Source organism: Pleurodeles waltl, chromosome 9, assembly GCF_031143425.1.
Source record: "Pleurodeles waltl isolate 20211129_DDA chromosome 9, aPleWal1.hap1.20221129, whole genome shotgun sequence".
In the NCBI taxonomy this organism is placed as follows: Eukaryota; Metazoa; Chordata; class Amphibia; order Caudata; family Salamandridae; genus Pleurodeles; species Pleurodeles waltl.
The window spans coordinates 191,207,242-191,279,330 of record NC_090448.1 but is presented as its reverse complement, the minus strand read 5'-3'; positions in this window follow the sequence as shown (position 1 = coordinate 191,279,330).

Here is a 72,089-nt window from a genome sequence, read left to right as displayed (position 1 = left end):
CATAACCATAAACAAATTTTATAACATTTGAGAGCTATATAAACCAAGGACGATACGTACCCGGTTGCCCGGCATATACATAAGAGACACAATGGAAAATTAGAAGAAATAAAATATAGTGTCATTGATAGTATTGTTAAGGATGTGAGAGGTGGCAATAGGGAGTTGAAATTAAGAACATTAGAATCAAGATATATAATCAAGTTAGATACTAATGAACCTAATGGATTAAACAGTAATGAAGAATTGTCTATACATTTACAACAATAAACAATGGTTACTAGTTCCAATAAGAGACCTGTTGGTGAAAGATGTATTAATAAAAAGCAATATGTTGGTGGAAATGATGTGTGAATTGATAATGATATGATGATTGAATTGATATTAGGTATTTTTATGCTATCAATATCAGTGTGATTCAGTTAATTGTAAATTGGTATTTATGTTAGCATTAGTACTGATATTAGATGATACATATTATGTATAAATTAATAGAGCAACAGATTCATCATTAGCACAATGAATCTGTTATGTTTGAGATCACTTAAATTATTGTGGAATTTTGGTTGAATAGATCAATGAACGAATTTAAAACTCAAAATTGAAGGTGATTTAATAGTATTGTGTCGGAATATCAATGATATGCTTATTTATATTTATTTTTATTTCTATTTTATTGTATGACAATCATGTATTTGGTTTGTAGAAATTCACGAGTGAAATCGCACACATTTGGAAATTCATAATGACACATTAGTAAGCACTTAATAAAATAAGGTAGAAGTAAATGTGTAGGCTGGTTAGTATATTTAAACAACTTTATGAGATTTAAAAATAAGTGTAATTGAAAATTGATCATGTGGTATATAAAATGTACCCAAAATGGTGACCGCGAGGTTGACAAAGGCATAAACGCCAAAATGTGTTCCTTTGTGTGTTAATAAATTATTGAGTCGTAGCTACTTGGAGTGCTGTATCCTTCATTGAAATGTAAAAGGAGTGTGTATACCTAGATATATGGATATATTTATATATATATATATATGTGTATATATATATATATATATATATATATATATATATATATATATATGCATATATATATATATATATATATTTATATAAATAAATATGTGTGTGTGTATATATATATATATATATATATATATATATATATATATATATATATATATGGTGTGAAAAGTTCTTGAATTCAAGAAATATGGAGAAAAGAAAACAGACACGTTTTCGCTATGTACCTTCATCAGTGTCACTCATGTTCAGGAATTTCATTCTCCTATAAACACTGATATGATTGCGTAATCAGCATTAACATAGGACTAACACGCAGACATCCTCATCTATCTAATGTGGGGGCCATTACTCCATGTTATTTCTTTCAAAATAAATCTGCATTACATTCCTCAAATCCTAACACAAGAATCCAACATTACATCATGTATCCAATACAGTAAGAATAAAACATATCCTCAGTGCATGTTGAATTCATTATGACATAGCCTCTGCCCCGCTCCTGGACATCAATACAATCACTTAGCATTATACAATCCATTTGATAATATTAATCTCTGGAAATCAAATTCTATTAACAACGCATTTCATCCTCCGATATTCCATTAAGAGACAGGTCTCCAACATATCATTGTTAAATGTTAACCAGGCCTATGAAAAAAACATAGAGAGCATATCTCCCTATCTTACAAAGGCAATGATTGTGTGGGAGATCTTTGGCTGAGTATGGTTATCAAATTAGGAACCCACTGTAAATCATTCATAATGGTACTAAAACTGAATATGACATTTCTCCTCAAATTTCATTGTTTAGAAATACAGTTCGACTCATGTAGGACAACTAACATTCTCTTATTAGTTGAACCCAAAATTCATTTCCATTCATGATGTTAATGATTCCAATACATATGAGAGGGCTTTCTGATCTTGGCCACTTCCTCCCTCAGTTATTAGTAGTTATTTATGCTCAGGTAATAAAAATCATTACACTAAAATTCAAATGTAAACATGCATTTCACAAATAAAAAGTATCGCCACTAGGTGGACCGCCAGTCCTAAAAGTGCAGAGTGTACCTAACCTGGTGCTAGAAGACAATTGCTACTGTACAAGTGCAATATAAAATAAAAACACTGTCAGACGGACGCTCGGGTCCTAAAGTGCATGTGTGCCATGTGTGCCAAAAAATGTCAACTGCCAATTAGTTCTATATTGTAAAAACACAGAGCACCTCCGTTGTTGTCCATAGAGGCCTGTGTCTTTCGTTCTTGAGTGGTTGTGCCAAGTATCTCACCATTTGGGCAATCAGTTTTTGGTTATCATAATTAAGACAGTTTAGGACCACATGTCTGCACATGCGAACACCCAGTTGTACCCAGAGGGCCTCAAAAGCCTGGGGCAAGCCCTTAGAGTGCTGTTGCATAAGCAGAACATGTTAGACACCGGTTTGGGCCCTGGCCCTCGGAGCTAACACATCTTGGGCCTCATTCTGACCCTGGCGGTAAAAGGCTCTTACCGCCGGTCAGAAGACCGCCATCATACCGCCGCGGCCGCGGTAAACCGCCACGGTCATTCTGACCCACAACAGCCAAACCGCCAAAAACCCGACATCCACTGAAGGCCGCCTCATCAGCGGTCAGCGATAAACTGGAGATGACCAAACCTCCACCGTCACGCCAACACAAACACGCCCATGCCATTACGACCCACGAATCCACGCGGCGGTCTTTCAACCGCGTTATTCCATTGGCGGTACACACCGCCGCGCTCAAAATACACACACCTATACAAAACACAGCCACATTGGACAATTCGCAATACACACACCTGAGACACATACACACACCACACCCACACACCCATTACCATATAAAACACACACCCACATCACCCACAAACCCCCACAAATCGAATTTCAGAGACAAGGCGCAATGCACAGAGAGAGAGCACAGGGAACGCAAACAACAACACACACAGGAACCCAACATCATCACCCACACCACATCTATGCACAAAACACCACACACCACCACACTCATCACCACAAACACCACCCCACACCTCATCCACACCACCCCATGGCACCCCAAAGACACCCCAGGTTCTAGGACCAAGAACTCAGGGTCATGGTGGAGGAAATAATCAGGGTAGAGCCCCAGCTCTTCGGCACACAGGTGCAGCACACCACAATAGCCAGGAAGGCAGAGCTATGGCAAAGGATCGTCGACAGGGTCAACGCTGTGGGACAGCATCCCAGAAATCGGGAAGACATCCGAAAGCGCTGGAATGACCTACGGGGGAAGGTGCGGTCGATGGTGTCAAGATACAACATCGCTGTGCAGAAGACTGGCGGCGGACCCCCACCCACTCCACCCGAATTCACAGTATGGGAGCAAGAGGTCTTGAACATCCTGCATCCTGAGGGCCTCGCTGGAGTAGGCGGAGGAATGGACTCTGGTAAGTCTAATCTCAACTACTTCACCCCCCCCAACCACCAGCATGCCAACCCACACCCCCACCCTCACCCCTAACCCCCCAGCACACATACTCCCTGTTAATGTCTCACCAGCACAATCCCCCCAACCCAACCCCAACCCCTGAATGCCAACACAAACCATGGACACCCATCACCTACGCATGACCTCTGCACATACCCATTCCCCCCCCACAAACCACCCTCACAACTCCTCCCACATGGGACTGCCAGCACTGGGGGACAAGGGCACCCACAAATCGCACGCCATGGCACACACAAAATCAATAACCATACTCTTTTACCCCTGCAGGGCCCGAACGCCAGCACACCGGCCCGGAGGGTCCAGATTTGTCCATCCCACCCCCAGAACAGGCCCCCAGTGATGACAGCAGCTCTGTCGACCTAGAACCTGATGACCAGCCCGGACCATCGGGGACCTCTGGACAGTCGGTTACCCTCAGTCAGCCCCAGGCCACAGCAGACCTACCCCCCTCAGGAAACACCAGCACAGCACCCACCCAGCGGGCCCATGCTTCGGTCTCCAGGACAGGTCAAGCAGCGGTGTGTCTACCAGTACAGGGCACCCAGGGTAACCCACAACCCCAACAACAACAGGGACCTGGGGGCACTGGTAGTGGGCACACCGTCCAGGGGACAGAGGCCCAGGAACAAAGAGGCACTGGGAGGGCTGCTGTGCGACAGAGGGAGGACAGGCCTAGGGAACCCACTGTCCAAGAGGCCCTCACCACCATCATGGGAGCGTACCACCACTCCCAAGAGACGATGTCGACGGTCCTGGCCAGGTTCCAGGAGATCCAGGCCATGCAGGAGGGCCAGTACATGGGGTTCCGGGAAGAACTGCGCAGCATCAGTTCCGCAATGGGTACAATCGTGGTGGCACTCAACCAGATTGTCACCATATTGCGGGACCATGTGGCCCCCCAAAGGGCCCCTGCCACTAGCATGGAGGAAGAACAGCCCACCACCTCTGCCGGCGCTAGTGGTCAGGAGGCCCCGACACAACAGCAACGGCCCTCCCGGACCCCACCCCCTGCAGAACAAGAACCACCCCGCAAGAAAGGCCTGAGATTGAGGAAGAAGACAGAGTAGGATGTCAATACCCCCGCCATGCACGGAAACCCCCGGATGTCATCCCACTGTCCCACTTGTTCACTCTGTCCAACCTTGAACTGCCCCTGCTCCACCTTCCACAGGCATATGGACAATGGACCTGTAGGAACGACAGTCTGGACACTGCTATGGACATGCCTCCACCATCACCCATCACCCTTTTGGAACTATACACCTATTTTAAAACTTTAATAAACACAATTATTGCACATTAACCAACTGGATTCTGCTATCTATTTATTTAAACCAAATGTATTCGATATAACCAACAAAACATTTCTAGTGACATTGTGATGACAACATACCAGTGTCACACAGCGGTAGTCCATGGGGAAAAAAAGCAGAGGGCACTCCGTGGGGATCAGATCACTGAAATAGGAAGTGATATACATAACTAAGTTACCATACATTTGGGTGAAAGGTCAGACAGTAGAGAGCCACTACAGTTACAGATATAATACAATGCAGGAGTAGATTATTACCTGTGTGTCACTGGAAATACTGCAGTATCACTCTGTCCCTGTTGTCTGTGTCGTCCTCTTCGTCTTCCTCCTCTTCACTCTCCGCAGGCTCCACAGCGGCCACAACACCACCATCTGGACCATCCTCCTGCAGGAAAGGCACCTGGCGGCGCAAAGCCAGGTTGTGAAGCATGCAGCAGGACACGATGATATGACACACCTTCCTTGGTGAGTACATTAGGGATCCACCAGTCATATGCAGGCACCTAAACCTGGCCTTCAGGAGGCCGAAGGTCCGCTCAATCACCCTCCTGGTATGCCCATGGGCCTCATTGTACCGTTCCTCTGCCCTGGTCCTGGGATTCCTCACTGGGGTCAATAGCCAAGGCAGGTTTGGGTAACCCGAGTCACCAATTAGCCACACACGGTGTCTCTGTAGCAGTTCCATCACATAAGGGATGCTGCTATTTCGCATGATGTATGCGTCATGCACTGACCCTGGGAACATGGCATTTAAATGGGAGATGTACTGGTCAGCCAAACAGACCACCTGGACATTCATCGAATGATCATTTTTTCGGTTCCTGTACACCTGCTCATCGTCTTTTGGGGGAACCAAAGCCACATGGGTACCATCAATGGCACCAATGATATTGGGAATGTGTCCAAGGGCATAGAAATCACCCTTCACTGTAGGCAAGTCACCCACCTCAGGGAAAATGATGTAGCTCCGCATGTATTTCATCAGGGCAGACAACACTCTGGACAACACCTTTGAAAACATAGGCTGAGACATCCCAGATGAAATGGCCACGGTAGTTTGAAATGATCCACTGGCAAAAAAATGCAGTACTGACAGCACCTGCACTAGAGGCGGAATCCCTGTGGGTTGGCGGATGGGTGACATCAGGTCTGGCTCCAGCTGGGCACACAGTTCCTGTACGGTGGCACGGTTGAGTCTGTAGGTGAGTATGACGTGTCTTTCTTCCATTGTCGACAGGTCCACCAGCGGTCTGTACACAGGAAGATTCCTCCGTCTCCTCGCAAGTCCCAGCGGACGATGCCTAGGAAGGACAACATGGAGCACAGAGTCAAGCAACCCACAGGTAAGTGCCCACAGCATGCACAGTACACGAATCTCTCGGGATTGAATGGCTAGTATGAATGTCGGTGCAAGGCCTAGCCATGTGTGACGCAGTAGGAATGAAGCCATGTGGGCCCTTGAAATGGCGGCTGCCTGACCTGTGAAGTGTGACAATGTGAAGTGAGGTCATTGCGCAAGCGTGTCACACCGTGGCGGTAGGCGGTCGCAGTCCGCGGCGCAAAGCCGCATTGGACAACATTGAACCCTATGGGTTTCAGGAGCCAATGGCGGTGAGCGCCGGCGGTCGCGGTACGCACCGCCGCGGCACGCACCACCGCGGCCATAACCGCCATTTTCTCTCTGCTTGATCACACGAGACCTGAGCATCCACAGGAGAGGACCTATACTGCAAGTGCTGCTGTGACCTCGGTCTGGAAGTGACAATGGCTGCTGCGACTGGGGAAAGGGCCCCCGCCTTCAGTTCCGAGGAGTTGGAGAAGCTCGTGGACGGGGTCCTCCCCCAGTATGCGCTACTCTACGGGCCTCCAGACCAACAGGTGAGTACACGGGGGCAATGCATAGTGCCCAATGCCTGGGCTGAGTGGGGAGGATGTACGATGGAGGGGAGGGCAGCGAATGACGAATGCATGGCACGACAGATGAGAGCATGTGCCACATGGCAAGGTTGGGGAGGGGGGGCCACTCACATCGAGCATGCAGTAAAGTGATGATGTTTCTCCCCCCTGTACATGTCGCATAGGTCAGCGCCCATCAGAAGATTGACATTTGGCGTGCCATCGCCAAGGACGTCCGGGCCCTGGGGGTCCACACCAGAAGGGGCACCCACTGCCGCAAGAGGTGGGAGGACATCCGCCGCCGGAGCAGGAAGACCGCGGAGGCTCTGCTGGGGATGGCCTCCCAACCTAGGAGGGGTGCCAGTCGTACCTTGACCCCCCTGATGTCCCGGATCCTGGCGGTGGCCTACCCCGATTTTGATAGGCGCTTGAGGACATCACAGCAGACACAAGGGGGTGAGTACCAGCACATTCAGCTATTTTGCACGCAGTGGAGGTGCCTGGGTGGGGGAGGAGGGCTGTGGGTATCCATAGGCCAAGGCGATTTCTGTAGGATAGGCCCGTCCGTGAGGTATGGTCCTGTGCCCCCGCCCCCCACCTCTGTAGGGTGCCTAGTAACGTGATTCATGGACCAGTGGATACTGTGTGGGCAGTTGTCGCCCATAGGCTTGTAGGGCATGTCCCAGTGAATGAGTAGTGTACCCCAAGTGCGCAGCGTAGTGCAGGGGGCTTCTGTGTCTTTCCTCTCCGCCAACGGTGTCCCCAATGCATGCACTCAACTTGTCTTTCTGTTTTCCACCCCCCCCCACTGTCTTTGTTTTTCTGTGAATGTGTGCATTAGCATCATCAGGCGGAGGAGAAGTGGCATCGGCGCAAGAGGGAGCTGCATCTCACATGGCCCCGGAGGGCCATGCAACGGACTCCGACATGACCAGTGAGACGGAGGGCGAGGGGGGCTCCACCACGGGGACCCGTGGAGACGTCATCGACACCGACACGTCCTCGGAAGGGAGCTCCCTTGCGGTGGCGGCAACACCCGTGCCCACCGATCCTACAGGTACAGCCGCCACCCAGCGCACCAGCTCTGCCCTCCCAGCAGCCCCTCGGCCTTCGGCCCGTGCCCGCAAGGCCAGGAAGCCGGCCATCTCCTTCGCCCCAGCACCTCAGGCCCTGCCCCAGTCACCCCTGCTGCCCTCAGTGAGGAGGTCATTGACCTCCTGCGGACCATCATTGTTGGGCAGTCTACCCTTTTGAATGCCATCCAGGGTGTGGAGAGGGAGGTGCATCAAAGTAATGCATACCTGGAGGGCCTTCATTCGGGTCAGGCTGCCCATCAATGATCGTTCAACGCTCTGGCCTCAGCACTGACGGCAGCGATTGTCCCTGTCTCCAGCCTCCCTCTTCTGACTCCCTCCACCCAGTCCCACTCCCCTGTTCCTCTGCCTATCCCATCCACACCCACAGAGCAGCCTGCACACACCTCAACACCCAAGGGCAGGTCATCCAGACATAAGCACCACAGGACACACAAGCATTCACCCAAGCAACATCCAGATGCAGACATGCCAACAGTCACTACCTCCTCTGTGTCCCCCACCTCCTCGTCTCCCTCCTCCCTCCCTGTGACATCTCCACACACACCTGCAAGCACACCACCATCAGCCATTGCACCCATCACCAGCACACCCTCCAGACCAGTCCGCACACGTGCAGTCACCACCCCCACTGCCATGTACACGTCCCCTGTGTCTTCTCCCAGTGTGTCTGTCACCCCCGCTTCCCAACCACACAAACGCAGGCAGGCACCCAAACAACAGCCATCCACTTCACGTCAGCCTCCTGCCCAACCACATGCACCCAAAGACAGCACACTTGACTCTCCTACAACCACATCCTCTTCCCCCACTCCCATACCCACTCCAGCCACCCTTCCCATCGCTCCAAAGAAAATCTTCCTCTCTAAAGTGGACCTCTTTTCCTCACCTGACCCACCCCCTCCATCCCGTAAGAGTTCCACAAACACCTCAGCCACCACCAGCCCAGCAACTCCCAAAAACGTCGTGCCTGGTTTTTGGAGTCCGCCCTTTCCTTGGGCTGGGACATCGTCCAGCAGCAAAGGCACAGCCAGCCCCCCCCCTGGGAAGAGGAGCAAAAAACTGAAGGGCAGGCGCGACAGGCCTGATACGCCTGCCCCCAAGGAGGGTAGCCTTGCACCGTCACCTGCCACATCGGGTAAGGGAGCCAAGGGCCACGGACAGTCTACCAAGGAGGGCAAGGGCGGCAAGGAGCAAAAGGCAGGGAGCAGCCGACCTGGCCATGAGGGCCCCACCAGCCCCATTCCAGGGGTATCGGAGGTGAGCCAGAGCCCCAGGACTCCATCACAGGAGGGCCCCGCAACGGAAAGGTCTGATGCAGACTGAGCGGCAAGTATTGGCCAGGTGTGGTTCACTGGAAACACAAGACAGGCACCGCTGAACAGGGCCCCGGCGTGACCAGAACCGCTGAACAGGGCCCGCCGTGAGAAGCACCGCTGAACAGGGCCTCGCCGTGAGAAGCACCGCTGAACAGGGCCCCGCCGTGACCAGAACCGCTGAACAGGGCCCGCCGTGAGAAGCACCGCTGAACAGGGCCCCGCCGTGACCAGAACCGCTGAACAGGGCCCCGGCGTGAGAAGCACCGCTGAACAGGGCCCGCCGTGAGAAGCACCGCTGAACAGGGCCCTTCCTGTCAAGCACCGCTCCGCTGGGCCCTTCCTGTCAAGCGCCGCTCCGCTGGGCCCTTCATCTCAAGCACCGCTCCGCTGGGCACCGCCGTCTCAAGCACCGCTCCGCTGGGCCCTTCCTGTCAAGCACCACTCCGCTGGGCCCTTCATCTCAAGCGCCGCTCTGCTGGGCCCTTCATCTCAAGCACCGCTCCGCTGGGCCCTTCTTGTCAAGCACCGCTCCGCTGGGCACTGCCGTCTCAAGCACCGCTCCGCTGGGCCCTTCCTGTCAAGCGCCGCTCCGCTGGGCCCTTCATCTCAAGCACCGCTCCGCTGGGCCCTTCCTGTCAAGCACCGCTCCGCTGGGCACCGCCGTCTCAAGCACCGCTCCGCTGGGCCCTTCATCTCAAGCACCGCTCCGTTGGGCCCTTCCTGTCAAGCGCCGCTCCGCTGGGCCCTTCATCTCAAGCACCGCTCCGCTGGGCACCGCCGTCTCAAGCACCGCTCCGCTGGGCCCTTCCTGTCAAACACCGCTCCGCTGGGCCCTTCCTGTCAAGCGCGGCTCCGCTGGGCCCTTCATCTCAAGCACCGCTCCGCTGGGCACCGCCGTCTCAAGCACCTCTCCGCTGGGCCCTTCCTGTCAAGCACCGCTCCGCTGGGCCCTTCCTGTCAAGCACTGCTCCGCTGGGCCCTTCCTGTCAAGCGCCGCTCCGCTGGGCCCTTCCTGTCAAGCACCACTCCGCTGGGCACCGTCGTCTCAAGCACCGCTCCGCTGGGCCCTTCCTGTCAAGCGCCGCTCCGCTGGGCCCTTTATCTCAAGCACCGCTCCGCTGGGCACCGCCCTCTCAAGCACCGCTCCGCTGGGCCCTTCCTGTCAAGCACCGCTGGCCCATTGGCAGTCCCGGTTCTGTGTCGGGCAGGCCTTCACGACGCACTGTGCCCACCATGCCTCCTCCATGACCAGTGGTCTCTGTAATCCACCTGATGGACTGTGGCTTTGCACTCCCCAGGCTGTAACAGGGGGCAATCCACCCACTGTAGAGACTTGTGAGACTCTGGCTTTGCACTCCCCAGGATGGCACAGTGGGCAATCCACCCACTGTAGAGACTTGTGAGACTGTGGCTTTGCACTCCCCAGGATGGCACAGTGGGCATGGAGGCCCTTCGTGGATCTGGCGTCGTAGACTCATGTGGCTGAGGTGCCCCCCCTTCCCTTCCCCCTGAGGTGCCTGTCTTTTTATTTTAGTGATGCCCCAGCAGTGTTCTCTCCAATGGACTCGATCTCGTGTGTGGGCTTTGCCCATATGTTGCTGCACATTGGCCCACGGACATTTGGACTTTGAATGACTGGGCCGGACTTTTGCTACTTGTATGGATATAGTTCTAGATGTGTATTCATTCTTCATATATTGCTAAGGTCGCTATACTTTATTGTTGCAATAATATGGTTCTACTTTTACATTCATTGCCTTTTGTCTTTGTTTTTGGGAGGGGGTTGGGGGTGTCACTCTGACTTTTTAATCTGCATAGGTGTGTAGGTATTTCGGTGGGGGTGAGGGTGGGTGTGGAGGTGGGGCGTATGTGTGTGCCCGTAACCTTTCCTCCTCCCCCCTCCCCTGTGTCGTAGGTGCAGTACTCACCGTTGTCGTCTGCGGCGAGGTTCGTGATCCTGGAAGACGAGCAGGAAGGCAATGGCTGGGAGGATGTGGAGTTCGGGTTCCATGCTGTTCCGATTCCGCGTGGAGTGTGTCGAGGTAGGAGTTTTCCATTGGAAATGTCTGTTTCCGCCGTGTTTTTATCAGCGGGGCTCCTGCCCCGGAAAAGGTGGCGGATTGGTGAGTCGTGATAGGGTGGGCGGTACATTGTCTGCCGCCTGCCTGTTGGCGGTGACCGCCGCGCTGTTTGTTTGTACCACCGTGGCGGTCGGAGTGTTAATGCGGCGGCCTGTGTTGGCGGTTCCCGCCAGGGTCAGAATACAATTTTTAGGCCGTCAGCCTGTTGGCGGGTTGGCCGCCGCTTTAACACTGACCGCCAGGGTCAGAATGACCCCCCTTATCTTTTACAAGCTGATGCTTTGGGCTATTGTGTTTGCCCACTGGGAGGACCCCCAAACAATAAAGCTGGTATTTCCTCTTAATGCTGTAGGTTATGACTTCTCCCAGGTGAGGCTGATGGTCTAGGTTCTTGTAGCTATTTAAAACTAGCCAGGCAAGGTGTCTTTTCTCATGGGTTGTCTTATCTTCAATTTGCAACAGGTGTTTTATTATTTTTTGGGTTAATGATTTGAATAGCTTGTGTTTGAGTTCTATTTACCATAAACTCTCCATGCCTAGCTGCTTTATTCAGGTATCAAAATATTTTTGAGCTGGCAAAAAGGCTTCATTGTTATTTCCTCCCATATGTTGTGATTTATGATGTTTCTTGCCACGCTTCTCATTTGTGAAAAAAGTTAGTATAGTCTGCACGCCTTGCTCTGACAGTTGCCCAAATGTGATTCAAGTTCTTTTTTACTATTAAGCCCTCTAGGGCTTTTGGTTTGTAATGCTAAGATATGCTTGGATTCACATCTCCATAACCGTAGGGTCCTGTCACCCCCTCTTTCTCCCAATACAATCCGATCTAAGCAGAAGAAGCTGAATGCATCTCAATCACTGTTGTGATAGTCTTGATAATGTCAGGCAATTGGATAGATTGTATCACAATTTTCTACTGCCCTCATGTGTTCTAACACTCTTTTTTCCACAGGATGTACAGTACTTCCAACGTACAATTTGTTGCATGGGCAGATCAAACAATACACTGGTAACTTTTAGGAGGAGTTCTAAAACTCTTTCTAGGTAAACGTTATATTATATTTAACAGTGGCAAGTTGGTTGATTTGTTATAACTTTTAATTTGATACTAAACATGCCAGATTTAGCTCCTTTCTATGCAAAATAAGACTTTATTATTTTAAAATAAAGTTTCTTCGTGTTAGCCTATGGAGCCCATTCACTACAAAGGGAAAATAGATTTAGCAGTTTTTCCCTCACCAGGGATTATAAAACATCATTTATAAAGTCCCTGCTTATCATTCCCCTGCACCCAACCCTGGGGGCACCTATGGCACACCTTACGGGTGACTTATATGTAAAAATAAAGTAGCTTCTGACTTTGGACTTTGGAAATGCTTTTAATTCCAAAGTCAAATTTAGGGTTAATTTTAACACAAAAGCAGCTGGGGTCCCTAAGCCTGAAAGCCCTACCATATACTAGGGACTTATAGGTAGGTTGATACAGCCAATTATAATTAGCCTAATTTGAATAATCCATTTTACACAGAGTAACGGGCTTGGGCTGGTTAGCGTCAGAGTCAGTAACCACCAGTATCAGTCCATAAAGTTCGGGGAAGACAAGGGCACTACATATACTTATAGAGATAATAGAGATATTTATAAAACCAATAATTGCTGTCCAGGCATTCATCTATATTTTTGGAGGAATTATATGCATATTTGTGGAGAGCTGGATCCACGCATGGACCCCCATTGTTAAAGCAGCCTCGGGTTTCTGGCATTTCTGTGATTTATATATATATATGTGAGAAAACAGGGCTGATTGCAGAGGCCCCATAACTTTTTGTCCCCATTTTCCTCTTTTTGCTGGTGTTTTCCTGACTTTGATGGTGCCCTGGGTACTGCTAACCAGTCCCAGGGTCTGTGCTCTGTGTAAAATGGATATGCAAATTAGGCTAATTATAATTGGCTAAGTTAACCTACCTATAAGTCCCTAGTATATGGTAGGGCATGTAGGTTTAGGGACCACAGCATAGGTGGTGCACACCTAGGTGCACTGCTGAGGTGCCCAGTGTCATTTTAAAAGCAAGCCTGCCTTGCTGGCTGCTTTTAAATTAAAGTTATATGCAAATTCGACTTTGTAATTAAAGGCACTTCCAAAGTCTTAAACTACCTTATTTTTACATATAAGTCACCCCTAAGGTGTGCCCTATGTGCCCCTAGGGCTGGGTGCCATGTAACTATAAGCAGGGACTTTATAAAAATAGATTCATAAGCCCTGGTGAGGTAAAAACAGCCAAATTCGTTTTTCCCTCATTGAAGTAAATGGCCTTCATAGGCTAGAATGGGCAGACTTTATTTTAAATTTTAAAGTCTCCTTAAATGTTGCATACCAAGAATTTGGTATCAAATTAATTGTTGTAATAAATCCTACAACTTCCAGTTGTTGGATTTAATATAACTAGTTCAGGTAAAAAGTTTAGACTTTACCTAAAAAGTTGCCAATTTCAGCTCTGCATTGTTTTTGCTGCTGTGCTCTGATTGGCCAGCCTGCAGCAGCTTCTGCCAGGCTGCCTTGATGAGGTGTGAAGTGGCCGGGCTTCACACAAAGGAATGTGCTTGGGGGAGAGAATCTCCCCTCAGCAGATGGTGAGGCAGGAAGGGGGAGGGCTGCCAAACTGGTCTTCAAAGTCAGAGAAGGACATTTGGAGCACCCAGCAACACCCCCACATCCTGCAACCCCAGACAATTAGGTGCCCCCTTGATTAGATTAGGAGAGGGCAGGAGAGGGGTGTGTTTATGATTTTTAGCCACACCAGTGGGTGGGCTCAGCCAGATGTAACCTCCAAAAATCAGATTCATCCATGTTGGATTTTTAGAGACTGTTGCCTTCTGGGATGGATTTTTGCCACACTTCCCAGGAAGTGGTCATCACAGGGGGACGACCCTCTCCCTGATTGGAGAACCAGGGCCCCCCTGCTTTTCACCCAGGAGCAAGGATAAAACTGGCAGACCTGCACCCACACCTCAGATCCCCTCCAGAATTCAACAAGAAAGGAACTAAAGAAGAAGAAGGACTGCCCTGCTGGACCCCTGGCCTGCACCTGGACCCTGCACTCAGAAGGACTGCACCAGCTGCACACTTGGGCTTCACCACAAGAAGGACTTTGCCTGGCTTCAACTGGTTCAAGGAGGGACTCCCTGTTTGCTACAGGTGAAAAATTGCTAAACCAGAGTCCCCTGCACCAACTCCTGAAGAAAGCGACCAGCTGACCACTGTCCAGTGGCCAAAAAGGAGTTTGCGCCAGGTGCATTCTGGGAGTTGAAGTCCGCACCCCCCAAGGACCATCACAGAACTTCTGGACCCTTGGGGTGAGCTGTGGACCCCAAAAGAACCTTAAAAGAACATCTGGGTGAAGCCCCAGAAGTTTGGAAAAGATTTGAGAATTTTTGGAAAAAAGCTCCAGAGAGGGACGTACCCGCCGCGGAAATTCTAGCCGGCTTGCCTCAACCGCGACCCGGCCTGACTTCGTGGTTCGTCCCGGTAAAGAAAAACATCCAAAAAAGAGACTAAGTCCGAACGTAAAAAGTTGACCGGGACCTCCCAGCCATCGTATCCAAGAAGGGCTCCATGGACGTCGGATCAAGATCCAGGTTTACCCCGGTCGAAGGATTTTCATCTAAAAAAAACGACTAAGTCCGAAGGTAAAAGTCTCCCCCAAGGAAACCCACATCGCGTATCCGGACAAGGGCTCCAGGAGGTCGGATTCAACTGGCAGGTTCGTCCCGGTGAAGAAAAACGTCAAAATAAAGACTAAGTCAGAAGGTAACTTTTTAACCGAGGCCTCCCGCGACCTGTAGCCGAGCAGGGCTCCATCGCGGTCGGCCTGAAAATTTGACTTTGCCCCGGTCGAGGTGCAACCAGATGACCCGATTGGCGCTTTTTGTTTCTAAGCTCTAGAAAAGTAATAATTCTTTAAAAATTCATATCTCCAGTTCCCCTGAACCGATTTTAATCGTTTTTGTGTAATTTTAAAGATAAAAATATAAACTATTTTTATAAATTGGTTTTGGATTTTTAAACTGTTTCCTGTGTTTTATTTAATTACTGTTTTGTGATATTTGAATGCTTTACACTTTGTCTCCTAAGTTAAGCCTTGACGCTCGTTGCCAAGCTACCAAGGGTTGAGCTGGGATTAATTTACTGAGACCTAACTGTACCTATGTGGAGGTTAGTGGCTTGTTGCTAGGTGTAGGTACCTACCTGCCCTACCAATAACCCATTTTCCAACATAATTGGAAGCAGCGACGGGATCCTGTACTTGTGTTCAATATCACGTTACAGTTTTAGGTAAAACACATTAAAAATCCTTTAAATTGTCCTAGTGCAAAAAAAAATTTAATTTTTAATTTGGATTAATTTCAATTATTGAATTTTTGTAATTTTTCTAAATTCTTGTTTCCAATTTTTGCAAAAAGTTTTTGTTGACAGAAAACTAGGGAACCATGGAGCTTGATCTGGCTAGCCTACCCACACTGACAGTAGTCCAGCTTAGGGGGTTGTGTATTGAAAGAGGGTTGCCTGCAACCACTGATCTCAGGAAGCAAATCCTGATCACATCCCTGACAGCATGGGCTAAGGCCCAAGAGGTAGAGTCAGAAGAAGCTCCAGAGGAGGGAGAAAGAAGGGAGGATGCAAGCTCTAACCACTCAGGGGAGGGAAGGCATCTGACCCTAAGTGAGGACGAGGAAGAACGGTCCTCAGTAAATACAGTCACTAGGGGCAGATCCAAAGCTAGTGGTGGGAAGGGGGTCCTTTCAGGAGGAGAGAACCCATCCATCAGAGAAAGAGAGCTGGAGGCCCAGCTAGCATACATAGCTTTGGAAGCAGAGAAGCTGGCCCTAGAAAAGAAAAAGTGGGCATACAAAGAGAAAAGAGATGGAAGCAGCGATAAAGAAGCTGAGGTGACCATGGGTGGGGGAGTTTGCCCCAGATTACCCATGGGGGTAGTTCCTGCTTATGTAGAGGGGGATGACATAGATAAGTGGCTGGGGACCTTTGAGAGGGCACTCCAAATGAGAAGGGTTAGGCCTCAATACTGGGGTTCCCTTTTGTGGGAGTTGGTCCCCAACCCAGGGAGGGATAGGCTTCTGACCTTAAGGGGGGAGGAGGCAGATTCATACCCTAGTATGAAGAGGTGCTTAGCCAGGAAGTTTGGTCTGACCCCAGAGCAATATAGAATGAAGTTCAGGGACACCCAGAAGGTCAGTACCCAGTCTTGGGTTGACTTTGTGGACATTTCACTAAAGGCACTAGAGGGCTGGATTATTGGTAACAAAGTAGATACTTATGAGGGGTTATACAATCTGATCATGAGAGAGCACATCTTGACCAACTGTACCCAAGAAAGGTTACGCCAGCATCTAGTGGACTCTAAGCAGACCAACCCTAGAGAGCTAGGGGAGGCAGCTGATGAGTGGTTGAGAACCAGGGTGGTTGTCAAGTCCCAGGGGGGAGACTCCAAGAAGGGGGGACAGGTCCCCAAAAACATAAGGAGGGAGGTGGTAAGCCCACCACAGAGACTCCCTCTGTACCCCAGAACCCTAAGAAGGAGGAGAGTAAATCCCACTCTGACCAGCAGAGACAGTTAGACCCAGGGTTAAAAAAAACTCTTGGACAGTAGGGCTTGCTTTGACTGTCAGCAGACAGGTCACTTCAGAGGAGATGCAGCCTGTCCAAGGAAGGTGGTTAGCACTGGGCTGTCCAGTGTAGCCATAGAGGAGGATTCCTCAGATGATGAAGTCCTCCTAGCATTGTGCTGGGAAACAGGACCAGATGGTAAGCTGGTGATCCCTGAGGGTGGGAGTAGGCACTTCCACCACATTCAAGTGAATGGGATCCCTACCACTGGCCTGAGGGACACCTGTGCCAGTCACACTATAGTGAGTGACCGGTTAGTGACGCCAGACATGTATGTCCCAGGAAAGACAAAGAAAGTCAGGATAGCCACAGGGGAGGTCACCTCCAAACCTGTAGCCATAGTGCCCCTAGAGAGGGAGGGTATCCTTGACTGGATTAGGGTGGTAGTCAGTGCTGACCTCCTCCTAGATTGTATCATGGGCAATGACCTCCCAGAGGTGAGTCTGGTCACAGATGGGGTGGTCGCCCAGGGCGCCCCCCCAACCCAAAGTCCTGGGGAGTCAGTCCCTACAGTTAAGAGACAGGGGTCCCCAAGAAAAGGAAAGAAGAAAAGGAAGGGTAGGCCACTCTTAAAGAGAGTTCCAGGGAGCCAAGGGCCTTCTGCCCCAGTAGGGGGGGAACCCAGAGTTGGCACTGGTGAGGCCTCACCTGACCCCAAGGAAGTCCTGAGTAGTCAGGCAGCTGTCCAGATGCAAGGTGTTGCCCCTGCACTGACAGAAGGGAGAGTGGAAGGAGGGTGTCTGCCACAGGAGGTGGTAGCCCCCCACTCTAGGCAGCAAGAGGGGTGCCAGGACCCCAAAGATGCCCCTAAAGCAGCTCAGCCACCTGTCAGTGGAGAGCTTAGGGTGTGGTTCTGGGTACTGACAGCTGTCAGTAGCCTCTGCTGGGTGCTAGCCTTCCTGGCAGCAATGTACTTGGCCTGGGAGGCAGACCCCAGGGCCAATAGCAAAGTAGGCCCCCTGACCCTATTGGTCATGGTGGGGTTGCTCAAGTGTTGGGTGACCTCTCTGGGTAAGCTAGGTGTTGCCCTAGCAAAGTTTGAATTAGGGGAGGTGGGCACCTCACTACCCAAGTTGGCAGAGAGAAAGGAGGAAGACCCCCCTAGAGGGAAGTTTCAGTTTGAGTTGGGTCCTTTTACTGTTGGGATGGCTTCACTACCCATAGGGAGTGACCCTGACAGGAGGATATAAGGCAGAGTAGGCCCTGCAAAGGGACAGCCAGTTTTCTTCACTGTCTTCCTCGCCTAACAAGCCAGGAAGACTCTCCCAGGGTTGGGCTGAGTCTCCTGGGCGTGTGGGCTGGGGGGGGTTGTGTGAGAAAACAGGGCTGATTGCAGAGGCCCCATAACTTTTTGCCCCCATTTTCCTCTTTTTGCTGGTGTTTTCCTGACTTTGATGGTGCCCTGGGTACTGCTAACCAGTCCCAGGGCCTGTGCTCTGTGTAAAATGGATATGCAAATTAGGCTAATTATAATTGGCTAAGTTAACCTACCTATAAGTCCCTAGTATATGGTAGGGCATGTAGGTTTAGGGACCACAGCATAGGTGGTGCACACCTAGGTGCACTGCTGAGGTGCCCAGTGTCATTTTAAAAGCAAGCCTGCCTTGCTGGCTGCTTTTAAATTAAAGTTATATGCAAATTCGACTTTGGAATTAAAGGTACTTCCAAAGTCTTAAACTACTTTATTTTTACATATAAGTCACCCCTAAGGTGTGCCCTATGTGCCCCTAGGGCTGGGTGCCATGTAACTATAAGCAGGGACTTTATAAAAATAGATTTATAAGCCCTGGTGAGGTAAAAACAGCCAAATTCGTTTTTCCCTCATTGAAGTAAATGGCCTTCATAGGCTAGAATGGGCAGACTTTATTTTAAATTTTAAAGTCTCCTTAAATGTTGCATACCAAGAATTTGGTATCAAATTAATTGTTGTAATAAATCCTACAACTTCCAGTTGTTGGATTTAATATAACTAGTTCAGGTAAAAAGTTTAGACTTTACCTAAAAAGTTGCCAATTTCAGCTCTGCATTGTTTTTGCTGCTGTGCTCTGATTGGCCAGCCTGCAGCAGCTTCTGCCAGGCTGCCTTGATGAGGTGTGAAGTGGCCGGGCTTCACACAAAGGAATGTGCTTGGGGGAGAGAATCTCCCCTCAGCAGATGGTGAGGCAGGAAGGGGGAGGGCTGCCAAACTGGTCTTCAAAGGCAGAGAAGGACATTTGGAGCACCCAGCAACACCCCCACATCCTGCAACCCCAGACAATTAGGTGCCCCCTTGATTAGATTAGGAGAGGGCAGGAGAGGGGTGTGTTTATGATTTTTAGCCACACCAGTGGGTGGGCTCAGCCAGATGTAACCTCCAAAAATCAGATTCATCCATGTTGGATTTTTAGAGACTGTTGCCTTCTGGGATGGATTTTTGCCACACTTCCCAGGAAGTGGTCATCACAGGGGGACGACTCTGTCCCTGATTGGAGAACCAGGGCACCCCTGCTTTTCACCCAGGAGCAAGGATAAAACTGGCAGACCTGCACCCACACCTCAGATCCCCTCCAGAATTCAACAAGAAAGGAACTAAAGAAGAAGAAGGACTGCCCTGCTGGACCCCTGGCCTGCACCTGGACCCTGCACTCAGAAGGACTGCACCAGCTGCACACTTGGGCTTCACCACAAGAAGGACTTTGCCTGGCTTCAACTGGTTCAAGGAGGGACTCCCTGTTTGCTACAGGTGAAGAATTGCTAAACCAGAGTCCCCTGCACCAACTCCTGAAGAAAGCGACCAGCTGACCACTGTCCAGTGGCCAAAAAGGAGTTTGCGCCAGGTGCATTCTGGGAGTTGAAGTCCGCACCCCCCAAGGACCATCACAGAACTTCTGGACCCTTGGGGTGAGCTGTGGACCCCAAAAGAACCTTAAAAGAACACCTGGGTGAAGCCCCAGAAGTTTGGAAAAGATTTGAGAATTTTTGGAAAAAAGCTCCAGAGAGGATCCGACCCGCCGCGGAAATTCTAGCCGGCTTGCCTCAACCGCGACCCGGCCTGACTTCGTGGTTCGTCCCAGTAAAGAAAAACATCCAAAAAAGAGACTAAGGGCCTGATTCTAACTTTGGAGGACGGTGTTAAACCGTCCCAAAAGTGGCGGATATACCACCTACCGTATTACGAGTTCCATAGGATATAATGGACTCGTAATACGGTAGGTGGTATATCCGCCACTTTTGGGACGGTTTAACACCGTCCTCCAAAGTTAGAATCAGGCCCTTAGTCTGAACGTAAAAAGTTGACCGGGACCTCCCAGCCATCGTATCCGAGAAGGGCTCCATGGACGTCGGATCAAGATCCAGGTTTACCCCGGTCGAAGGATTTTCATCTCAAAAAAACGACTAAGTCCGAAGGTAAAAGTCTCCACCGAGGAAACACACATTGCGTGTCCGGACAAGGGCTCCAGGAGGTCGGATTCAACTGGCAGGTTCGTCCCGGTGAAGAAAAACTTCAAAATAAAGACTAAGAGGGTCATTCTGACCCTAGCGGCCGGTGGCCGCCAGGGCCACCGACCACGGGAGCACCGCCGACAGGCTGGCGGTGCTCCAATGAGCATTCTGACCGCGGCGGTTCAGCCGCGGTCAGAAGCGGAAAGTCAGCGGTCTCCCGCTGACTTTCCGCTGCTCATTGGAATCCTCCATGGCTGCGGAGCGCGCTCCGCAGCCATGAGGATTCTGACCCCCCCTACCGCCATCCAGTTCATGGCGGGAAAGCCGCCATGAACAGGATGGCGGTAGGGGGGGTCGCGGGGCCCCTGGGGGCCCCTGCCGTGCCCATGCCAATGGCATGGGCACGGCAGGGGCCCCCGTAAGAGGGCCCCAAAATGTATTTCACTGTCTGCCTTGCAGACAGTGAAATACGCGACGGGTGCAGTAGCACCCGTCGCACCTTCCCACTCCGCCGGCTCGATTACGAGCCGGCATCCTCGTGGGAAGGTCGTTTTCCCCTGGGCTGGCGGGCGGTTTAACTGGAACAGCCCGCCAGCCCAGGGGAAAACTCGTAATACCCGCCGCGGTCTTTTGACCGCGGCGCGGTAATTTGGAGGGCGGGATCCTGGCGGGCGGCCTCCGCCGCCCGCCAGGGTCATAATGAGGCCCTAAGTCAGAAGGTAACTTTTTAACCGAGGCCTCCCGCGACCTGTAGCCGAGCAGGGCTCCATCGCGGTCGGCCTGAAAGTTTGACTTTGCCCCGGTCGAGGTGCAACCAGATGACCCGATTGGCGCTTTTTGTTTCTAAGCGCTAGAAAAGTAATAATTCTTTAAAAATTCAGATCTCCGGTTCCCCTGAACCGATTTTAATCGTTTTTGTGTCATTTTAAAGATAAAAATATAAACTATTTTTATAAATTGGTTTTGGATTTTTAAACTGTTTCCTGTGTTTTATTTAATTACTGTTTTGTGATATTTGAATGCTTTACACTTTGGGGGTCATTACGACCCTGGCGGAACAAGTCCGCCAGGGCCGTGGGACGCGGTGGCACCGCCGACAGGCCGGCGGTGCCCCGCGGGGCATTCTGACCGCGGCGGCTCAGCCGCGGTCAGAGAAGGGAAACCGGCGGTCTCCCGCCGGTTTCCCGCTGCCCCAAAGGAATCCTCCAAGCCGGCGCAGCATGCTGCGCCGGCATGGGGATTCCGACTCCCCCTCCCGCCATCCAGTTCCTGGCGGTTCTCCCGCCGGGAACCGGATGGCGGGAGGGGGAGTCGCGGGGCCCCTGGGGGCCCCTGCCGTGCCCATGCCTATGGCATGGGCACGGCAGGGGCCCCCGTAAGAGGGCCCCTAAAAGTATTTCAGTGTCTGCAAAGCAGACACTGAAATACGCGACGGGTGCAACTGCACCCGTCGCACCTTCCCACTCCGCCGGCTCTATTACGAGCCGGCGTCATCGTGGGAAGGGAGTTTTCCCCTGGGCTGGCGGGCGGTCTTGAGAAGACCGCCCGCCAGCCCAGGGGAAAACTCGGAATACCCTCCGCGGTCGTAAGCCTGGCGGGCGGCCTCCGCCGCCCGTCAGGCTCGGAATGAGGGCCTTTGTCTCCTAAGTTAAGCCTTGACGCTCGTTGCAAAGCTACCAAGGGTTGAGCTGGGATTAATTTACTGAGACCTAACTGTACCTATGTGGAGGTTAGTGGCTTGTTGCTAGGTGTAGGTACCTACCTGCCCTACCAATAACCCATTTTCCAACAATATATATATATAGATATATATATATATATATATATATAGATATATATATATATATATATATATATATATATATATAATATATATATATTATATAAAATAGTCAAGACACTGTATTTATGTGGCTAAATAGAGAATGGAGCTAGTAACACCAGCAGCAAATTGATGGATACACTGATACATCTACACCGACACTGATATAAACACTAACAGACCCAGGCAACCATTGATGCGTGCAGTAACAGATCTAGGTAGAAAGTAATGCAGACACTGTGATGGATAGGCACACACTGATGCACACACTGACGCATCCAGCCACATACTAATGCTTAGCCTGACACACCCAGGTGCACACTAATGTAAAAATTGAGGCATGCTGGTTTAGATATTTACATATAGTAACATATGTAGGGAAACACTGATGCATACACTACCACAGCCAGGAACGCACGTATACATGCACAAACACACTCAAGCGCACACTAAAGCATCGATAGATACAAATAGGCAGACACTGAGGCATATACTGATACACCCAGGCAGACACTGATGCATAGATTGAGACATCTAGTTAGACACTGATGCACACACTGAAACACCTATTCACATACTCATGCATATACTGACTGACACACCTAGGAACACAATCATGCATTAATGGACATATCCAGGGAGATTCTGATGGATGCACTAACACAGGGTTCTGCAAAGTCGGTCCTGGAGAGCCGGGTCCATGCCAGATTATTAGCATATCCACATTTAGAAACAAGATGTTTCAGAAATCTACATTTTTCTAAATGTGGATATGCCAAAAATCTGGCATGTACCCGGCTCTCCAGGACCAACTTTGCAGAACCCTGCATGACTAATACATCCAGCCCACACTGATCGATACATTTTTATACCTAGGTAATACTGATACATTCACTGACACACCCAGGCACACACTAGCATATACACTGTTACTTCTAGGGACACATTGCTGCATACACTAAGACAGGTAGGCACTCACTGATGCATACACTGGACACATTACTGCACATACTGACACATCCAGGCACACATTGATGCACATAGTGACACACCCAACTACAGACAAATGCACAGTTGTTAGAAATGGGGTCTTTTGGTTGGCAGTCAGTTTACCCCCCTGTGTAAGCAAGGACCCTCACTCTAGTCAGGATAAGGAGAATAACCCTCAGTTAACCCCGCTCACCCCCTTAGTAGCTTGGCACAAGCAGACAGGCTTAACTTCAGAAGTGATGTGTAAAGTATTTGTACCAACACACACATTAGCTCAGTGAAAACGTTCCAAAATGACACCACACAAGTTAGGTAATATTTATCTAAACAAAACAAGGCAAACTGACAAAAATCCAACATACACAAGTCAAGTTATGAATTTTTAAAGAATAAGGTCCTCAATACAACCCTGGTGGTTGGTGATAAAGTGGCGGTAATACCGCCAACAGGCTGGCAGTAAATATTGCCAAATTATGACCATTGCAGAAACAGCTCAGACAGACAACCACTTTAAGACCCCGACCATCATGGCCGAATCAACAGGCACCACGGCGGTAAGTTCCTACAGCCAGGAGGAAGCCAATGTTCCGCCCACAGTATTAAGACACAGAAAACCACCACCTTTTCCAGGGCGGTACCAACGGCATCAAAAGCCTGGCGGAAACAGATCCCAGAAGTCAAAGGACTCACCTGTAGAGACTCAGGGAAGAACCACAACGCCATGGAGCCTGAGCTGCACATATTCCCAATGTTGATTTACGTCCTACTCCACTAAGAACACCAACAACGGCGAAGACGACCACGGTGAGTAGAGCCGTCTAGCACACAGGGGAGGTGGGAGGAATAAGAGAGTGACACACACAAGCAACACGCAACCCCCCCAGTCCAACACCATACACACAAGCAGATGCAGCAACATAACATATTTACCCTGTACCCCTCAGGAATAATTCAAGGACAACTCCAATATATAAAAGTGAGTGTAATAAGATAAAATAGTAGCAATACGTGCATCCAAATAAAAAAATATATACAGATTACAAATGAAGGGACACTGCCCAGTCCTCAATGTTCGTGGGCCACATTACAAAGTCCAAGGCCCCACTTCACTCCTGCAACAACACAGACAGAACCCTGTAGGGGCATCAGGTTGAAAATAGGCAGGCACCTCAGGGAGACAGGGAACGGGGGGCACCTCACCCAGGAGATGGTACAATGCCACTGGTCCTGGAGGGGGCAACATGCCCTGTGCTTTGTCCTGGGGAGTACAAGGCCACAGTCTCTCAAGTGGGTGACTTGCCCACTGGCTCTGGAGGGGGCAACATGCCCATTTCTTTATCCTGGGGAGTGCAAGGCCACAGTCTCTCAAGTGGATGACTTGCCTACAGGCTCTGGAGGGGGCATCGTGCTCAGTGAGCTTCATCCTGGGGAGGATGGGGTGAGAGAATGGTTTCTCCACTGGTTCTGGAGAGGGCATTGTGCCCTGTGATCTTCATCCTGGGGAGGATGGGGTGAGTGGGTGTCATCCCCACAGGTTCTGGTGGGGGCATTGTGCCCTGTGATGCAGATCTTGGGGAGTACAAGGTCACAGTCTTTCAGGTGGGTGTCATACCCATAAGATTTGCAGGGCTAGGCCGCACAACAGCCCATGGAGGCAGATCTACAGAATGTCCGCCGGCAGTGATGGCTGTTCAGTGGTGGCAGTGGTGCTGCTGCTGCTGGTAGTGGTGGGGAGAGGCTCCAGCCTATCCCCTGCAGCCTCAGATGGCTGCCCACTGGTGCTGTTGCTGCTGGTGCTAGTTGTGTTGGGAGGCCCCAGCCCATCCCCTGCAGTCCAGATGGCTGCCGACCGGTGCTGCTGGAGGTGGTGCTGGTGATGGTGCTGCTGGAGGGGCTGGTAGTGGTGGTGGAGGGAGGCTTCAGCCCATCCCCTGCAGCCTCAGATGGCTGCCCACTGGTGCTGCTGCTGGTGGTGATGCTGGTGGCGGTGCTGCTAGTGGAGCTGGTGGTGGTGGTGGGGATAGGCTCCAGCCCATCCCCTGCAGCCTCGGACGGCTGCCCACTGGTGCTTCTGCTTCTGGTGGTGGTTCTGGTGGCAGTGCTGCTGGTGGTGCTGGTGGTGGTGTTAGGGGGAGGCTCCAGCCCATCCCCTGCATCCTCAGATGGCTGCACCACCATGGTTGGTGGTGTGGGCTCCAAAAGATTCACAGCACCAGGCCCCTTGTCCTTACTGCCTGGTGGTGCAGGCCCCTTGCCCTTCCGGCCAGCAGCTGGGGATGGCTTCCGGCTCCCTTTGGCAGCAGCTGGGGATGGCTCCTTTTGGGAGCAGATGGGGTTGGCTCCTTGCCCTTCCTTGCTGCAGCTGGGGGTGGCTCCTTGCCCTTCCTTCCTGCAGCTGGGGAGGGCTCCATGCCCTTCTTTGAAGCACTTGGGGCAGGCACCCTTTCCGTTTGGCTGGCTGGTGGCTGGGATTTATTCCCACCTGGAGTTGCTGGGGACACTACTGTGCCCGTGGACTGGGTGGGTGGGGTAGGGAAGAGGTCAATGGTGGAGAGGAAAAGCTTCTCAGGGACATTGGGGTGGGAAGAGGGAGAAGGTGAGGGAGTGGAGGAAGAGGGAGTGGTTGTAGGAGGTATCAGTCTGCTGTGTTTGGGTGCAGGTGCATGGGCTGGATGCTGTTGTGAGGTAGATGGCTGTTGGGTGTCTAAGTGCTTGCGTCTGTGTACTGTGGGAGGAGGTGGCACAGATACAGTGGGAGAGGACACAGGGGATGTGTGGATGGATGTGGGGGTGGTGACTGCCAGTGAGGTGTGTGTTATGATATGTGTGCTGGTGATGGGTATGAGGATGTAGTGCATGCAGGTGTGAGTGGAGACGCAAGTGGGAGGGAGGTGGATGACGAGGAAGAGAGGGCCACAGTGGAGACAGTGGATGTTGGTATGTCTGCATCTGGATGGTGTTTGTGTGAGTGCCTGTGGGATGCCGTGTGGTGTTTTTGTTTGCCATGTCCACTCTTGTGTGTTGTCCTGTGTGCATGCTCGTCTGCCTGTGTGCTTGGGATAGGTTGGGGTTGAGGGGAATGGGACTGGGAAGAGGAAGTTGGAGGAGGAAGGGTGGAAACAGGGACAATGGCTGCCATCAGAGAGGAGGCCAGAACATGGATTGATCTCTGTTGGGCCACCAAGCCAGTGTGAATGCCCTCCAGAAATACATTGGACTGTTGCATTTGGACTGCCAGCCCCTGGATGGCACTCACAAGGGTTGACTGCCCAATGGAGATGGATCACAGGAGGTCAATAGCCTCCTCAATCAGAGCAGCAGAGCTCACTGGGGCAGGACCTAAGGTGCCTGGGTCGAAGGAGATGCCCTCCCTCCTGGGTGAGCGGGCACAGGCAACATGATGAGGGGCTGCTGGGAGGGCGCGACTGATACGGGGGTAGCGGCTGTACCTGTAGCCGGGGTAGGCACAGAGGTGTCTGCCACCACCAGGGAGATTCCATCAGAGGAGGTGTCCAGGTCCGAACTGTCCCCTCCAGTCTCTGCCGTGGTGCTCCCCTCGCCCTCCGTCCCACTGGTGCCCTCTCAGTCGGTGGACTCTGCCTCCTTGGTCCTGTGGGATGCAGCTCCCTCCATCACCGGCGCCTCTGCTCCTCTGCCAGATGATGCTAATGCACATAAGGACAGGATGCCAAACAAAAAGAGGGAGAGAGACAAAGGATAAACATGGTCAATTGCGGCCCCAACACCACTGTTGGTGTACACAACACACTCACACACTGGGAACAGCCCTACGTACTAGGCAATGCACTACCAGTTAAAATGCTCATCACCAGGCCATGGGTAGGGACAGATACTGCCAACTGCAACATAGCTGGGACCCACACACCTCTGCCCAGTAGTGGATGCCTACTAGCTAGTTTGGAAGAATTTCACATCAAAACCCTGCCCAACATGGGACCTACTCTGCAATGTCAGGCCTGACCTAGTGACACCCACAGGCCCACATCCCCCACCCGGATACCCTCCCACAAGGTGTAAGTAGTAATGAAGGGCACTGTACTCAACCCCTTGTGGCTGCTTTGACGACCCAAAGCGCCTATTCTGCTCCGGATAGGCCACCGCCAGTATGCGGGCGATCAGGGGGGTGGTCAGCGTTCGACGGGCACCACTTCCTCGTTGGGAGGCCATCCTCAACTGGGCCTCCACCGTCTTCCATGCCCAGCGTCTGAGGTCCTCCCACCGTTTGCGACAGTGGGTGCTCCATCTGCCGTAGACCCCCAGAGTCCACATGTCTTTGGCGATGGTACACCATACCCTTCTTTTGATGGGCGCTGACCTGCAGAAGAAATAGACACAGGGAAAGGCATTAGTCAGACTGTCCTGCCTGTTACACTCGTGGTCCACCATGCCCCTTACAATCCCCAATAGAACAGACATGCCCCAGCATACATGCTGCATGCTGCCCAGGGCCCATGCAATAACCCCCTTACACACAGCACTCCATGCATTCATGCCCCATGCATTGTACTCACAGTGTACTCACCTGTTGGTCTGGAGGCCCATACAGCAGTCGGTACTGGAGTAGGACCCCCTACACTAGTCTCTCCAACTCCACTGAGGTGAAGGCAGGGGCACTTTCCCCAGTCACATGAGCCATGGTAGGTTCCAGACACAAGTCACAGCAGCACATGCAGTATAGGTTCTCTCCTGTTGAAGGTCAGGTAGCAACGGAGTGAACCGATACGAAATAGCGGTGACGTCTGTGGCGGTGCACATCATCACATCAGCGTACATCACCATTGACCACTGTACCCCATAGGGCCCAATGATAACCAATGAAGAGTTGCACGGTGGTTCCCGACCGCCTCCCACAACATCAGCGGAATTACCTCATATCTACGTGCCCTTCTATACTGGACAGGCAGATGCCATTTCAGGGGGGGGGCAGCCCATGGATTCTAACTGCGTCACAGTTCACAATTTCACATTCTGGACATATGCCACCAAAATATTGTAACAATCATAATATGCATTGAACTGTAGTAGTTACAGTGTGCAGATAATGACCAGCTGCTCACTCTTTTGCCCCATAGACTGCAACCGCTGCGGATGAGTAGGAAGACATCCCCTCATGTACAGACACCTTGTGGGCTTGGAAACAATGAAGGACAGGCATATTATCCTCACCTACAGACTTGACAGGGCCACAATCACAGAGCTGTGTGCCCAAATGGAGCCTGACCTGAAATCTGATATCCGTCACTCCACTGGGATCCCCCCTCTTGTGCAAGTGCTATCAGTGCTCCATTTTTTTGCAACAGGTTCTTTCCAATTGACAGTAGGCTTGAATGTCACAGCCAATGTTCTCAATAGTGCTGACCAGAGTGTTGTCTGCCCTGATTAAACACATGTGCAGCTACATCATTTTCCCCTAGGTGGAGGATTTGGCCACAGTGAAGGCTGACTTCTATGCAATGGGACATATCCCCAGCATCATTGGTGTGATTGATTGGGACACATATTGCATTTGCACCCCCCCCCCCGGCAAAATGAACAGGTCTTCAGAAACCAAAAATGTTATCACTCGATGAATGTGCAGATGACGTGTTTGGCAGACCAGTACATCTCCCATGTCAATGTTAAGTATCCAGGCTCGGTGCATGATGCTTTTATCCTGAGGAATAGCAGCATCCCAAATGTGATGGCCCAACTCCAGAGGCACAGGCTGTGGCTAATAGGTGAGCCCTGATTTCTACCCAGTGGAAGTTGGTGTATGAGTCTGGTGTGGGCTATGAGGGATAGTGTGTGGCTAACTGTTGACCCTCAATATTTGCAGGTGACTCTGGTTACCCCAACCTATCACGGCTACTGACCCCTCTGAGGATTCCCAGGACAAGGGCTGAGGAACGTTACAAAGAGGCACATGGGCGAACAAGAAGGATCATTGAACGTACCTTCGGCCTCCTGAAGGCCAGGGTTTGTTGCCTCCATCTAACAGGTGGATCTCTGTACTATTCCCCCAAGAAGGTCTGCCAGATCATCGTGGCATGCTGTATGTTGCACAACCTTGCCTTGAGACGCCATGTGCCTTTTCTGCAGGAGGAGGAGGCTGGAGATTGCCGTGTGTAAGCACTGGACCCTGTGGACAGTGAAGATGAGGAGGCAGAGGATGAGGATGAGGGCAATAGAAGTGCAGTCATTCGTCAATACTTCCAATGATACACAGGTAAGACAGTGTTATTTCACATTTCATTGACAGTTTGATGTGTGACATTGTCACTGGCAGGCTGTGAATTCCTACTTCTATGCCCACTCACTGTACCGTTTAGCTTCTCTTTTTGTGGATGTTGGTGCCCCACTATTGCTCCTGGTGTTTTCACTGCAGCCAACTACCGGTCTTTCCTATGTTTACATTACTGTACAGTTGAATTGCAATTGCAAAAGCTTGTTAAACGACTACACACTTAAATCATTTGACATACTCCATACTTTTCAAAGTGTGGGTATTGCAGTGCTCTGACGAAAAGGGGGAAGAGCTATGGGCTGGGGAGATGATGGAAGAAAGTCCAGGTTAGAGTCCAGTCTATTTGTAGCACAGGTACATTGTCCAAGGGGACATAAGAAGGGGAGCAATGGCACTTCAAGGTGGACAGGGTGACAGAGTGGGACACAAGGGTGACAATCAGTCTTATTTCCTGGTCGGGGTCTTGGCAATAGTCTCTAGCTTCTGCCTGGATCACAGGGAACATTTGATGGGTGGTTCTCTATCTGCAGGGGGAGGGGTGCTGGTGGCATGTTGGTCCTGTGGCAGAGCCTCCTGTCCACTAGCGGCAGCAGAGGTGGAGGGCTGTTCAGTAGTCTGGCTAGTGTCAGGGGCCCGTTGGTGTGCCAGTGCCTCCCTCATACTGTTGCCCATGTCTGCCAGCACCCCTGCAATGGAGACTAGGGTGGTGTCAATGCACTTCAAGTCCTCCCTGATCCTCAATACTGTCCCTCCTGCAGCCGCATGTTCTCCTGCATCTTGTCCAGGATCTGGCCCAGCGTATCCTGGGAATGTTTGTCTGCTCCCAAGATCATGGTGAATGCCTCTTGGAGAGTTGTTTCCCTGGGCCTGTCCTCCCTCTGGTGCACAGCACCACTCCCAGCTTCCCTGTTGTCCTGTGCCTCTTTCCCCTGAACAGTGTGCCCACTGCCAATGACCACAGGTCCCTGATTGTCCTGAGTTTGTGGGTGCCCTGGGGTCCCTGTAGTGGTGGACACACTGCTGATTGACGTGCCCTGGGGACAGAGGCATGGGCCTGCTGGGTGGGTGCTGTGGTGGTGTTTCCTGAGGTGGGAGTCTCTGTGGTGGGGTGAGACTGTGGGTGGGTAACCGACTGTCCGGAGGTCCCTGATGGGCCAGGTTGGTCATCCAGATCCAGGCAACCAGCACTGTTGTCATCACTGTGGGCCTCTTCTGTGGGGGGACTGGATGTTGCTGGCACTTCTTCTCTGGTGACATTGGCGGGGGTACCTGTGAGAATGTAAATGCAGTGTTATTGTTTCTGTGTGTGGCATATTGTGCATGGGTGAGTTGCCCTCTATGGTTCTTATTGACCTTGCAACTTGCCCTGTGTGAGTTGTTATTTAGTGGGCTAGCTGATAGTCTCTAGTGTGCATGCTGTAGTGATAGGTGTCCATGCAGGGCTGTGGGTGGTCTCCATGCAGTGGTATGGCATGCAGGGCTTGGCATTGGGATGAGTGGGTTGTGATGGTGGGGTGTGTGGGAAGTGGTGGAGTGATGGAAGTGGGGGTTAGGGGTGGGGGTTTGTGATGGCATGCAGGTGGGGGGTGATAGTAATAGAGAGTTGTCTTACCAGAGTCCAGTCCTCCACCTACTCCTGCCAGGCACTCAGGATGCATGATTGCCAAGACTTGCTCCTTGCATGTTGTTAGTTGTGGGGGAGGTGGCGGGGGTCCACCGCCAATCCTCTGTACTGAGCGCTGGTGTCTTGCTGCAATGGAACACACCTTCCCCTGTGGATTGTTCCACCTCTTCCTGATATCATCCCTTGTTCTGGGGTGCTGTCCCACGGTGTTGACCCTGTCTACGATTCTCTGCCATAGCTCCATCTTCCTAGCAATGCATATCTGCTGCACCTATGATCCAAATAGCTGTTTCTCTACCCTGATGATTTCCTCCACCATGACCCTTAGATCCTCCTGAGATAATCTGGGGTGTCATTGTGGTACCATTGGTGTAGTGTGAGTGGTGTGTGTGAGGATGTGTAGGGTGATGTGTTGGGGTGTGTGAAGTAAGGTGCGTGGGTGGTGTATAGGTAATGGTGGTATTTGGCTCTGGTTGTGTGGGTACTCTTGCTGTCTCTCTCTGCTGGCAGTTATTGGTAATAGTGAACGGTTGTGGGTAATGTGAGTGTGTGTTTTATAGTGGTGTGGGTGTGTGGTGTGTGTATGGGTTTCAGGTGTGTGTAGTTTGAAGTTTCCAATGTGGTGCTGTTTTGTATGTGTGTGTGTATTTTGAGCGCGGCGGTATGTACCACCAATGGTTTACCGCCATTGAATGTCCGCCATGGTGATTCATGGGTCATTATGTTGTGGGGGTTGGTCTGTTGCCGTAACAGTGTGGGTTTTGATACTGCCAGTTTATCACTAACCTTTGGGCTGTTGGATTTGTGTGTGTGGCTGTAAAGTGACGGATTGGCTTGTGTGTGTCATATTATGGTTAGCGGATATCTGCCGCCGCCGCTGTATGTTGGCGGCAGTCAGCATGGCAGTAAGTGGGATTTACCGCCAATGTCATAATGAGGGAGAAAGAGTCTTAAATCCTTTAGAAAACAGTGAGAACACTGTTAGCTTGAAAAAGCACCAGGGTTGCGTCAAAATAACTCCTCACAGGCGAGTATGCGTCGGAGAAGGCCAGCGATTCGTTGATTGCTCACTCGCAAGCGAGATCATGCGTCATTCCTCCTCCGGTCAGGTCGGGTCGGCGTGCGTCATTTTTCCTCTCTGAAAGAGAGCAATGCATCGTTCCGGACAGGCACCTGGGGTCCGGGCAGGCTTTGCGTTGATTTTCCACACCCAACGATGTTGCGTCGAAATCCAGTCGTACAGTGTCAAGAAACCGTGCTGTGTGGAGCTTGTGTCATTAACAGCAGCTGCTGCACGTGTTGCGAGTTGTTTACCCGGCCACGTTGCGTTGATCTCCCAACCGCGATACAGGTGGAGCATCGATTTTAGACACGAGGCCAGAGGCGCAGCGTTTTTCAGCCGCAAAGCGGGTGGTGCGTCAAAGGTTTACCCTCACTGTGGTCTTTGCGTGGATTTCTGTCCTTTTCTACCTGCTGCACCTTTCAAGGGCCCAAAGACAGGTTAGGGCACAACTTGGCAGGCGGGACTCTCAGCAGAAAGCCCAAGGGCTGGGAGAGAGAAGTCTTTGCTGTCCCTGAGAATTCAGCAACAGGAGGCAAGTTCAGTTTCAAGCCCTTGGAGATTCTTCACCAGTGGGAAGTCACACAAAAGTCAGTCTTTGTCTCTAAGGTAGAAGCAGCGACTGCAGGCCAACCCAGCAAAGCATAGTCATAGGCAAAGGGGCAGTACTCCCCTTCCAGCTTCATTAGCTGTTCTCCTTGGCAGAGGTTCCTCTTGGTTTCAGAAGTAATCTAATTTCCATGGGTTTGGGTGCTCTTCTTATACCCATTTCTACCTTTGAAGTAGGCCTATTTCAAAGAGAAGTCTCTGTTGTTTTCAAGATCCTGCCTTGCCCAGGCCAGACCCCCGACACACACCTGGGGTTTGCAGACTGCATTATGTGAGGGCAGGCACAGCCCTTTTAGGTGTAAGTGACCATTCTTCCCCTTCCCTCAGCCCAGATAGCTCCTCTGTATATGCAGGCTACACCCCAGCTCCCTTTGTGTCACTGTCTAGAGGAGAGGTGCAAACAGACCTACTGTCAAACTGACCCAGACAGGGAATCCACATACAAGCAGTCACAGAATGGTTTAAGCAAGAAAATGCCTACTTTCTAAAAGTGGCATTTTCAAACACATAATTTAAAAAACTACTTCACTTTAAAGATGTATTTGTAGATTGTGAGTTCATAGAGCCCAAACTCCACATGTCTATCTGCTCCCAAAGGGAATATATAGTTTAATCATATTTAAAGGCAGCCCCTATGTTAACCTATGAGAGACAAAGGCCTTGCAACAGTGGAAAAGGACATATAAAACACAGTAGTATATGTCCTACCAGAACCATACACTGCACCCTGGCCACGGGGCTACCTAGGGCCTACCTTAGTGGTGTCTTACATGTAAGACAAGAGAAGGTTTAGGCCTGGCAAGTGGGTACACTGGCCAAATCGAATTGGCAGTTTGAAACTGCACACACAGACACTGAAGGGGCATGTCTGAGCCATGTTTATAGGGCTACTAATGTGTGTGGCACTACCAGTGCTGCAGGCTCACTAGTAGCATTTGATTTACAGGCCCTGGGCACCTCTAGTGCACTGTACTAGGGACTTACCAGTAAATCAAATATGCCAATCATGGGAAGCCAATTACATACACATTTTATATAAGGGAACTTGCACTTTAGCCCTGGGTAGCAGTGGTAAAATGCCCAGAGTAGCAAAAACAGAGTCCACCACACATCAACAGCCTGGGAAACACAGGCAAAATGTTAGGGGAAACCACCCCAAGGATGCCAAGTCTAACAACAGTCTTGAGTGAGATACACAGGCATAAACAGCTGCATATAGTGGCATTCTTAGGGGACATTGATGCATACATTTTCACATCCAGGACCACACCGATGCATACAGTGACATATGAATAGAGACAGTTGTATATACACTCATACACCCAGGACAAAGTGGTTGATAGTCCGATGCACTGAAGCATGCATTGACGCATTGGATGATACACCAAGGTAGATACTGATGCAGTGTGTAAGAGTATATTTACTAACAATTGAATCTTGTATTAGATTTAAAGCTAAATTTATTGTTTCTTAGTTTTTCAGACATACATTTCCACAGACATAAGATGATTCAAAATGCCTAACTAAACAGAAAAAAGAAGAAAACAGAAATAACAATACTACATAGTTAAAACTGATAGTAAAAATGAAGATAATGTGGAAAATGGCAAGATAAAGAACAAACTCACTGGTAAGAGTATTAAGGATTTTTTGAAAAAAAGTATGCTGTAAAATGCAAAATGAGATGAAGACATCAATTAAGAAGAGAAGCTTGAAACATAATGAGAAAGAGGAACAAATTGTTGTGAAAATTACGAAAATAAGAACAAACTGAAACTTTCAGTCAAAAATAGTTTAAGGAATGAGGAGTAAACAAATTTGAAACAGAATAGTTCAAGATTTCTGAAGGAAGGTGAAGCAGTATAAGAGAAGAAATGCTGTTCTAAAACAAAAGCATCATATTGAGAATGCAATTAAGAAATCATTTGTTGTGAAGAGGAAACTTTTCATCTTAATATTAAACAGAATGAAGGCACTAGACAAAACAGTCATGTGCATGAGGAAAAGAATGTTGAGAAAAATACTTTTTGACAAACCTAATTTTTGTAAATTCTTTAAAGGTGAATGGATGCACACATCTACTACAGGACTGTTTTTCAATGAAGAGAGTTATTTAGAAGAGAGTACATTAGTACATGCAGTTGACACAACTGGTCATTGTTTGTATGGGCACTCCCGTAGAAAAAGAAGAGATAGTTCCTAGGAAGGTAGAATAATTGATAGCTGAAGAAATAGAAGGAAGGTGTAACCAGGCTACTGTTGACAAGTGGAGGTGTTGCAGCATTTGAAGTATCCAAAAGGAATCAAGTGATAAAGTGACATTTGTAGGAGAAGTCTGAAACAGAAATTTAGAATGCTTGTGCATTGGCCTGCCCTGTGTGCACTGCACGCAGGACAGGCTGGTGCACAAGAGGCCTGTAACAGCATCTTTAACTGCTTAAGGCCTTGGCCTCAATTCAGTGAAAGCTGCCGTTTCAGTCCTTGTTTGTGCACCAGTGTGCACAAACAAGGAAAAAAAAGAGACTAGGCCTTGGCTGGGTCCTCCAGGTGGTCTTCTTTCCGCATCGAAATCTCTCTGACACCTGCTGCAGGGCTGCTGAAAGATGAAGGCCTGGATCTGTCACCAGTGCGCTCTGCAGCTCTTTCATGGGCTGCACAGCACTGTGTAGCCCATAACTGGGCTGCAGTGCACACCAGGTGAGCTCCACTCTACTGGCAGGGCTAGCAGAGTTTTTTGACGAACTCCACGCTCCAAGTGGAGCGTGGAGTGCCAACAACTCTGTGAACTCCACCAGCGGAGGGGGCCTCCCAACCCACCCCTAGTATCTGGCAGAGTTTCATCCAGAGAGTACAGATATTGTGAAAACGAACATGTTGAACACCTACTATCCCAAAACTGTACGTACAGAAATAATGTGTCAGAAAGTATTGATGAATGCAAGTATGCTGTTGCTGGTTGTGATGGTTGTTAGGTGTGGCATGCAAAAAGTAACTTAATTAACCATAGAAAATGTACTTGTCAAACTACTGAGAAAAAAATAATGTTTCTACTTAGCACTCACGTAAACCTTGGCGTTATGAGACACACTTATTTGGAGATTATGACTATGAAGACACGTTAAATGCTATAAAAGACAGCCTTGTGTCCAATATTTCCAATCGATCTAAAATGATGAATGGAGAAATTGAACAAGAGGAAACAATTGCTGCTGAGATAGCAAAACACAGCTCCCAAAGCAGTCAGAGTTCTGCATCTCTCAGTCAAGATCCTCTTGGTCAACCAATTATTGAAAATGAAGCAGCTGTAGCAATGAAAGAGGTGGAGACAACTATGTAACAAGCAACAAATAAAAATATTGACTTTGAACAGCTAGTAGCACAGCTGAATGATAAGAAGAAATAAATATATGTAGAAGTCAAAGTAAAAATAGAACATGGATTCCTGCATTAAAACAATGAATGCAAGTGTTCACGTTTTAAACCAATTGCTTTATGCATTAGTGGACAAGCTGGCACTGGAAAAAGCTTTTTATTTCAAACTCTAAGCAGATATCTTCAGAAGACTACAGACTCTAGTTTCTCATGTGTTGTCACTGCCCCTACTGGATTATCTACTCACAACATCAAAAGAATTACCTTGCTTCATCTGCTTATGCTTCCTGTTGAACACAATAATAAACTCTTGTATCAATTGTTACTGGAGAGGCTTGTCAGAAATGTCCTGAGTGTTGAAGAAATTAAAGCTTTTGATCATTGATGAGGTGTGCATGGTGTTAAACTTAATGTACTGTTTGGAGGAAAGCACATAATTGTTTTTGGTGATTTATTGCAACTTACTCCTGTGAAAGGACAGCCTGTGTTTAAGACACTTTTACATGAAGAAACTCACAATTCTTTGGGGAGCATTGGATATGTAAACATTTGGTTGAATTTCCAATACAAAGAACTGATTAGAAATATGTGTCAAGCCTCTGATATACAATATGGAAATATTCTGAAGGATATCAGAGTAGGAATGCAGTCAGTAGAAGGAAAACATTGTTTGGAAGCACAACTTATAAAGAATATATTTACTTGCAAGAAATCTGTGGCACAGCTAATGTTTGAATTTATTCAACAAGAAAGATCTACTGTGTGTCTAATGCCTACCCTTCAAGAATGTTTCTCTTTTAATGAAGAGCTGCTGCAGCTGGAGAAAGTACAATACTGAATCTTACAGTGGTTGATGAAATGGAACATTAAGGAGTAACAATAGTCTTGAATGAAAAACTGCAGTCCAAAATGGATACTTTAGAAAAGTCTGTTTCGAAAAACTGCAGGGTTAGAGAAGTGTCTACATGTTTGTGAGAACTGCAGAGTGATTTTGCATTAGAATTTAAATGTTGTTGAAGGACTAGCCTGTCTGGCTGCTCAACAGATGACAATGTTTTGGAGTCTCAGACTCCTCTACTTATAGTTCTTTCCCAGACACAAGGGCACTCATTTACAAGAATCTGGCACATTGCTATTGATGCATCAGATTACTTGCGCTTCCTGCACATCCCCTAATGACACCATTGATGCACTGTATTTGCAATATAGATCTCCATTGAACATGATTTCACAGATGCATCAGAAATTCAAATGCATCAGCTGGTGCTAACCACATGCATTGCTTGAGTAGTGTTGTTAAACTATTACAATGTCAGCAATGTGAGGAGTCTCCCAAAGGAAAAAGCCCTGGGTCAATTTTACACATGTTCAGAGCAGGTGGTAACATTTTGATGAAGAGAGTTGCAGAATGACGCAGTGAAATTTTGTAAATGTCACTGCGTCAGTTATGTGTGACTTTTCCCATGGGAATGCCTACCCTGTATGCATTATACCTGGTGCAGGTATAGTGTGATACAGTGCTTTACAAACTGATGCATTGGGCCCAATGAATGAGTTTGTAAATATGGAGCAGTGTAGTGCACAGCTAGCACCACTGCTGTATCAAAAAATAAAAATGATGCAGCAGTGTTTCATACGGCTTCTAAATGAGGCCCTATGTGTCTTTTAGTGTCTGGATCTTTGAAGTTTTATATTGGGGTTCTGCATCTCACCTCTTTATTCTTCTTCCTGAAGGATATCTGTCACATCAGGCAGGACTCTGAAGCTGATTACTCCACAAGAAGACTTTTAGGAATGACCAGAGTTCACACCTGATTGTCAGCCACACTAATATGTGCATAACAAAATTAATCCCTGTCCCTCAGCCTTTCACTTTATGATTCCCTTATCAGCCTCATTTCCTTCTTCCTGAAATGTGTCCAGGCCCCTTCCTTGTGATCTGTCACTGAATTCAAGAGCCCTTTGAAAAGCACAGTGAGAGCCTAGCTCTCCCCTCATCTAGTACTTGTCTCACCCAGCTGATCGAAATGCAGTCATACACAAATCTGCCTGCAGGATTTCTCTGATCCTCATGTTTTCAGCAAGCAGTCCCGGGCTTCCCAAAATAGAAAATAATTCCTTCATGTAATTTCCCTATGCAGACACGTCTGAACATCCACATCACACTCACTGCCTAGTACTGTTAACCTTGTGAATAATGGTACTATCAGCATTCCCACATGCAGCACACACACTTAGACCTTCATTTTGAGTTTGGCTGGCGGCGGAGGCTGCCCACCAAACTCTTTAGGATGGAAAACTGCCTCTTCAGTTTTCCACCCGGTAGCCCTCTTATGAGTTTCCCGCAGAGCCAGCAGGCGGAAACAGTGTTTCCACCTGCTGGTCCAGCAGGAAACATGCCATAACATTGATGCCAAATATCACACGGGGGCCACCACCTCCCTGCGACTTTAAATAAATGAAACACGGGGAGCTTCTAGGGCCCCTGTATCCCAGTGGACCACTGCATCTGATCAACAAATTTTTTAAAGAGAATGCAGGAGGCCACTTCCCCCCCCCTCTGAAGCCCCGGTGACTGCCACCTCCACGGGGCACATTTTTTCAAAGTGGATGCGGGGTGGCCGCTCAGCCCCCAACAGCCTGGAGACCGCCACCTCCATGGCTTTATCACAAAACTTTCTTTAAAAATGCATGATTGGTAAAGTCATATGCAAGGTAGAAAATAAATTGGTAAGTATAACATATATATAAATATATATATATATGTGTGTGTGTGTGTGTGTGTTTGTGTATATATTTAAACATATCTATATTGTATGTATATATTTGTGGATATGTTTAAATATGTATTATATATACTATATATTTGCATATATGGCCATTGGAACGCTTAAGGCAAAAATGCGTCATCATTTTTCCTGTCTGCACCTTGCACCTTGAGGAGTGATGAAATAAATGGATTTTTTCATTCTTGACATAGTTGTGGCATCGTTATTCTTCACGATTTGACCCAGGGAAAGACTTGGATGTGATTGTACGATAACATGACAAACCTATCCATATATATATATATATATATATATATGTATAAATATATATATATATAATTAGTGTTCATTTGTGGTCCCTGAATCATGTACGGAGGTCATTCACTGTTTGGCCTATATATTGTTTTTTACAGCTTTGGCGTTGACACTGAATCACATAAATAATGCCTTTTGAGCGACATGTAAGATGTTGTCTTATTACATATGTCCTTCTTGTAACAGAACTGGTTACTGATGATGTTTGTGGAAGGTATTCACATGTGTTGCACCTTTTACAATCACAACAATGAACTCCTGCAGTAGTTACAGCATTCTTAAGTTCAGCTCTCACAATAAGCAAATGTAAATTGTTAGCTCTATCATAAGCAATGACTGGCGGTTTTGGAAAAAGCTGTGGCCATTTTTCAGAAGTTGATAGTAAGGTACAATTTGTTTGCAATATATATCTGTAGTTGGGAGCTGATGGATGATATTCAACCACAAACGGGATTCTGTCACTTTTGTTTCTTCTGTTGGTATTCCAAATAGGTGCTTCCCTGGGTAACTGTAAAGACTTGTCAGTTTGTTGCAGAATGATATGCAGAGGATAGCCTTACTTTTTAAATAATGTAACAAGCTCCTGTAGATGGTCCTTAAAAGTTTCTTCATTGCTGCAGATGCAGCTTATACTGAGTGCTTCGCTGTAGATGATGCTGAGTTTAGTGTGGCATGGGTGACATGAAGTCCAGTTTAGATACAAATGAGCATATGTAGGCTTGTGGTACAGATCGTTAAAATTTTTGGTTCATGGTGAGTAACACATCCAGAAAAGGGAGATGACTCTTCTGTTCAGTATTGCTGGTGGTGAGTTTGATGATAGGATGGATACTGTTGATAAAAGCTGTAAATTGCTCCAATGTTCTGCTTCCTGCATTCAATTTTATGAATATGTCATCAATGTATCATAGCTATACCGGTAGTTTGATGCTAGAACTTGCAAGTATATAGTCCGCCAGTTTGCCTATGAAGATATTTGCATAGGAAGGAGCCATCCAAGTACTCATTGAAGTTCCTTGTATCTGCAGATAGTGTTTACCATTGGAAGTAACATTGTTGGATTTAAGGATAAGTTTTGCAAAGTTGTTAAGCACATTTGTTGATGGAACAAAGAAATTAACCCCTTCGCTGCCAGGCCTTTTCCCCCTCCAGTGCCGAGCCTTTTTTTGGCTATTTGGAGCAGTTCGCGCTTAGGCCCTCATAACTTTTTGTTCACATAAGCTACCCAAGCCAAATTCTGAATTCAGCAAGGGGTAATTTGTGTAGATCCTACAAGGGTTTCCTACAGAAAATAACAACTGAAAAATTAAAATATTGAAATTGAGGTGAAAAAAACATCAATTTTTCTCTACATTTTACTCTGTAACTTTTTCCTGCAATGTCAAATTTTCGAAAGCAATATACCGTTACGTCTGCTGGGCTCTTCTGGTTGCGGTGATGTATAGGGCTTGTAGGTTCATCAAGAACTCTAGGTACCCAGAGCCAATAAATGACCTGCACCCTGCAGTGAGTTTTCATTCTATACCGGGTATACAGCAATTCATTTGCTGAAATATGAAGAGTAAAAAATAGCTATCAAGAAAACCTTTGTATTTCCAAAATGGGCACAAGATAAGGTGTTGAGAAGCAGTGGTTATTTGCACATCTATGAATTATGGGGTGCCCATATTAGCATGTGAATTACATGGCATTTCTCAAATAGACGTCTTTTTTACACACTGTCTTACATTTGGAAGGGAAAAATGTAGAGAAAGACAAGGGGCAATAACACTTGTTTTGCTATTCTATGTTCCCCCAAGTCTCCCGATAAAAATGATACCTCACTTGTGTGGGTAGGCCTAGCGCCCGCGACAGGATGTGCCCCAAAACTCAAATTGGACACATGACAGAAAACAGAGCTGTTTTTTGCAAAGTGCCTACCTGTAGATTGTGGCCTGTAGCTCAGCCGGCACCTAGGGAAACCTACCAAACCTGTGCATTTTTTAAAACTAGTGACATAGGGGAATCCAAGATGGGGTGACTTGTGGGGCTCTGACCAGGTTGTGTTACCCAGAATCCTTTGCAAACCTCAAAATTTGGCTAAAAAAAAACATTTTCTTCACATGTCGGTGACAGAAAGTTCTGGAATCTGAGAGGAGCCACAAATTTCCTTCCACCCAGAGCTCCCCCAAGTCTCCTGATAAAAATGGTACCTCACTTGTGTGGGTAGGTCTAGCGCCCGCGACAGGATATGCCCGAAAACACAACGTGGACACATCACAGAAAACAGAGCTGTTTTTAGCAAAGTGCCTACCTGTAGATTTTGGCCTCTAGCTCAGCCGGCACCTATGGAAACCTACCAAACCTGTGCATTTTTAAAAACTAGAGACCTAGGGGAATCCAAGATGGGGTGACTTGTGGGGCTCTGACCAGGTTCTGTTACCCGGAATCATTTGCAAACCTCAAAATTTGGCTAAAAAAACACATTTTCCTCACATTTCGGTGACAGAAAGTTCTGGAATCTGAGAGGAGCCACAAATTTCTTCCACCCAGCGCTCCCACAAGTCTCCCGATAAAAATGGTACCTCACTTGTGTGGGTAGGCCTAGCGCCCGCAACAGGATATGCCCCTAAACACAACGTGGACACATCACAGAAAACAGAGCTGTTTCTTGCAAAGTGCCTACCTGTAGATTTGGGCCTCTAGCTCAGCCGGCACCTAGGGAAACCGACCAAACCTGTGCATTTTTTCAAACTAGAGACCTAGGGGAATCCAAGATGGGGTGACTTGTGGGGCTCTGACCAGGTTCTGTTACCCAGAATCCTTTGCAAACCTCAAAATTTGGCTAAAAAAACACATTTTCCTCACATTTCGGTGACAGAAAGTTCTGGAATCTGAGAGGAGCCACAAATTTCCTTCCACCCAGCGCTCCCCCAAGTCTCCCAATAAATATGGTACCTCACTTGTGTGGGTAGTCCTAGCGCCCGCGACAGGATATGCCCCAAAACACAACGTGGACACATCACAGAAAACAAAGCTGTTTTTTGCAAAGTGCCTACCTGTAGATTTTGGCCTCTAGCTCAGCCGGCACCTAGGGAAACCAACGACACCTGTGCATTTTTGAAAACTAAAGACCTAGGGGAATCCAAGATGGGTTGACTTGTGGGGCTCTGACCATGTTCTGTTACCCAGAATCCTTTGCAAACCTCAAATTTCGGCTAAAAAAACGCATTTTCCTCAAATTTCGGTGACAGAAAGTTCTGGAATCTGAGAGGAGCCACAAATTTCCTTCCACCCAGCGTTCCCCCAAGTCTCCCGATAAAAATGATACCTCACTTGTGTGGGTAGGCCTAGCGGCCACGACAGGAGACGCCCCAAAACACAATGTGGACACATCCCATTTTTTGAAAGAAAACAGAGCTGTTTTTTGCAAAGTGCCTACCTGTAGGTTTTGGCCTCTAGCTCAGCCGGCACCTAGGGAAACCTACCAAACCTGTGCATTTTTTAAAACTAGAGACCTATGGGAATTCAAGATGGGGTGACTTGTGGGGCTTTGACCAGGTTCTGTCACCCAGAATCCTTTGCAAACCTCAAAATTTGGCTAAAAAAAACACATTTTCCTCACATTTCGGTGACAGAAAGTTCTGGAATCTGAGAGGAGCCACAAATTTCCTTCCACCCAGTACTCCCCCAAGTCTCCCGATAAAAATGATACCTCACTTGTGTGGGTAGGCCTAGCGCCCGCGACAGGATATGCCCCAAAACACAACGTGGACACATCACAGAAAACAAAGCTGTTTTTTGCAAAGTGCCTACCTGTAGATTTTGGCCTCTAGCTCAGCCGGCACCTAGGGAAACCTACCACACCTGTGCATTTTTGAAAACTAAAGACCTAGGGGAATCTAAGATGGGGTGACTTGTGGGGCTCTGACCAGGTTCTGTTACCCAGAATCCTTTGCAAACCTCAAATTTTGGCTAAAAAAACGCATTTTCCTCACATTTCGGTGACAGAAAGTTCTGGAATCTGAGAGGAGCCACAAATTTCCTTCCACCCAGCGTTCCTCCAAGTCTCCCGATAAAAATGATACCTCACTTGTGTGGGTAGGCCTAGCGGCCACGACCGGAGGCGCCCCAAAACACAACGTGGACACATCCCATTTTTTTAAAGAAAACAGAGCTGTTTTTTTCAAAGGGCCTACCTGTAGATTTTGGCCTCTAGCTCAGCCGGCACTAGGGAAACCTACCAACCCTGTGCATTTCCGAAAACTAGAGACCTAGGGGAATCCAAGATGGGGTGACTTGTGGGGCTCTGACCAGGTTCTGTTACCCAGAATCCTTTGCAAACCTAAAATTTTGGCTAAAAAAACGCATTTTCCTCACATTTCGGTGACAGAAAGTTCTGGAAACTGAGAGGAGCCACAAATTTCCTTCCACCCAGCGTTCCCCCAAGTCTCCCGATAAAAATGATACCTCACTTGTGTGGGTAGGCCTAGCGGCCACGACAGGAGACGCCCCAAAACACAACGTGGACACATCCCATTTTTTGAAAGAAAACAGAGCTGTTTTTTGCAAAGTGCCTACCTGTAGATTTTGGCCTCTAGCTCAGCCGGCACCTAGGGAAACCTACCAAACCTATGCATTTCCGAAAACTAGAGACCTAGGGGAATCCAAGATGGGGTGTCTTGTGGGGCTCTGACCAGGTTCTGTTACCCAGAATCTTTGCAAACCTCAAATTTTGGCTAAAAAAACACATTTTCCTCACATTTTGGTGACAGAAAGTTCTTAAATCTGAGAGGAACCACAAATTTCCTTCCACCCAGTGTTCCCTCAAGTCTCCCTATAAAAATGATACCTCACTTGTGTGGGTAGGCCTAGTGCCCGCGACAGGAAATGCCCCAAAACGCAACGTGGACACATCCCATTTTTTTCCCATTGTTAAAAGAAACGCACTTAGGTTATGTGAAAAAGACCCCTCACCCACCAACCAAGTTGGTGGCATGCTTCATCATCGGGGTCCCACCTGAGGCAATTAGCGTGTCACAGGTGTGCTGCGACGCCTGATTACAGCGGAGCAGGTTTTGTAATTTTTACCACACATACTGGTTGGATTTGGCACGAGGGTGAGTGATGGTTCAGTGGATCAAATTTTACTAACAAGAGCTTTCACAAAAATGAAATGCACTGTTAATAACTGAAAGGCAAAAAACTGAACCAGTGACTCACAGCTCGTGAGCTGTAAAGCCGCGACAAGGCACCAACCGCTTTACAGTCCATTCACACAACTTTCATACATGACACACCCAAGACCATTCACACCGCCAGCCACGGGCCCAGCACATTACAACACTCACATCGACAGACAGCGCCACTCAAGGGCCCATCACTTACATACGCCCACATGCCTGATACAACAATCATACCAGCTGATGGGAGTGTGTGGACTGGTGTTTGGCTGGCAGTGGTTTGCAGTAGCCAACAGCAAGTCAATATGTACACTCTCAGCCAAGCCCCACTCCACACACAATGGCATAATTATTATTTTTTTTTTTTAAACAGAGGAACCCCTAACTAAGTAGAAAGAATTACAAAACTACAAACAGAAAAGCTCTAACTAAGTACATGACAGAAATGCTAACCATGAAACTGAACACATGAAAATACAAAACAGACATGAGTTTACACTCATGGTTGTTCCCAGAAATTCTTCTGGGTGTGGTAATTCTTAAAACAACCACCCACTCACAGCCCAGGCTTTGAAGGACAATCTGGGCAGTACATTTGAGTCTCCCTCCGGATACCTCTTCGAAAACATACTCTACATTTCTTAGCTGGAAAGTCTTTTTTGGGTGTGGGAGGAATGTGCTCAGCAAAGTGGCGATCTTTCAATCTAGCCACATCCTCCACCACTGCTTCTCTAGGAACTCTGGCCTGTTCCACCACAATAAGGCTCTCTATCACCGACTCCTGAAATTTCACAAATGTCATCTTTGACTCTGGAGACCTATCCCTAAACACAATAAAAGCATTGAAGGTTGCTAATAGGAAGAGGTGAAGTGCTAACTTCTTATACCAAACGTAAGACTTACGAATAGCAGTATAAGGTTCCAACATCTGATCAACTCTATCTACACCTCCCATGTGCTTATTATATTCTAAAATGCACACAGGTTTGCACACTTCAGCAACCTGGCCTCAAACAGTCACAGGGGAAGTACTCTCATCATGGATGGTACTTAGCATGTAGACATCCCTCTTGTCTGAAAATTTCAAAGCTAGCAGCTCCTCATTCCGCATGGCAGAGCATTGTCCCCTCTTAAGTTTTTTACATACAAGCTCCCTTGGATAGCCTTTCCGGTTAGAATGGATTGTGCCACAAGCAACTGTGTCCACTCTAAACAATTCCTTGAACAACTGCACTCCAGTGTAGAAGTTATCTACATACAAATGGTGACCTTTGTTGAACAGTCGTCTACCAAGATCCCACACAATTTTCTCAGTAACTCCAAAAGTGGGAGGACAACCAGGGGGGTCAATATTGGAATCCCTACCAGTGTAGACACGGAAACTATACACATATCCTGTCCTACTTTCAGACAGCATATACAATTTAATTCCATATCGTGCCCTTTTGCTAGGAATGTACTGCCTAAAAACCAAATGACCCTTGAAGAGGACCAAAGACTCGTCCACACTTATCTCTTTGCCTGGAACATAGACCTCCGAAAACCGATCTACAAAATGATCAAGGACAGGCCTAATCTTAAAAAGGCGGTCAGAATCTGGGTGATCTCGTGGCAAGGCTAATGCATTGTCAACAAAATGCAGCATCCTAAGAAGAAGCAAATACTGATTACGACTCATGGTCGCAGGAAATATAGCTGTTGCCATCAAGGGACTAGTAGACCAATAAGAAGCCAGTGACGGCTTCCTTATCAACCCCATCAAAAAAGTCAAACCCAAAAACTTTTTTCTCTCCTCCAAATTTGTGGGAATCCACTGGGCAGCTCTAGAGTGTGGCCTAAGTCTAGCAGCGTTGTCCCTCAAATGCTGCTCTGCATACAAATTAGTCTGCTCAACAATCTCTTCCAAAAACACATCATCCATGAATAACTCAAAGAAATTGATAGGCAAAAAGTTCTCTGTATTGGCGTTACACCCCGGGAGACCAGTAAAGGCAGACAACTCTGGCTGCTCCATGTTTGGGGCAACCCAGACATCAGGTCTTATAACGGGAAACCTTTCAGCCCCAGGTTGCTGCACTATTGGCACATCAGTGTCCTCCTCTAAAACAGGCCCTTCATCTGCACTGAGTGTGGCTTCAACATCAGAAGATTCCCCTCCAACAGAAACATCACTGCCAGAATCTCTCACTTCCTCCTCTGCCTCAGATGCAGAGTCCGTCTCATAATCATGATCAGACTGTGACTCAAAAAGCATACCAACCACCTGCTGAGCGGTCATCCTGCGGCTAGCCATGATCTCTCCTACTAAAATTAACTGGACAAATTCACCACCAACAACCAGCACTGTGTAAGACAAGTAACAAAGTGTAGCTTTGTTAGTAAGAGTTATAAACTCAAAAACTATACCGCTCACTTGCCTGAAAAAGCTTGATTCACCAGCAACTACTCTGCACAGACACAGCAATCACCAATGATATCCCACTAAAAAGAAAGAAAGAAAGGCAAATTAGAAATAAGACAAAACAAATATCATTGTGCACAAATCTAAGGACAATTTCACACACAATCCTGCATTTAGTACACCCCCTACAAACATGTCATTCATGCATGGCAACAATACTCCTTTGGAGTAAATTGTTTTTACTTACCTAAAACATGCAACTGTGCAAACTCCAGGTCAACCACCGCCAAAACCGCAAGGAGCCACAGCAAATAAAGCAAAAGCTTTGAACTAGAACAAAAAGGAGGAAAACATTTTTTATCACAAATGCAAATACTTCATCAGTTGACAAACACCCCACCATCAAACATTTAGAAATTGGTGCCTAAGTGGATTCTGCCATAGGGGAAGATGGGCCTACTAAAAAAATAGGCCTGTCTGCCCCAAGGAGGGCAGAAAATACCTTTAGTAGTGTGTCCCCATGGGGAGCGACCCTTGCCAAAGGGGACAGCCCTCAAACAAAAAAAAGAAAAAAACACACACAACACTATCCCTGGTGCCTAAGTGGCTTCTGCCCCCCTTGGGGGCAGATCAGCCTAAAAATAATAGGCTGATCTGTCTCCAAGGTGTGCAGAAATGGCCTCGGTACATGTGCCCCCATAGTGGGGGGCGACCCTTGCCCAAGGCCCCCCCATCCACTAACACACACACACACTATCCCTGGTGTCTAAGTGGCTTCTGCCCCCCTTGGAGGCAGGTGGGCCTAAAAAAATAGGCCCATCTGCCCCCAGGGGGGCAGAAATGGCCAACATGTCAATGCCCCCCTTGGGGGGGCGCCCCGTGCCCAAGGGGACGCCCCCCCACAAAAATAAACAAATGCAAAAAATCCCTGGCGCTCTAGTGGTTTCTGCCCCCCTTGGGGGCAGATCAGCCTAAAAATAATAGGCTGATCTGTCTCCAAGGGGTGCAGAAATGGCCTCGGTACATGTGCCCCCAAAGTGGGGGGGCAACCCTTGCCCTAGGCCCCCCCCATCCACTAACACACACACACACTATCCCTGATGTCTAAGTGGCTTCTGCCCCCGTTGGGGGAGGTGGGCCTAAAAAAATAGGCCCATCTGCCCCCAGGGGGGGCAGAAATGGCCAACAGGTCAATGCTCCCCTTGGGGGGGGTGCCCCGTGCCCAAGGGGACGCCCCTCCACAAAAATAAACCAATAAAAAAAATCCCTTGCGTTCTAGTGGTTTCTGCCCCCCTTGGGGGCAGATCAGCCTAAAAATAATAGGCTGATCTGTCTCCAAGGGGTGCAGAAATGGCCTCGGTACATGTGCCCCCAAAGTGGGGGGCGACCCTTGCCCAAGGTCCCCCCCATCCACTAACACACACACACACACACACTATCCCTGGTGTCTAAGTGGCTTCTGCCCCCCTTGGGGGCAGCTGGGCCTAAAAAAATAGGCCCATCTGCCCCCAGGGGGGGCAGAAACGGCCAACAGGTCATTGCCCCCCTTGGGGCGGCGCCCCGTGCCCAAGGGGATGCCCCCCCACAAAAATAAACAAATTTAAAAAAGCCCATGCGTTCTAGTGGTTTCTGCCCCCCTTGGGGCAGATCAGCCTAAAAATAATAGCTGATCTGCCCCCAAGGGGGGCAGAAATGGCCCTAAAAGACAAGGGGCCGCCCCCCCATCCACTACACACACAATCCCTGGTGCCTAAGTGGCTTCTGCCCCCTTTGGGGGCAGATGGACCAAAAGAAATAGGCCGATCTGCCCCCAAGGGGGGCAGAAAAGGCCAACAGTTCTATGCCCCCTTGGGGGGGCGCCCCCCCACATAAATACACAAATAAAAAAAATCCCTGGTGATCCAGTGGTTTCTGCCCCCCTTGGGGGCAGATCCGCCTAAAATAGTAGGCCAATCTGCCCCCAAGGGGGGCAGAAATGGCCTAAGTAATTGCCCCCTAAAGGGGAGTGACCCTTGCCCAAGGGGCCGCTCCCCGCAAGACAGAAACTCAATACAAAATAAAAATGAAAAAAATCCCTGGTGTCTAGTGGGCATTCCTGCTGCCTGATCGCAATTGCGATCGGGCAGCAGGAATGCTCAAAGAGACACCGGGGGAAAGGAAAAGCCTTTCCTTTCCCCCGGTGCCTCTTTCGGCAAAACTCCCCACCCACTGGGAAGAGGAACTCACCTCTTGTTCTCTTGCCGCACAGGAAGCAAATGGCTTCCTGTGTGGCGAGAACCCCATAATGAAGTCAGCACGCCATTGTGCGCTGATGTCATTATGGGGGGGTGGGGGGATCGGGGTGGAAGCGGAAGGGCTTCACCTTCCATCCCTGACTTTGGGGGGGTGGGGGGAAGCACACAGAGGGAGCGAGAGTGCTCCCTCTGGGCTTTGTGACGAGGACGTAGTGGTTACGTCCTCGGCACAGCAGCACTGTGCCGAAGGACGTAACCACTACGTCCTCGGCACAGAACAGGTTAAGAACATGGTTGCAAAGTACAGGACCTTAAACCTCATTGATGAAACAACAGCAGATATACTTGTTCATCCCAGACCAAGACCTGGGAGATTTTATATGCTTCCCAAAATTCACAAAATGAAGAATCCTAGCTGCCCCTTCATCTTTGGCAATATTAAAGCCACCTAGAGACTATCTTTATTTGTTGACCTGCATCTCCAGCCCATTGTCCAAGAACTTCCATCATTTGTTACGGACACCAGTCACTTCCTGCAGATTATTGAAAAAATGTCCATAGGGTTTTTGAACAGCGATGGCGCTGAAACTACTTGATGCAATTATACTAAATTTGGCAGAAAGGTAGGTCCTGGTCCAGAGAGCAACCTATTTTTGTTTTTGTGTAAATCTGTTCAGTAGTTTTAGAGAAATTCAAGAAAATCCAAATATCAACATATAGGGACGCGAAGGATACACAACCTTTCCCAATCTCGTGCTGAGATCTAATTGGCTGCAGCATTTCAGCAAGGAAGCCATTGAAGTTTTGTCAGCCATCTTGGGACTTGGTTGAAGCTGAATCCTTGAACAAAATAATAAAAAACACAAAAAGAGCATGGGGATGAACAGCCTGACCCCTTAGTGCTTGGGTCCCAAAGGGACCTTCCCAGGGCTAAAAAGCATTTTTTTTCCCTACAGAATCACAACAAGGATGCAAATCAGCAGTAAAAAAAAAAAAAAAAAAGTGCAGGCTCCTGCGCTTGTTTTAAAAAAAAACCCAAGGTGGGCCACGTCCTGGGGGGTCATTACAACATTGGCAGGAAAAGCCGCTTACCGCTGTGCAGAAGACCGCCAATACACCGCCGCGGCCACGGAATTCCGCCACAGCTATTATGACACACATCTCGGAATCCGCCGAAATACAGACACCCACACAAGTCCGCCACACCAAAGGTCAGTGTAAAACTGGCGAAAGCAAAACCTCCACCTCCACGCCAAAAGAAACACGCCCATGCTATTACGACCCACGAATCCACGCGGCGGTCTTTCAAATGCAGTATTCCATTGGCGGTACACACCGCCGCGCTCAAAATACACACACATCTCCAAAACACCGCCACATTGGACAATTCCAAATACACACACCTGATACACATACACACACCACTCCCATACACCCAACACAATATAAAACACACACCCACATCACCCACAAACCCCTACAACCACAATTCACGACCGAAGGCCATAGAGACAGAGAGCACAGCAACTGAGAACCCCACCACACAGAGGCACACAAAACCATAACCCATACAACATTACACGCACAGTACACCACACACCACTACACATCACCACACACATCAACACTGACACCACCCCACACATCACCCACACCACCCTATGTCACGCCAAAGACACCCCCGGTTTTCTGAGGAGGAGCTCCAGGTCATGGTGGAGGAAATCCTACGGGTAGAGCCACAGCTATTTGGCTCACAGGTGCAGCACACATCCATAGCCAGGAAGATGGAGCTATGGCGCAGAATAGTCAACCGGGTCAACGCAGTGGGACAGCATCCAAGAAATTGGGAGGACATCAGGAAGAGGTGGAACGACCTACGGGGGAAGGCGCGTTCAATGGTCTCCAGGCACAACATTGCAGTTCAGCGGATTGGCGGCGGACCCCCACCTCCTCCCCCACAACTAACAACATGGGAGGAGCAAGTCTTGACCATCATGCATCCAGAGGGCCTCGGAGGAGTCAGTAGAGGAATGGACACTGGTAAGTCAAATCTTCACTATCATATCCCCCACCCTACCTGCATGCTATCACACACCCCCATCCTCACCCCCTCCCCATCACTCCAACTCCTCACTAATGTACTAATAACACTAACCACCCATCCCAACACCAAGTCCTGCATGACACAACTAAGCATGGTCACCCCTCACTAAAGCATGCTCACTGCACATACCCATAACACCCCCCAACCATCATCAAACCAACCCACACACAGGAATGCTTGCATTGCTTGCATTGGGGTACACACACACCCACCCATTGCACACCATTACACACACAGATGCAATAATCATACTCTTATGTCGCTGCAGGACCACAAAGGAACGTCACCACACCAGAGGGTCCAGACAACTCCACTCCACCCACAGAAGAGGCCAACAGTGACGATAGCAGCTCTGCCCTACTGGATCCTGATGACCAGGCTGGCCCATCGTGGGCCTCGGGACAGTTGGTTCCCCTTGCACAGGCACAGCCCAACACTGAACTTCCACCCTCTGGTAACACCAGCACAGCACCCACCCAGCGGGCCCATACCTCCGTCCCCAGGACACGTCAATCAGCGGTGTGTCCGCCACTACAGGGAACCCAGGATAACCCACCACCCCAAGAAAATCAGGGACCTGGGGGCAGTGGTAGTGGGCACATGGTCCAGGGGATGGTCCAGGGGACGGAGGCCCAGGAACACAGGGGAACTGGGAGGGCTGCTGTGTGAGAGGGGGCGGACAGGCCAAGGGAACCCACTCTCCACAAGGCCCTCTCCTCCATCATGGGAGCCTACCACCACTCCCAGGAGACGATGGTGACGGTCCTCGACAAGTTTCAGGAGACCCAGCGCCTGCAGGAGGAGCAGTATTTGGGGTTCAGGGAGGAGATCAGGACCATCAGCTCTGGCCTGGGCACCATTGTAGGGGTGCTGAAGGACATAGAGCAGACCATGAGGGACACCGTGGCACTCCAAGGGGCCCCTGACACTAGCCTGGACGATGAACTGCCCACCACCTCCGCCGGCGCTAGTGGACAGGACGCCCCGCCACTGGACCACCACACCAGCACCCCACCCCCTGCAGATGGACAACCACCACGCAAGCGGTCCCTGAGATCCAGGAACAGGACAGAGCAAGATGGCAAGACCCCCGCCAGGAAATGAGACCACCCTGATATTCCTCCCACTGTCCCACTTTGTTACCCTGTCCATACTTAAACTGCCCCAGCTCCACTTCCTATGCCCATATGGCAGTGCACCTGTGTGACCAATGGACTGGACTCTGCCATTGACATTCCTCCACTGTCCCACATCACCATATTACAAGCCCCCTCCATTTTTGAGCACTTCAATAAACACCCTTGAACCACAAAACAATCTGGAGTCAGTCTGTGATTTTGTAAATATGTATTATCAATGACAGTGTCATAATGCGTTTCCAATTGTAAAGCCAACAGACCTATGTCACACATCACAAGTCCTTGAAAGATGCAAGCAGATGACACACGTTGGTAACCACACCTGTGAAACCGTCATGGAAAGGTACAACTCAGTGACCAAATACTGGTATGAAATGACAGACAGGATAGAGGTAGACGTGTGAAAGTTAATGTAATGGTAAAAATGAAAATGTTCTCACCTGTGTGTCACTGGAAATATTGCTGTGTGACTGACTCCCTGTTGTCTATGTCTTCTTCCTCAGCTTACTCCTCATCACTGTCCACAGGCTCCACAGGCTCCACAGCTGCCACAACACCGTCATCTGGACCATCCTCCTGCAGAAAAGGCACCTGGTGTCGCAAAGCAAGATTGTGAAGCATCGAGCAGGCGATGATGATCTGGCACACCTTCTTCGTTGAGTAGAATAGGGAACCACCTGTCATATGGAGGCACCTGAACCTGGCCTTCAGGAGCCCGAAGTTGCGTTCGATCACCCTCCTAGTCCGCTCATGTGCCTCATTGTAGTGTTCCTCTGCCCTGGTCCTGGGATTCCTCACTGGGGTCAATAGCCAGGACTGGTTGGGGTAACCAGAGTCCCCTAATAGCCACACCCGGTGCCTCTGGAGTTGACCCATCATATAAGAGGTGCTGCTATTCCGCAGGATGTAGGCGTCATGCACTGAGCCAGGGAACCTAGCATTTACCTGGGAGATGTACTGGTCTGCCAAACATACCATCTGTACATTCATGGAATGATAACTCTTCTGGTTCCTGTACACCTGTTCACTCCTGTGGGGGGGGGAGCAGAGCTACATAGGTCCCATCAATAGCACCTATGATGTTGGGGATATGTCCAAGGGCATAGAAGTCACCTTTAACTGTAGCCAAATCCTCCACCTCAGGCAAAACGATGTAGCTCCTTACGTGTTTCAGCAATGCAGCCAACACTCTGGACAACACGTTGGAAAACATAGGCTGGGACATCCCTGATGCCATGGCCACTGTTGTCTGAAAAGACCCACTAGCAAGGAAATGGAGCACTGACAGCACCTGCACGTCAGGGGGGATTCCAGTGGGATGGCGGATTGGTGACATCAGGTCTGGCTCCAACTGGGTACATAGTTCCTGGATAGTGGCACGGTCAAACCTGTAGGTGACGATTAAATGTCGCTCCTCCATTGTCAACAGGTCCACCAGTGGTCGGTACACCGGAGGATTCCGCCATCTTCTCAAATGTCCCAGCTGACGGTGCCTAGGAAGGACAACAGCGACCACAGAGTCAACAAATTCCCAGGTATGTACCCACAGATACACAGAACACGACACCAAACACAAAACCCTTCCTGTATGAGTGTTGAGTGTAGGCCTAGCCATGTGTGACGCAGTAGTAAATGAAGCCATGTGGGCCCCTGAAATGGCGGCTGCCTGACCTCTAAACTGGGACAATGGGAATGTGAGGTCATTGCGCTGGCGTTGTACCCCGTCGTGGTAGGCGGTCGTAGACCGCGGCACAATGCTGCATTGGTTAACATTGGACCCTATGGGTCCCAGGAGCCAATGATGAAGTGCGCAGGCGGTGATGATACGCACCGCCACGGACGTCACCGGCGCGGACGTCACCGCCATTTTCTATCTGTTCAATCACTCGATACCTGATCTTCGACAGGAGAGGACCTACACTGCAAGTGCTGCTGTGACCTCGGTCTGGAAGAGACAATGGCTGCTGCGTCTGGGGAAAGGGCCCCTGCCTTTACTGCTCAGGAGTTGGAGAAGCTAGTAGACGGGGTCCTCCCCCAGTACACTCTACTCTACGGTCCTCCAGACCAACAAGTAAGTACACAGGGAGCACGTTGTATGGGCTATGCCTGGGTGGAGAGGGCTGGTTGTAAGAGGGAAGGGGGCAGAGTTCAGGGAACATGAATGCATGTGAATGCATGTGCCACATGGCAAGGGTAGGGATGGGGGCCACTCACATCGACGGTGCAGTTGGTAACGACTTCTCTTCTTTCCCTGTGCATGTCATGTAGGTCAGCGCACACCAGAAGAAGGACATTTGGCGTGCCATCGCCAAGGAAGTCCGGACCCTGGGGGTCCACCAGAGACGGGGCACCCACTGCCGGAAAAGATGGGAGGATATTCGCCGCTGGAGCAAGAAGACGGCGGAGGCTCAGCTGGGGATGGCCTCCCAACATGGGAGGGGTGCCCGTCGCACCATGACCCCCCTGATGTTCCGGATCCTGGCGGTGGCCTACCCGGAGTTGGATGGGTGCTTGAGGGCATCACAGCAGACACAAGGGGGTGAGTACAACCTCATTCTGGGGACTTGCCGCGCAGTTGAGGGGTCTGGGTGGGGGAGGAGGTCTGTGGGTGTACCTAGGCCAGGCAGAAATATGTAGGCTGGGCCCCTCCATAATGCAGGGCATGTGGCACTCCACCCCACCTCAGTAGTGGGCCAAGTACAGGTATAGATGTCGCTGTGGCATCCATGTGTGCAGATGTCCACCATAGCCATGTAGGCCATATCCCAGCAATTGCACCTGTAGAGGCCAAGAGCACGGCATAGTGCAGGGGGCTGCTGTGTCTGTATTGTCCACCAACGGTAGCGGTAAGCCATGCACTCAACCTGTCTTTCTTCTGTCATCCCGTCCCCCTTTTTCTGCTCTCCCTGTTCTTTTGTGCATCAGCATCATCAGGCGGAGGTACAGTGGCACCAGGGCACGAGGGAGCTGCATCCCACATGGCCATGGAGGGCCACACCACGGACTCAGAATGCACCAGTGGGACGGAGGGCGAGGGGAGCTACACGTCGGTCACCGGATCACCAACCAGCGACACGGACTCGTCCGCCGATGGGAGCTCCCTTGTGGTGGCAGCACCATCTGTGCCCCCCACTTCTACAGGTACAGCCGCCACCTACCCTACCAGCACCGCCCTCCCAGCAGCCCCTCAGCGTTCGCCCCGTGCCCGCTCACCAAGGAGGGTGGGCATCACCTTCGCCCCAGGCACCTCAGGCCCTGCCCCAGTCACCCCTGCTGCCCTCAGTGAAGAGGCCATTGACCTCCTCAGGTCACTCACTGTTGGGCAGTCTACCATTGTGAATGCCATCCAGGGTGTACAAAGGGAGTTGCAACACACTAATGCATTTCTGGAGGGCAGTCATTCTGGTCAGGCTGCCCATCACCGAACCCTGCAATCTCTGGCCTCAGCACTGCCATTGTCCCTGTCTCTAGCCTCCCCCTTCCAACTTCCTCCACCCACACCCAGTCCCCTGTACCCCAGCCTGTCCCAAGCACACCATCAGACAAGCATGCATACACCTCAACACCCAAAAGTAGCTCAGGCAAACATAGGCACCACACAACCCACAGGCAGTCACACAAGCATCACCCACATGCAGACACAGCAACATCCACTGCCTCCAGTGTGTCCACCTCCTCATCGTCTCCCTCCTCCCTCCCAGTATCGTCTACACTCTCACTTGCATGCACTACATCTACAGGCACTAGGACTCGTACCAGAACACCCAGCACCACACCCTGCTCACCTGCACTCACCACCCCCACTCCCATTTAAACGTCCCCTGTGTCTTCTCCCAGTGTGTCTGTGACGCCCCCTCCCAAAGTACACAAACGCGTCACCCACACACCCAACATCCATCCACCTCACGACAGCCTCCAGTACCTGCACCTGCACCCAAAACACCTAAAGTAACACCTCCTACAACCACCTCCTCTTCCTCCACTCCCAGACCCCCTCCAGCTACCCATCCCAGTGTTCGTCAGAAACTTTCCCTCTGCAACGTTGACCTCTTTGCCCCCACCCCCACCCCTCCAATTCATCAGTCCTGTCGTGGCGCCTCAGCCAAAAATACTCCAGTACCAGTGGTGCGTGTTACAGGTGTGTGGAGTGCACCGGCCATCAGGGCAGGCAGTGTGACACAGAGCCAAGGCACTGCCAGTCCACCCCCTGTAAAGCATCTCAAGTTGGAAAGTGGCCGACGGGACCGGGTGAAGACTCCTGGAGGCAAAACTACTCACAGGGGTCCCAGGGGGATTGCAGAGTCAGCTGTGACTCCTCCAAAGGTGGGGAAGGGCCAGAAGAAGTCTGCACAGCCTGGTGTGAGCAGCACGGCGGAGAAGGGCGGCATCCTTCCCAGCCGCCGGGACGCCACCGCCAGCACCGTCGTCATTGCCCAGGAGGGCACAAGTATCGGAGTCATTGCCCAGAAGGGCACAAGTATCGTCACTGGTCAGGAGACCACCGCTGGAGTCATTGCCCAGGAGGGCACAAGTATCGTCACTGGTCAGGAGACCACCGCCGGAGTCAGTGCCCAGGAGGGCCCCGGCTGCTACAGCCCCGCTGGGCAATGAGGCACCGTCATGCCACACACCAATGCACAGGTCAGAGACTGCCATGGCAAAGCACCGCTGAAGAGGGCAAGCACCGCTGAACACGCCAGAGACCGCCATGGCAAAGCACCGCTGAACAGAGCAAGCACCGCTGAACAGCCTAGAGACTGCCATGGCAAAGCACCGCTGAACATGGCAAGCACCGCTGAACAGCCCAGAGACCGCCATGGCAAAGCACCGCTGAACAGGGCAAGCACAGCTGAACAGCCCAGAGACCACCATGGCAAAGCACCGCTGAACAGGGCAAGCACCGCTGAACAGGGCAAGCACTGCTGAACAGCCCAGAGACCGCCATGGCAAAGCACCGCTGAACAGGGCAAGCACCGCTGAACAGCCCAGAGACCGCCATGGCAAAGCACTGCTGAACAGGGCATGCACCGCTGAACAGCCCAGAGACTGCCATGGCAAAGCACCGCTGAACAGGGCAAGCACAGCTGAACAGGCCAGAGACCGCCATGGCACAGCACCGCTGAACAGGGCAAGCACCGCTGAACAGGCCAGAGACCGCCATGGCACAGCACTGCTGAACAGGGCAAGCACCGCTGAACAGGCCAGAGACCGCCATGGCAAAGCACCGCTGAACAGGGCAGAGCACCGCTGCAGAAGGAAAAGACTGCCACATCAAGCATCGTTATCCAATGTGCAGCTGGGACAGTGACGGGACAGGAACTGTCACGGGGAGCCTAATCCAGTCTAGGCACCATTCCCCCTCCAGAACCAGTGGAGAGATCCATCCACTACCTCTGTCCTTCACAGGATGAAGCACTCTGGGCACCAGTCCCCCTCCAGAACCAGTGGAGGCTGTTATCCACTTGAGAGACTGTGGCTTTGCACTCCCCAGGATATGGCAGTGGGCAACCCACCCACTGTAGAGACTTGAGAGACTGTGGCTTTGCACTCCCCAGGATATGGCAATGGGCAACCCACCCACTGGAGAGACTTGAGAGACTGTGGCTTTGCACTCCCCAGGATATGGCAGTGGGCAACCCACCCACTGTAGAGACTTGAGAGACTGTGGCTTTGCACTCCCCAGGATATGGCAGTGCGCAACCCACCCACTGTAGAGACTTGAGAGACTGTGGCTTTGCACTCCCCAGGATATATCAGTGGGCAACCCACCCACTGTAGAGACTTGAGAGACTGTGGCTTTGCACTCCCCAGGATACATCAATGGGCATGGAGCCCCGTCGTGGATGTGGCGTGGTGCTGTAATCCGGCTGAGGTGCCCCCCCTTCCCTTCCCCCTGAGGTGCCTGTTGTATTTCTCTCTGATGCCCCGGCAGTGTTCTCTCCGTTTGTGGACAGGTATCTTGTGTGGCCTCGCCCATGCATTTTTCGCCCAGTGGTGCACGGACATTGTGATGTGCATATCTGCACTACTTCTCGTAATGTATTTACTTTTGAATGAGTTTATATATATCTGTATATGTTTGAAACATGTATTTTAATACATTACAGTGTTTGAACTGATTTCCTTTTGTTTTTGCATTCTTCAGGGGGGGTTGTGGGTTGTTACAGTGATGTTTGGAAATGCATTGGTGTGTGTGTTGTAATGTGCGAGGTTGGGGGTGGGGGTGTTGCGTGTGTGTCCCCCTGACTTTTGCCTCCCCCCTCCCCTATGTCAGAGGTGCAGTACTCACCGTTGTCATCGCCACCGCCGGCGCTGGTGTTCGTAGATGAGTAGGAAGATAAGGGCAGGGAGGATTTGTAATTCCGGCTCCTTGGTGTCCTCCTTCCTCGTGGGATGTGTAGAGGTGAGCTTTTTCCCAAAGCAAAAGCTGTTTCCGCCGTGTCTTTATCCACGGTGAATCCGCCCCGGAAAAGGTGGCGGATTGGCGGGTTGTGATACTGTGGGCGGTACATTGTCTTCCGCCTGTCTGTTGGCGGTGACCGCCGCGCTGCTTGTCTGTACCGCCGTGGCGGTCGGAGTGTTAAAGTGGCTGTCTTTGTTGGCGGTTTCCGCCACGGTCATAATTCCCTTTTTTTGTCCGGCAGCCTGTTTGCAGTATTGCCGCACCTTTAACACCGTCCGTCAGGGTTGTAATGACCACCTTGGTCTTTTCTTTTGATAGGGGGGCCTCTTGGCCCCCACAGCCCCACAGCCCCAGAGACCACCTACTCTCCAGGGCAAATAATAAAATATAAGTGGGGCGAGCAATGCTTTTGTCACGTGGGAGAGGCACAGTGGCCTCCCCCACGGCACAGGGATCCACCACCAACCCGGGGCTATAATGAATTATGTGCAGAAGGCGGTGTGGCTCCCCGGGCCCCAGGGAGCACAACCTCAGGGCAAAAATGCTTTTCATATGTGTGGAAGCCCGCTGGCCTCCCCTACAGCCCTGGGAAATACCTCCTCCCTGGGGCTATAATGAAATTTGAGCGGGGGAGACGTGCTGCCCCCCCATGCCCAGGGACCACCACCTCCCCAGGGTTATAATGATATATGATTCAGGGAGGCACGCAGCCCACCGTGACTGGAGACCACCATCTGCCTGGGGCACATACTAAATTATGTAAGGGGGTCTGTTTATGACCACCATTAGCCCCAGGGACTACCACCTTCCCAGGGCTATCTTCCCAATGTAGGCAGGCCATGTGGACCCCCTTGCGGAGCCGTTCATCCCCCAGGGCCAGCTCCTGCTAAGTCCTGGGGTGTCCATCCCTGGGATATAGCTTTGATGCTGCAGTCCTTTGGTTGCTGAAGCAATGGGACCGCAGGGGAGGACTTGAGGCTCCGCCGCAGTTCCAGATAGCCCGTGATGGACTACTTTTGAAATTAAAAATAAAAAATTAAAAAATAAAAACATGTAGGGACCACGGGGGAGCCCCAGATAGCCCATAAAGGGCTAAAATAAACATTTAACAAAAAAAGGGCTATAGCTCGAGTGGGAAGGTCACAGACAGGGTTCGAGACCAGCTGGATTTGTTTCCCTTTTTTTAAGTAAAAATGTTTAAGGCTGATACTGAAAGGTGATCTTAATCTTTTTAAATAACTAAATAATGCTATCTTTCTCCCTCTCACTTTCTCTTACTTTTTCTCTCTCTTTCAATCTTTTTCTCCCACTCACACACCCACTTAGACAGTTATGTACCCACTCACAGACCCACTCAGATGCTCATGCACCCATTCACAGACCCACTCGGAACATCATGCACCCACTCACCCACTCACAGCCCCAGTCAGACCCTCATGCACCCATTCACAGACCCATTCAGACAGTTACACACCTACTCACAGACCCACTCAGACTCCCACACACCCACTCACAGACCCGCTGACAGCCTCATACACCCACTTGAGACACACACTGACGCACCCACTAAAGCACTGATGTACGCACTCTCACACTTAGACAGAGACTTTCACAGCCACTCTTACCCCCTTATACTCCCTTTCACACCTATTCTGACACCCAGAGAGGCCGCAGCCAACTTCGGCCTCACACAGTTAAAGGGATGTGTACAGCATGGGGTTCGGTGGTTAAGGGTGGTGGCCACAGAGTCTAACTGCAGGCCAGGTCTTGCTAGCAATGTCAGCAGCACATGGGCACATAGTGTGCATGGTTTAAGATTGAGCGGTTATAGGGGGGTGGCTGCAGACCAGGCCCTATGGCCAATCATCACCACGCATGGCCAAAGGCTTTCCGCAGCGGTGATTGGGTTAATGTATAATGATGAAAATCACTAAGGGGGTCATTTTGACCCCGGTGGTCGGTGGTAATGTGACAGGGGTACCGCCAACAGTCTGCCAGTACATACTGCCACATTATGACGTTGGCGGTTTTGCTAAAGCGAACCCGCCAATGTACCACTCCGACCACAATGGCGGTAGCAGCCGCCGGGCTGGAGATAAGAATTTCAAGCCCGGCAGCCGCTATTGTACCGCCTTAGGCATGTTGAACCTGCCTACCGCCATGGTGGTAGGCCCTATCAGTGACAGGGAATTAATTCCCTGTCACTGATAGGAGCCCCCCTCCCCCCAACAACTTCCCAGATGCCCCCACTACCCTCCATCCATGCTTCCCCCTTCCAATCCCCAACCCCCTACACATACACATGCATACATGCACCACACATACACACATTCACTCATACAGGCAAACAAGCATTCATACACACATGCATCCATTCATTCATGCACCCATCCACCCCACATTCACACTGACACTCAGACAGGCATTCACATATCCATACTGACACGCATGCTTACACATGCATACACGCATGCACACAACACTACACAAACTTTCGCATTAACGCACAAACTCACACACTCATGAACACACTCCCCCACACACATACACAACACTCCCCACTCCCCTCCCCTGTCAGAAACCCAACTTACCTGGATCCAGGGGGTCCCTCATCGCCGCCACCGACGACATCAGAACCATACTGGACAGTGGCGAAACCGCAGCCATCATCCTCCAGGACCTCTCAGCTGCGTTCAACACCGTCTGCCACCACAACCTATGCACACTCCTCAGCAATGCAGGAATCTGCGATAGAGCCCTGGACTGGGTCACCTCCTTTCTCACCAGCAGAACTCTGAGAGTCCGCCTCCCTCCTTTTCCTCTCTGAAGCCACCAAAATCATCTGCGGCATGCCCCAGGGTTCTTCCCTCATCCTGACCCTCTTCAACAGCTACATGGCTCCGCTCACTAACATCACACGATCGCACAACCTCAACATCATCTCATACACCGATGACCTCACCAAGGACTCCAACAAAACCAACCTCAATGAAGGAATGAAGGCCATCACTGAATGGATGAAGAACAGCTGCCTCAAACTCAATACCAACAAGATGGAGATCCTTATCTTCGGCTCCAACACCTCCGCATGGGATGACTACTGGTGGTCTGCCACTTTCGGTCCGCTCCGACTCCCACCAACCAATACGCAACCTAGGATTCATCCACGACTCCTCACTATCTCTGACCCTGCAAGTCAATGCCATCTCAGCCTCCTGCTTCAACACCCTCTGCATGCTCCGAAAGATCTACATTTGGATACCCAAGCCCTCGTAAGCAGCAAACTGGACTACGGCAATGCCTTCTACGCAGGAACCACTGCCAATTTCCAGAAAAGGCTGCAACGCATCCAGAACAGCTCTGCACACCTCATCCTGGACATCCCCCGCCACTGCAACATCACAGGCCACCTGAGAGACATGCACTGGCTCCCCATCAACAAGAGAATCACCTTCAAACTCCTCACCCACTCTCACAAAGCACAGCACAACACCGGACCAGAATACCTCAATAGACGACTCTCCTTCTACACCCTGACCCAACAGCTCTGCTCCACTGACCTCGCCCTCGCAACCATCCCACACATCTGCAGAGCCACAACCAGCGGCAGATCTTTCTCACACTTCGCCGCCAAGACGTGGAACACTCTTCCCACCCACCTGCGCCAGACCAAGGACCTCCTTACCTTCAGAAGACTTCTCAATACCTGGATGTTTGAGCAGTAGCAGGGCCCCAGCACCCCCCCTATTTCCCCTTTAGCACCTTGAGACCCTCACAGGTGAGTAGGGTGCTTTACAAATCCCTTGATTGAATGATTGATTGATTACCTATAAAACCTTAACCACACATATACTGTTACCATTCATGCCTTCATAACAAAATGTAATGTAAAGACATATGTGGTAAAGGTATATTCATAGTTAAGGCATGCGTGCCAAACGCACGCTTGGTAAAGGCATATTTGTGTTAATGGCATAGTTGTAAATGCATTTCGTAGTTAATGTATATATATATATTTAGCTCCAAGAAAACAACACGGGACACTCACAGGGTGTCGACTTTATTCTGAGCAGAATCCCTTTTTCAATGCTCTCTGTAATGAAGTCAATATTTAATTCCATTACTTTCAAAGTCATTCAAAGTGTTCTCATTGGAGAATTCCAATATAGAGAGTGAGAGAGGACACTTGCCATCCTGGTCCAAATACCTTCTCTTTGGCCACCAGGATTGCATGCTCATTCGCTCGTTTATCCAAATGGCGGTGCCTACTTTTTTGCATCTTAATCAGTAAAGTATCATTCCGCTCAAGAATGATCTCCCATCAAGTGGTTAATAACAACGTTCAGATTTTCTCCATATTTTGAGCATGCAAAAGGTCTTATTTGTAATGTCTCCTTTATTAAATTCCACCTTAAGTAGGCTGTCACTTCCCTAACAAGCCATATCACTTCATGGCTAATACTTCTCACCAATACTGCAAATGCCAAAATCATTACCCTTAGGCGTCAGTCCAGTGACAAAAAAGCCTTGATCAAATGGATCACAGCCCTGGTCGAATGGATAATCCAGCTGCAGCGTTACAGGCAATACTACATTCCACTTCCAAAACTTTCCCTCTGATAATTAAAGGAATCAGGATGGATGCCATACTGTCTGTGGACCGTGACGGTGGAATCACGTACACATTTGGCTCCAAAAAAGCAACACAGGGCACTTAAGGGGTCTCGACTTTATTGTGAGCAGATGTCTTTTGCAGTATGCCTTTTTCAATGTTCTCTGTAATTAAGTCAATACTTAATTCCATTTCTTTAAAATAAATTCAAAGTGTTCTCATTGTTGCCTTTAATGCTTTTCAAAGAATCTACTGAATATAAAATTATGTTCAAATTCCAAATATGTGAATCTTCAACTTCTGTGGCATAACAGAAGATTTTTACAACTTTCATGGGTCTGCTAAACTTTGAAAATCTTTCATGACCGACAGGAGCTTTAATACTTATTACATCACCCACCACAACTTTAGGTTTCTGTGCAGCAACTTTACAATTTCTATAGTCTTTCAGTTCTCTTCCTCTCGTCCTCTCCCTCCAATCATCTCCCCTATTAAGTTCCTCAATTCTTTTTCCTTGATTCATCTATGCAGGGCATAATATGATATTAGTTCTTCTTCTGAAAAGTTCAAAAAGTGCATGACCAATAGTTCCATGGCATGTGATGTTGTAAGCTTCCAAGCACATTTTCAATTGAACTCTCCAATCTTTTTCAGCAAACCTTCCAAACTGAATATTTTGTTTCAATGCTTTGTTTCATACGTCCACCATGCCCATGACTTCTGGATGTTACAATTAACATTTTAAAAGGGTACTATGCCCCTCTCACTGAAAAAATAATTCATCTCTCTGGAGATAAACTGCTTTCTATTGTTAGTATAATTATAGGAAATCCTACTCTAATAAATATGTCTGAATGGAAACCCATGACACTCTTGTGCTTATTAGATCCACAGTCTGAATCTGAGGCCATCATGAGAACATGTCAACTAACACTATAACAACTCATCTACAGACCTAGGGCCTGATTTAGATATTGGCCGATGAGTTACTCCGTCAGAACAGTGAAAGATATCCCATCCGCCGAAACCTAAATCCTATTATGCCCTCTGGGATTTAGATCTCAGCGGACAGAATATTTGTCTCAGTTGTGATAGACTAACTCATTTGCCAAAATCTAAATCAGGGTCTGTATTGCTTAATGGACCTACAATATCCATTTCAACATCTTCCCAAGCTTTTGGAGGTAACCATCTGATGATCATAGGTTTCTTCCTTGTCCTACATATCTATTTCTATTGGAATACTCTGTGCTTCCTCTCATCATCATCTTCAACTATCTAACATGGCTACCAACAGCTTATCCTCACGATCTCTTTCATCCTACATATTTGTTCTGATTTCCCTCATGCCATTTTAAGCAAACCCTCCAAATATTGCATAGGGAGGTATTACTCTTGTACATCTATATACTAACTCTTAATTCACAGACAGTTGATCCTTGACCTTTCAAGATGCCTTTACCACATTATCATCTCTATTTAACTCCAACTATTTCTATGAGACAATCAACTTCTGAGTATGTAATCTTTGACAAGTTCCTCCTACTTCAAGACATCCAAATCCCCTTTGCTAATGATACCCGCCTTGTCATCATCCTCCATTTTCTTTTTAAGACAACAAGTACAAATGACTAAAGAACTGGGCCCAAGGCATACCTCAGCTATGCTATCATGGTGACACAATATAACTATCATTGTTGGGTTATACTTGTTGTCAGCTTTTATTTCTTATGAAGTGCTTGTATCCTCTAAAATATTTTTGTGCTCCCAGAAAAGATTCAGGCCCTGACCGCCAGGACCACAGTGGTGACAAACAGGCTAGCAGGGAAGACCGCCACATTATGAGTGTGGCAGGTTGGCAGAGGCCAATCCACCACATCCTCACTCATATGCCAGGGCAGTTGGACCCGCCATGCCGGAGAAGAGCATCCCTGACCCAGCGGTCCACAGAAGACCACCGGTGGGATTTTGAGACAGCTGTACATCAGGGCTTCTGCGTCAGTAGCACTGCCATGAAAACCCTGGCTGAAAAGCTGCTGGTGACAGGGAATTTCTTCCCTGTCACCGGCAGACGACTCCTCACCCTCACAGCAAGCACAATACCTCCCACCCCATCTCCAGGTATAGCTCCCCCTCCATGTACAGTGCCCCCCCTGAACTTCCCTCCACCCCTGACCCCACAACCCTCCTTCAGGTACAGCACCTAACCCCCCTCCAGGTACCACGCCCCATCCCCATATACATGCACACCCGCACAGACACCCACACGCACCCCGCATATACTCATTCACCATCACTGGCATGCAGGCATTCTCTCACATGCATCCATACCCAAATTCACTTCAGCACTCATACACACATTCACTTCAACATTCATACTCGCATACACACACAAACACACATACATACATGCATACACACATGGAAACAAACACTTATACACACATGCAGACAAACACTCATATACACACGCAAACACACATACACATATGCATACATACATGTACACACAACACCCCCCACCCTATTACCCCCTCCCCTGTTGGACGTCCAAGTTACCTTATCTGGTGAGGAGGTTGTCCGGCAGGGAATGAAAACAGGTGCTTCCACCACTGGCAGCACCCTACCATCAGAACACCTGTCAGGCCCTGTTACAGGTCATAATATAGCTGGTGGAGCCCTTTTGGCAGGGTGGGACTGGAAGTGGAACTGCCCATGTACCTCCACCCACCATCTAGGCAGATGTGGTGGGCAGAAGACCATCAGCACTGGCGGTCTTCTGGCACCCGCGGCTTTGGTGGTCTTTAAAAATGTCCGCTAAAGTCAAAATTAGGGACTCACTGTCAGGAACTCAGTGGAGGAGGTGGCTAAATGCAGCAGGATGGGACCTCTAAACACTAGGGTGTCATTATGAGTTTGGCAAAGGGGAGATCGCTCACATTTGTGGCAGAGAAATCCCCTCCATCAAACTCGTAATGAGGCCCTTAAGGTAAGTGCACAGGACTGCAAAGGAAGATGGGAATTGGGTGGCTTTTTAGGCAGGAATTGACCCTCACAAGGCCTCCAAAAGAATGTTAGTACTGGGGACGAGTCAGTAACATGTCAGGCTGACTCTATTCCATCACTAACAGCAGTTCAGTGCTATCTACTGATGGACAGGTCTTCGAAAGTCATTGTAAAAGCAGTCAACAGCCAACTCACAATGTTTTTATAAGACCACAACATTCTCGACATCTCCCAATCCGAATTCAGGAAAAACCATAGCACCGAAACAGCCCTCCTGGCCGCCACAGACGACATCCGCTCCCTGCTGGACAAGGGAAAGATGGTGGCACTTATCCTGCTAGACCTCTCGGTGGCCTTTGACACAGTCTCCCATCACACCCTGACACGAAGACTCCACAAAGCCGGCATCAGAGACAAGGTCCTCAACTGGATCCAATCTTTCCTCTCCGGCAGAACTCAACTAGTGAGACCTGCCCCCTTCCACGTAAGCCCCCCAACCACCACTTGCGGAGTCCCCCAGGAATCCTCCCTCAGCCCCATGCTGTTTAACATCTACATGGCTCTGAGAAAGTAGCCTCTTTCTAGCATGGTCAACCCCACTTTTGGCCTGTTTGAGAGTGTGTGTCAATGTGTTTTTGCTGTGTCACTGGGATCCTGCTAGCCAGGACCCCAGTGCTCATAGGTAAAAACCTATATGTCAGTGTGTTTTGCCTGTCTCACTGGGATCATTCTAGCCAGGACAGCAGTGCTCATAGTTTGTGGCCTAATGTCTGTGTTGTCAGTAGTGCTTGACTGTGTCACTGAGGCTCTGCTACCCAGAACATCAGTGCTTATGCTCTCTCTGCTTTTAAATTTGTCACTATAGGCTAGTGACTTAATTTACCAATTTCAACTGGCACACTGGACCCCCCCTTGTAAGTCCCTAGTATATGGTACCTAGGCACCCAGGGCATTGGGGTTCCAGGAGATCCATATGGGCTGCAGCATTTCTTTTGCCACCAATAAGGAGCTCAGACAAACCCTTACACAGGACTGCCATTGCAGCCTGCGTGAAATAGTGCACACACTATTTCACAGCCATTTTCACTGCACTTAGGTAACTTATAAGTCACCTATATGTCTAACCTTCACTTACTGAAGGTTAGGTGCAAAGTTACTAAGTGTGAAGGCACCCTTTGCACTAGCAAAGGTGCCCCCACATAGTTCAGGGTCATTTCTCAGGACTTTGTGAGTACGGGGATGCCATTACACGCGTGCACTACATATAGGTCAATACCTATATGTAGCTTCACAATGGTAACTCCGAATATGGCCATGTAACATGTCTAATATCATGGAATTGTCCCCCCATTCCAAATCTGGTAGTTGGGGAGCCAATTCCATGCATCCTGGGGGCTCCACCATTGACCCCCAGTACTGCTAAACCTGCTCTCTGAGGCTTGCACTGTAGCTACAGCTGCTGCCACTTCACAGTCAGGGTTCTGCCCTCCTGAGGTCTGGGCAGCCCAGTCCCAGGAAGGCAGAACAAAGCATTTTCTGAGAGAGCAGGGTGTTACACCCTCTCCCTTTAGAAATAGGTGTTACAGCATGGGGAGGGGTAGCTTCCCCCAGCCTCTGGAAATACTTTGAAGGGCACAGATGGTGCCCTTCTTACATAAGCCAGACTACACCGGTTCAGGGACCCCTTCTCCCCTGCTCTGGCGTGAAACTGGACAAAGGAAAGGGAAGTGACCACTCCCCTGTCCATCACCACCCTAGGGGTGGTGCCCATAGGTCCTCCTTTGTGTCCCAGACTTCAGTCATCTTGCATTGCAAGGTGTGGGGGCACTCTGGAGGCCTCTGAGGGCCAGTGCCAGCAGGTGACATCAGAGACCCCTCCTGATAGGTGGATACCTGATAAGGTAGCCAATCCCCCTCTCAGGGCTATTTAGGGTCTCTCCTGTGGGTTCTCTTCAGATTCTGCTTGCAAGTTTCCTTCAGGAATCCTCTGCACAACCTCAGCTACCTCTGACCTCGGATCAACCACAGCCTGCTCCAAGAAGCACTGTAACTGCAACAAAGTATCCACCAGAGGTACTTTTCTTCAGCAACCTGAGCTCCAAGTCAGCAGCTGCAACAGTTTCCATGGTGTGCACACTCTGAGGACTCCCTGTCTTCGTCCTGCACCAAAAGGACTAAAGAAATCTTCTGTGGAGTAATGGAACCACTCCCCTGCTCCAATCAGGCACCTTCCAAGACGACAGCCGGTACCCTTGCACTCCTCTCAAAGCAATGAGTGTGCTTCTAAGGACACAGAGGGTGGACATCATCAACATAGACTGTTCTGAGGTCCTGTTGACACAATTTGGAGGAGGTAAGACCTTGCCTTTCCCGAGTGCGACAGTACCCCTGTGTACTGTGTCTTCTTCACCTCCTGAGGCATCTGTGAACTATTTGCAAAATTCCATTGTGCACAGCCTGGCCCAGGTCCCAAGAACTCCATCCTGTGACTCTCAACTCGCTGAGTTGTTCTCCGGCGGCGTGGGACCCTCCTTTGTTGTGCTGCATCAACTGCATTTTCTGCCTCCTTTGTCCCCGTGTTCTGGGACCCCAGGGGTGCTGGCTGGCATCCTGTGGGCTCTCTAAAGTGCTGAGTGTGCCCTCTTCCTCCTCACACAGAGTTGAAGCCCCCAGATCCCTCCTGGGTCCATCCAGCACCATATTGATGCAAAACGCTCTTCTGTTGTAGCCAAGACTTGTTGGCGACTTCCAACACTAAAGGCCAGATGTAGCAAACTTTTGCGAGTCGCAAATGGCCCGAATCGCAATTTGCGACCCCGCAAAATCGGAAACGGGATGCAAAAATCCCATTTCCGACTCGCAAAATGCGACGCGAGCCATTACCGACTCGCAGAAATAGCGACCCCATTTTGCGACCCGCAAATAGGAAGTCGCAATCTGCGAGTTGCAAACCAAATGCAATAGCCACTCGCAAACTGCGACTAGTCGCAAAAAGCCCATTTTGCACTTTCAATTTACCACTAACTCAGAGCAGGTGGTAACCAGAACCAAAGTATAAAAGGAGACCCAGAAGGCACCTGGGTTACTCAAGATGGCGGAGATATATGTGATAGCAATGAGGAGGAGAGCCCACGCCGCACAGCAGATGAGGAGGAGGAGCCAGAGACAGGAGAAGACATACAGAACCAGGCAGACACTTTTCCAACAAACTGAGGAGGAGATATATGATAAATACAGACTTAGCAGTGCAGCAATACTAGATTTAATAGATTTACTCAATCCGCAGCTTCAACGCCAGACTGTGCGCGGCTGCGCCATCCCTACACATGTGCAAGTGCTATGCTCACTGCACCTCTTGGCCTTGGGTAGCTATCAGGGGGCCATTGCCGTGGCAGGTGGGGTATCCCAAAGTGCACTCTCACGGTTCTTCAGAGTATTCCTAGATGCCTTACTCACACACATGTCCAGATACATATACCTACCCAGGAATGAGGCAGAAATCAACAGCACCAAGTTGGAATTCTACAGGATTGCCAACTGCCCCCATGTCATAGGGTGTGTAGACGGGACACATATACAAATATGCCCTCCTGCAAATCTGGAATATCTGTTCCGCAACCGGAAGTGTACCCACTCACTGAACATCCAGGTGGTATGTGACGCACATTATGTTATCACTGACATGGTTGCCAAATTTCCAGGGAGCACACATGACTCCTACATTTTCAGGCACAGTGGGATACACCAACGCCTAGAACGTGGGGAGTTTGGAGACGGATACCTCCTAGGTATAGCTGAATACACCTTGAAGACATACACACAGGTCAATGTGGAACCCATCAATGCCCAGCTAACATTGTACATTTTGTGCCAAACAGGTGACAGTGCATATGCACTATGACCATGGATACTTACCCCGTACTTAACACCCAGCAATGAGAAAGAGAGGTGATACAACAGTGCACATAGGAGGTCCCGAAATATCATAGAGAGGACCTTTGGACTGCTGAAGGCAAGATTCAGATGCCTCAACAGAAGTGGAGGTGCCCTCCAGTATACCCCAATAACAGCTTTCAAGATCGTTGGTGCATGCGTAATACTGCACAACATTGCCACCAGACGTGGGCTACCTCTCACCCCAGAAGACCCAGATTCGGAGGATGACGAGCAAGAGCTACCACATTGCCATCATGGGGATAGAAGCATTGCAAATCAAGGCAGACTGAGACGGGACCACATTGCAAACCAATACTTTGGAAGGTACGTGCTAACTGTCACCACACTCACTAATGTCACACACAAAGAGTCCAGGTGTGAAGTGGAACAAACAAGGAATGTAATAATGTGCACCAAAAAAACTATATTCATAAACTACAGTTCAGGGGCTGTAAAAGTCCACCTGGCAGGAGGACACATTAACCTCATGTGCCTTTACTCCAGGACAGTGCAGTGCTCACACTCTACGCCGGCCTCGCCCAGCATGGCTGGTTCCTGGTGTGTCAGCAGTGCCCTGCCTTGCGCTACCACTGCGCAACACCCTGGTGTCACTGGCTGAGACACTGCTAACGGTGGAGCCCTCCTCGCTTTCCTGCGGCGTGTCTGCCGCGCCCCTAGCCACCTGTCGTGCCTCCATGAGATCTACGGCGTGGCTGAGACGTCCCAGTCCACGTGCCACATCACTGGCAAAGTGGCCCATGTCCACCTGGTGGCTGACCGTGCGCCGTGACAGGCCAGTGGTGTTCACTGCTAGCGTGACTATGGAGGCAGACATGCGGTCCAGCCGGTGTATTAGCTGCCTGTCACGGAGCCTTGCACCCTCTCTCTCAGTGATGAGTTCTGCCACCAGTTGTCTCATTGAGAGTGCAAGGTCGCCAACATGGGTATTGAGTTGTTGCAGCTCTGTGTGTACCAGTTGCAGCCCAGTGTTCTGGTTCTGTTCCATGCGCTGCATGGCCCCTGATATGTTCCTTATCTCCTGTGTCTGCAGGCGCTGACCACGTAGGAGTGCAGCCTCGGCGGCCGACATGGAGGCGTCCCCTGACTCAGCCTGCGGCACTGGAGGGACATTTAGACGTCGCCTGCGACGCAGTGGAGGCTCCGTGTCCTACACACCGACACTGTGGCTGGGACCGGGTGCTGGCTCACTCACCAGTATGGCAACTGGTGCATCAGAAGGGGACTGTGTTTGGGTGGTGCAGGTCCCTGTGGTGGCTGGTCCTGAGTCCTGTGCAGGATGGTGGCTGCCCTTTGGCCCCTGGACGCTTTGGCTGGAGGTGGTGTAGTGTGGGAGACCTGTGGGACATAGGGAACACACTGTCAGTATCTACCAGCTATTATCAACTTCCTAATAAACTGTTGCCTATCAACTGCCTACTTGACTACATTGCCCATAATGCACCATGCAGGTGGTTGCTACTCTGAAATGAAGCTATTTTGGTTGTGCATGCTGCTGTGTACAAGGTGGGTGGGGGTATGGCATATATGGGTGTACATGCATGACTCATGGTACTCATCGGTTGATGGTCCTGGCTCTGACGTGTCCAGCTCTCCCATCCCGCACACTGCCTCTGGCTCTAAGGTCTCCTCCACTCTTTACTCCAGGGGTGTGGGTGGTGGTATAGTGAATGGTCCCCCTCCAGTGCCCCTCATCTCCCGGAGCCGCTCTGTCACCCTCTCCTTGGTCCGGGAGCGCAGGTCATACCACCGTTTCTTCAATTCTTCTATACTCCGGTGGCTCACACCGATGGAGTTTACCTTGTCCTGTATTTCGGTCCAGATCCTTTTCTTTTCCACCTCTGGCACACTGAGGGCTGCCCTCCCAAAAACTTGTTCACGGTGCTGGCAGCATTCCTCAGTCAGCACCTCCA